This window comes from Gopherus flavomarginatus, chromosome 16 (assembly GCF_025201925.1).
Source record: "Gopherus flavomarginatus isolate rGopFla2 chromosome 16, rGopFla2.mat.asm, whole genome shotgun sequence".
NCBI lineage: Eukaryota > Metazoa > Chordata > Testudines > Testudinidae > Gopherus > Gopherus flavomarginatus.
In genome coordinates this window covers 19,856,670-19,928,012 of record NC_066632.1, presented here as the reverse complement: position 1 = coordinate 19,928,012, position 71,343 = coordinate 19,856,670, and the positions used below count along the sequence as shown (strand labels likewise).

Here is a 71,343-nt window from a genome sequence, read left to right as displayed (position 1 = left end):
ACAGATGCTCAGATACAGGCTGTGGAGAAGGGATGGATGCACAGGCGCAGGCTGAGGGGAAGGGACGGGCACTCAGACGTGGGCTGAGGGGAAGGGATGGATGCACAGGTGCAGGCTGTGGGGAAGGGACAGGTGCACAGGTGCAGGCTGTGGGGAAGGGACAGGCGCACAGGCGCAGGCTGAGGGGAAGGGACAGGTGCTGAGATGCAGGCTGTGGGGAAGGGACAGGCGCACAGGTGCAGGCTGTGGGGAAGGGACAGGCGCACAGGTGCAGGCTGTGGGGAAGGGACAGGCGCACAGGTGCAGGCTGAGGGGAAGGGACAGGCGCACAGGCGCAGGCTGAGGGGAAGGGACAGGTGCTCAGATACAGGCTGTGGGGAAGGGACGGGCACTCAGACATGGGCTGAGGGGAAGGGACAGGTGCACAGGCTCAGGCTGTGGGGAAGGGACAGGCACACAGGCGCAGGCTTAGGGGAAGGGACAGGCGCTGAGACGCAGGCTGTGGGGAAGGGACAGGCACTCAGGCTGCGGCAGAGCTGGGTTCTGCAGTGCTGGCATTGGCGCTGTAAGAGGCACTGTTCTCACCTGCTCTGACTCCGGTCATTGTGCAGTTTCCTGTCGCTCTCCGGCACAGGAAGGCAGCACTCAGACAATGACTGTGGAGGCCCAGCGGTTGCTTTCGTGCCATTTCAACCTCTGTTGCCTGAGCAACGATGGTGCTTTTGTTCCAGCCTGGGGGAGGGTTCTAGAGCGAGGAGACCCCCCTTGTCAGTCCCCCTCTCTGGGCGCAGGAGTCGCAGTGAGTGACTGTACCCCTGGATTCACTCCTTGTACGCTATTGTCATCATCTTGGGCGGGCTCATCTGAAAACTTGGTTTGCTAGTCACTATTGTCTTGATAAAATGTGGGTGGCACCATTGCCGAAGTTGTAAGGTTGCACAGCATGGGGTTATTAACATGTTCCAAACCACAGCAGCTCTGTGTGACACTGTCCCTCAGAAGAGCTCCCGGTAACCCTCACAACCAGCCTAGTTGTGATATTTCATACCAAGCCTGCCATGTAAGGTATGATATGAAACGTCCCGATCTGCTGGAACCCGTTGTTCTGCCCAAATGTGTATATCTTTAGTGTGCAGGAGATTTTGCCGTTTGTGCAGGGAGCTGGGAGCTCCAGGGCAGCCCTGTTTAACCCTGAGGCTCGATGCCTTGCCAAGAGGCCCTGCAATGAGCATTGGGCTGAAACCCAGCCAGCTTGTTTAACATCAGGCCCAGAACAGTGTCAGATGGAGGGAACGGGCCAAAGTGAAAGCAGAGCCACGCCCCGAGCCCCTGGGAAAGACTGACCTGCCTAGGGGGCGGGAGTGCAATTCCTTAGTTCTCCCCACCCCACCTGCTGTTAATGGGAGGGAAACAGAGACTGCAATAAACCCGTCTGGTATGAACGAGCCTGCACCACCGGGGAACGGAGCCACCCGGAGTGGATTAAAAGACCTAGTTCCTGGAGCCAGAGCAGGCGCTCACCTTTGGACAGCAGTTGGGCAGGCCATACGGGGCTGCTTTAGAGCCCAGGGTTCTCATCCCGGCACTTCAGCTGCTAGTTACCTAGGCCTCCTTTTCTGTGGCGCCGAGTCCCACAGCTGCACTGACGTCAATGGGGCAGATCCACTGCTTGTGTACGTGGCCACGGCTCCATGAACGGGGCTGGAGAATGTGCTGTGCCCCTGAACAGGGCAGGGCAAACTGCCCCAGCTGAGGTCTGCCCCGATGGGAGCTGAGGGAAGCCCGGTGTCCCGGAAGCAGCTGTTGCCGCCCTGGGGTTTGTGATGGAGAATGTGCGGTGACAGGGGTGGCAATTCAGCCTAAACAGCTCCCAACCACCCCAGTCCGCCTGGCGACTCCCCTCCCCAGTCGATCAAAGCCCAAGACGGGGATCTGAGGCTAGACATGGAGTTAATCCTCCGCAAGCTGATGTAACCCACACACCTCCTGGGTGTGGTGTTGTGTCCCATCTGCTGGCAGGGAGACACATAGAGATACAGTGAGTCTGCTCTACAGCCTTAGCTGACAGCCGGTTGGATTTTAGCTCATGTCACAGAGTCACCGGGTGATGCTCTGGAACTACGCCATACGAAGCCAGGCAGGACTCTGAGGGAGCCTCCTCTCTGAGCAGACTGTCTCCAGGCAAGAAGTTTACGCAGCTTCGACCTTCCTGGATCTGACCTGGAGCATTCAGCATCCCCTTCCACACTGTGCGCTACCCCCAGCGAGTCCACACAGGTAGGGTCCTGGGGAAGCCAGAGGGCCCTGCACCCCCCACTCTGCAGTCAGACGTGACAGAAGGTTTATTAGATGACAGGAACACAGTCCAAAACGAGCTTGTAGGTACAGAAACCGGACCCCTAAGTCAGGTCCATCTTGGGGCCTCTCTTTCCCCAGCCAGCTCCAAACTGAAACTCTCCAGCCCCTCCTCTGGCCCTTGTCTCTTTCCTGGGCCAGGAGCTCACCTGATCTCTTTGTTCTCCAACACCTTCAGTTGGCACCTTGCAGGGGAGGGGCCCAGGCCATCAGTTGCCAGGAGACAGGGCGTTGGCTATTCTCTGTGCAGACACCATCACACTGGCCCCCTTGGGCTCTGCAACAATCACACACCCTTATCCCACCACCTAGATACTTAAGAACTGCATAGGGGAAACTGAGGCACCCACACAGTATTCAGAGAAAACATTAAGAACATTCCCACTTTGTCACACTCATGCACTAAGCTCTAGAGGCCGCAGGTTTGATCCCGCCTGCCGACGACCAGGGTCTGTCACTGTTACACTGGCATGGCTGGCAAATGGCAGCAGGAAGAGTTTCCACTGAGGGTTAAGGGAAAGGAACTTGCTGGCCGTGGCACGGTGCAGGGCCCTGCCAGCTCACCATCTGGTCTGCACGCCGGGAAAGGAACATGGAGCAGAGCTCCAGCCCTGGCTGCGTCCCCAGCTCTTGTGTTGGCCTTGTAAAAAGCTAACAGATGTAGCGCGAGGTTTTAAAGCAAACACACCATGTTCTGGGCCTGGAGCAGAGGCCGGGAAGTGTTCCCAATAAAAATCAGTGCCGGGATCCCTGTAATCAGCACCAGAGTGCAGGGGGAGGGGAGGGAGCTAGAAGGCCTTTGAAAACACAGACAGCTTGATGCCAGCTTTCCCATGCTGCCTGAAGCTATTCCTCCAGAACCGTGCCACAAAGAGCCCAGTCCTGCAACGGGACAGCAGGAGGGTTGGTATCGCTATCCTCCTGTTCTACGGAGGGGGAAACTGAGGCACAGAGATGGGTAGCATCAGTGCACAGCTGGGGATGGAGCCCGTCGGATCCTCACTAGCTTCAGCAGCGTTAGGGCTTGTTTCTGCTCCAGGTATAAACACAGGCACCCATGGGCAGGTACAGCATTCCGTCCCCTAGGGGGCAGCAGTGCCCAGGTGGGGGCACACACGCACCCCCCCCCCCCCCCTTCGGCTGCAAAGCAGCCGCAGCCCCAGTCCAGGGTTACGTTCTCCTCCGCTGTCCTGTGTTCTGGCTCCCTCCAGGACCCTTCACGAGGCTGGCAGGGGAGTGCCGAGCTGGGAGCCTGGCCAGGCTGGAGCTGGCCCAAATGAAACACCTTCACATTCTTTCCAGGCACCACCGGTCCCCTGGCGCCTGCAGGAAGGTTTGGGATAATCACACACACGCTGGGCCTCCCAGTCACCAGCGCTTTGCCCGGAGCAGATCCAGTCCAGCCAGCTTTGACTTCCCTCTCTGTGGAGCTGGGAGAGCGCTTGGGCTGCCAGCCCAGTCCTGTCTACTCAGCGAACCGCTTGCTGCTGCTCTTTCCAGGGACGACTCCTCCCCTCCCCAGCCCTGGAGCCAGATGAACACCCACACACAGGCCTACTGTGCCCATGGTGGGAGCTTTCCTGTCCTCCCCGCTGTACAGCGGCTGCGGGGCTGCAGCGATCGTGTCCTGGACATATATAAGGGGAGCCTGATGGGATTATCCAGGCAAGGAGGGCATGGGACGGGGCACCGTCTCCAGGCTGCTGCATCAAAGCCAGCCATGGCTAGGAGCGATCAGTGATGGTGCACTGGCTCATAGGTGCCATGAGCTGGCTGGTTCTCATCATCCTTCTTCGGGTGGTGCTGCCCAGGTGAGCTCCTAGACCAAGGGGGAGGGAAACAGCTACAGGGAAGGGAAGTGACTGCACTCCCCCCCCTGCACCTCAACTCTCTGCTCCAGTCCTGAGCCCCATCCTGCATCCCAAACCCCTCATCCCCAGCCCCAACCCAGAGCCTGCACCCCCAGCCGGACCCCTCACCCTCTCCCACTCCCCAACCCCTGCCCCAGTCCTGAGTCCCATCTCACACTTTGAACCCTTTGGCCCCAGCCCAGAACCCTCTCCCACACTCCAAATCCCTCATCCTCAGCCCCAACCCAGAGCCTGAACCCTCAGCCAGAGCCCTCACCTCCTCCCACAACCCAACCCAGGAAGGCATGAAGGGTGAGGAGGGAGTGGGGCTGTGGCTGGGGCAAGGAGGCGTGTTGGTCAGTGGGGTGTGGCAGGTAGGAGGCATGTTGGTCAGTGGGGTGTGATAGGAAGGAGGAGATGTGTGGGTCAGTGGGGTGGGCGCAGGGAGACGGAGGCATCTTGGTCAGTAGGGTGTGGCAGGGAGGAGGAGGTGTGTAGGTCTGGGGGTGGGTGCAGGGAGGAGGCGTGTGGGTCAGTGGGGTGGGAGCAGGGAGAAGGAGGCATGTGGGTCAGTGGAGTGTGGCAGGGAGGAGGAGGTGTGTAGGTCTGGGGGTGGGTGCAGGGAGGAGGCGTGTGGGTCAGTGGGGTGGGAGCAGGGAGAAGGAGGCGTGTGGGTCAGTGGGGTGTGGCAGGGAGGAGGAGGCGTGTAGGTCTGGGGGTGGGTGCAGGGAGGAGGCATGTGGGTCAGTGGGGTGTGGCAGGGAGGAGGAGGCGTGTGGGTCAGTGGGTTGGGCGCAGGGAGGAGGCGCATGGGTCAGGGAGGAGGAGGCATGTGGGTCAGGGAGGAGGAGACGTGTTGGTCAGTGAGGTGTGGCAGGGAGGAGGAGGTTCGTGGGTCAGGGAGGAGGTGTGTTGGTCAATGGGGTGGGTGTAGGGAGGAGGAGGCATGTGGGACAGTGCAGTGGATCAGTGGGGTGGGTGCAGGGAGGACGCATGTGGGTCAGTGCAGTGGATCAGTGAGGTGGGTGCAGGGAGCAGGCATGTGGGTCAGTTGTTCCATGCCAGTCAGTGAATCATTCCTGTGCCCCCCCGTGTGCTGCATCCCTATTGAGGACCCCCTGCCCCGCAGGTGACCAGGCCATTGAACAAGCTGCAAGAGGAGCCAGTGGGTGCCCCAGCTGGCGGAGGGGTGCCGGGTGCCAGGGGGAGGGAGAAGCTCGAGGGGAGGGGTGCACTAGACTGCTCTGGCTGCATTTCTGTGCCCTCTGGCTCTGCGGGGAGTGGGGGGTGTCTGTGCTGTCAGCCCTGTGCTGTGGGGAACTGGGCTGAGACCAGCTCACCTCAGCGTCTTCCGGGTCACCCCTCAGATGCCCCCTCCCCCCAGAAACTGAGCAAGTCAGCTGGGGGAGGACGGAGCTGGTGAGAGAACCCAGGAGTCCTGATGCCCAGCCCCCCTGCTCTAACCCCCAGACCCTGCTCCCCCCCCAGAGCCGGGACAGAACTAGGGTTGCCAGGTGTCTGATTTGCAACCCGAATGCCTGGTTGAAAAAAGACCCTGGCGGCACCAGTCAGCTCTGCTGACCAGGCCACCAAAGGTCTGGTCGGCGGCTAAGGGGCTAAGGCAGCTGCCTGGCCACGCTTCCGTCTAGGAGATGCGGGAACATGCCGGCCATGTCCAGGAGCTGCCTGAGGTAAGCACTGCCTGCACACACACACACACCCGGCCCCAGCCCTGAGCCCCATCCAGCCCTCCGAACCCCTTGGCCCCAGCCCAGAGCCCCATCCTGCACCCTGAACCCCTCATCCCCAGTCCCACCCCAGAGCCTGCACACACAACCACACACCCCAACCCGCTGCCTGGTGAAAGTGAATAAGGGCGGGGGAGAGCAAGCGAAGGTGTGAATCAATGAAGGTGCTGGGGTATGACTGGTTAAAGAATTGTGTTACAATGTGCTAGGACGAGTTAGAAAATTGTTTAGTAATAATTTAGTGAAATGATGGTTAAGGTAGAGCTAAGCAAGACTCAAGTTTCACTATCTAAAGGTCGGTTCTTTGGAACCAACTCCAGGACACAGCCCCAAGATCAGAGCTGCCAGATCTCCAGAAGCTGGAGTTCCCCAGATGACTTGATCCTGATTGGCCATCAAGAAAAGTTCAGGTGCCTTATTGGGAGCAGTGAGCATAGTATGCCTCATGTGTGCATCCTGTTTTGGTGACTGTCAATAAAGAGAGGTGAAGGGTGTTACTGTGTAAAAGACCCCACAAACCTGCCGCGTGTAAGGTTACTCCCTGAGCCCATGGAAGGGTAAAGGTGGGTGCCCTAGAGCGTGAGGTTACGCCTGAGTCCTAGGAACTGGGTGCAGGTGGGTGCCCCTAGACTGTGTGAGTAACAGAGAATTTTGTGCGTAACAGTCCTCACACAGGACTGGAGTCAGGATTGTCACCCCCATTTAACAGGGGAAACTGAGGCACAGGCTGGTGAAAGTGCTTAGAGCCAGCCCAGGTGGCTGAGTGGCACCAGGCCTGAGATGTACCCCTCTACAAGGTTGGATCTGGTTGCAGGCCAAAGAGCACCATGCCCCTGCACCCTGCCTGTCAGGGCTGGCTGGTGCTGGGGGGGGACAGACCTGGTGGGAGGGCTGACCCCTTGTGCCAGCATGGGCAGCGTGGCCATGGGGTGTGTGGCAGCCTGGATGTGGGGGACGTGGCCTGGGGAAGTGGGGAGCTGATGGGCCTGAAGCTGGAGGCGGCAGTTCTGTTTTCTCAGAATCACTTCCACCCGCTGCAGACTCAGGGTGTGATTCACCCTGTGAAAGCCACCACGTGCTGGCTGGGATCGGGGGGCAGCAGGCACCATGCTGGGGCCCTGAGAGGCAGGCGCTGCAGACCAATGACGCTGTGTCACCCTCCAGGAGAGATCGGCCCCCCTGCACCAGCCAGCCCCATCTGCAGGCAGGGCAGAGGGCACAGAGTACAGCTATGGGGGGCTTGGTTTAGCCTGGGGAACCCTCAAGTTCATTTCCTTACTGAGGCATTGTTTGGGCCAAACATGGCTCCAGATCCTCAGGTTACGCCCCCCCACAGCTGCCCCTCCACTCCCAGGGGTGCAGAAACGCCCCCCCACCCCGGCCGCCCAGGCTGACTGCAGAGGGGATTGTTCCCCCGCACAGCACATGGACCCTGCGGGACCCAGGCACTGGAGGTATGGGGGCCACCTTACCCAGAGCTGGCAGGATGGGAGTGGTGCTGGGTTTGGGTGTGCCCCATTTAGGGCTTGAAGAGCCACCTCCACTTCCCTCCCCAGAGCTCACAAGCCGACTGTTGTCGCTGTGGGTTTTACCCACTTCAGTGCACCATCCTGGCATCACCGTGCAGCAAAACAACCCCCTCACTGCCTGGTGCACAGCTGAGCTAAGTGTGCTGCGGGGACCTGCCGTTTGCAGCCAGGTGGCTGCCAACTGCAACATAGGGCAGCTCTGCCTGTCTGTGCTGGGGCAGCAGTGCCAATGGGCTACTAAGGCCTGAAACTGCCAGCGCAGAAAGGCCTGTGTGCCCCTTTCCTCTGGCGGGCACCCCAGTACCCTGCGCTAGCAGGGAGCCCCCGGGTCACAGCGAGAAGGGCAGAGCCACAGACATGGGGAGAAGGAGCCACAGCCTTTGGCCGTGATAGCGGATTGTGGGAAACAGGGTCACTCTCCACTGGGGCAGAGTTGCCCCTCTGCCCTTCCCCCTGGGGCTAGGCCGAGCAGTTTGGGTCAGAGAGTCACAATCTGAATCTGGGCTGAAGGGCTATGGGCTGCACTGAACAGGCAAGCACAGCAGCTGGGCCTGGCGCTTTGTTCAGCTTTGAGCGACACCTCGGCCACAGGGGCACTGGGCTGCGGGGGGCAGTGCCAGGGCTGCTCAGCGCCTGCGCCGGTGGGGAGGCACCTCCTGCATTCTGATGTCCTGTCAATGGGGCTTCTAGGCAGGCAATGGAGGGGTCGGCCAGGGAGGGATGCTGCGGGGGCGTGACAGAGGGTTGGGCTGGGCTGGGCTGAGCTGGGAGGATCGTAGAACTATAGAATATCAGGGTTGGAAGGGACCTCAGGAGGTCATCTAGTCCAACCCCCTGCTCAAAGCAGGACCAACCCCAACTAAATCATCCCATCCAGGGCTTTGTCAAACCTGACCTTAAAAACCGCTAAGGAAGGAGATTCCACCACCTCCCTAGGTAACCCATTCCAGTGTTTCACCACTCTCTGAGTGAAAAAGTTTTTCCTAATATCCAACCTAAACCTCCCACACTGCAACGTGAGACCATTACTCCTTGTTCTGTCATCAGGTACCACTGAGAACAGTCTAGATCCATCCTCTTTGGAACCCCCTTTCAGGTAGTCGAAAGCAGCTATCAAATCCCCCCTCATTCTTCTCTTCTGCAGACTAAAGAATCCCAGTTCCCTCAGCCTCTCCTCATAAGTCATTTGCTCCAGCCCCCTAATCATTTTTGTTGCTCTCCACTGGACTCTTTCCAATTTTTCCACATCCTCCTTCTAGTGTGAACACAGGATGCTGTGGGGTGATGGAGGGTTGGGCTGGGCTGAGAGGATGCTGGGTGGGTGATGGAGGGTGGCAGGGTCTGGGCTGCACTGGGAGGATCCTGAGTGGGTGATGGAGGGTTGGGCTGGGTTGAGCTGGGAGGGATGCTTGGTGGGTACCAAAGCTGGGGGTTGTAGAGGAGGAGAGAGGTTGTCTTTGCGGTGTTGCTCAAGGATTGTCTTGTAGCAGGTTGGTGTGGTGGGCTTGTGTGGAAGAATCAAGGTTGTAGGCAGTAGAGGTGACTGGGTTTGCAGAAGCAAGCTACCTGCCTCCACGGTACTGCAACCAGCTTGGCCAGGGAAGCACAGGGCTGAACTTACAGCTGATGTCCCCGATCCAGGCCAGGTAGGTGCATGGTGCAGTGGAACCCGATGGGTGGGAGGAGATTACTTCTCCCCCCATGGCGCCCTCACAGACAGCCATTCGGCAAGGAGCAGCGGCCTGTGCCCAGGGGGCTTGGTGTTTGCAGTGTAGTTGTAGCCGAGTGGGTCCCAGGATATAGACCGGAGGTGGCGGGAGGGGCGAGGAATCTCTTTCATTGGACCAACTTCTGCTGGAGCCACACCAAGCCCTTCTTCAGGTCGGAAGTTCTCCCAGCATCATGGCAATGGGCGAGTGCACAGATGGTTCAGCGTAAGGAGTTAGCACGTGTTGTAAGTGACCATGTGAGGTGAGGTGGCGCGTTAACATCGCTGCAGGTGCAGGAGAACAAGGGGGCTGGTGGGTTACAGGTGGTGGTAAAAAGCCAGAGAGCCAGTGTTTGTTTAGCCCATGATTTTCAGTGTCTAGCACAGGGGTGGGCAAACTTTCTGGCTCGAGGGCCACATCTGGGTGGGGAAATTGTATGCAGGGCCATGAATGTAGGGCTGGGGCAGGGGGTTGGGGTGCAGGAGGAAGGGAGTGTGGAGCATGGGAGGGGGTGTGGTGTGCAGGAAGGGGCTCAGGGCAAGGGATTGGAGTTTATGAGGGGGCTCAGGGCCGGGGGTTGGGGTGCAGGAGGGTGCAGCAGGGGGTTGAGGTGCAGGAGCGGTGCAGATGGGACTCAGGGTCGGGGGTTGGAGTGCAGGAGGGGTGTGGCAGGGAGTTAGGGTGCAGGAGGGGTGCGGCAGGGGGTTGAGATATAGGGTGCAGGAGAGATTCGGGATGTGGATTCTGGCCCGGCACTGCTTACGTGGAGCGGCTCCGGGGTGGCAGCGATGCACAATGGGCTCAGGCTGGCTGTGTGCCTGCCCTGGCCCTGAAGCAGAGGGCATCACATCCCTGCAGGCCAGGGGGGAGGGCAGAGGGCTCCACGTGCTGCTGTCGCCTGCTGGTACTTCCCCCAAAGCTCCCATTGGCTGTGGTTCCCCGTTCCCAGCCAATGGGAGCTGTAGGGGTGTAGTGCCTGCAGATGAGGGCAACATGCTGAGCCCTCTGACCCCCCCGGGGCTGCAGGGACTTTGTGCCAGCTGCTTCTGGGAGCAGCGTGGGGCCTGCAGCGCCATGGCAGTGGCAATCCCACGGGCCGGATCCAAAGCCCTGACAGGCCGAATCGAGCTCACGGGCTGTAGTTTGCCCACCTCTGGTCTAGCAGTTAGAAATTGAGCCTGTAACCCACTAGCCCCCGTTTGTCCTATGTTAACAGGCCACTCTACCTCGCCTGCCCCCTTCCAGCATGTGCTAACTGCTCACGCTGAGCGATCCCTGCACCTTACGCGTTGCTGTGACGTGCGGCCTGCTATGCCCAACCCTGAAGCAGGGCTCGTGTGGCTCCCACCTCGTCTCTAGGGGTATCGGTAACAGCTGTAGTGACAGGCAGGTCCAGGGCATGGGGCAGGGACAGCCCCCTTCCCACTCCCTCCAGGAGAAGGCAGCATCCCAGCAACCCCTGGGGCAAGTGTTTATGTGACTTCTCTACCCTGGAGAAAGCCCCCAGCCCTGCCCTCCCACATGCTTCACCAAAGCCCAGCCACTGGAAGCAGGTCCCCTGGGCTGCTCACCTCACAATGGCCCAGACCTGCAGGGCTGGGAGAGACCCTGAGCGATGCCAAGGGAACCCCCCTCTCCCTCCCCAGCAGGATGCCCAGCCCCGGGGCCTGCAGCCTGGAGAGAACTCTGCAGAGCCGCCCCCATCGGGAGCCAGCCCAGGACAAGGGCTGGTCCTGGAGTCACCACTGCACTGCAGCCCCTCCACAGCGCGGCGCACGCTGCTACTGCTACCCCTAACCCACTGCTGCCCCCTTGCCCTGACAGCTCCATCCCCTGTGCTGCCCTGCTAAGACAGGATGTGTGTGTGTGTGTGTGTGTGTGGCAGGGGGAGAACCAGGCAGGGGCTGGGTCGGTGCAGGTCCCATTTCATCCATCTCCTCTCTCAGTCAGCCAGTTTTTCCAGCCTCCCGCAGCTGGCCTGGGCACCGTCTCTTGCTGGCAATGTCCAAGGCTCCTGACCCAGGGAGAGTTAGGATTCCAGGCAAGGAAATGCAGGTTCTGAGTGGGGGGCACTGGGGAATGGAGCCCCCCTGAGCCTGGCAGACAATCCCTTGGGCCCCCATCCCAGGGTGGTGGTGGGGTGCTCAGTGCACTCTGGAGAGCCATGTTATTGTTGTGGGAAGCTGTGTTCACCTCCCCAGACCACAAAGCCAGGAAATAGAACCCAGGAGTCCTGACTCTCAGCCCCTCCCCCTTCCTGCTCTAATCACTTAGACCCTACTCGCACCCCAGGGCTGAGAATAGAACCCAGGAGTCCTGGCTCTCAGCCTATCCTCCTGCCTATTCTAATTGCTAGGCCCCACTCCCACCTCAGAGTTGGTAACACAGTCCTGGAGCCCTGATTCGCTGTCCCTCTGCTCTAACCACTAGACCATCCACCCTCCCAGCACTGCAGAAGGCAAGGGAGACTTGACAAAAAGGGATTCCCTCTACCAGCTCTCCAGCGCCATCTGCTGCCTCAGCAGCCTGGTTCGTTTGTATCCTCAAGCTGAAAGTGTTTGATTAAACACAAGAACAAAATCAAAACAAGAGTTTATATTGAAACAGATTCAGCAAAACAACCGGAATTAAAACGTATCGCAGCCTTTTTTGGAGGCAAAATGTTTAGTCTCTTATTTTGATGACCATCCTTTGACAAAAAGGGAAGGGGGCATTTCACCTTTAGCTGTGCTGCGTGTCGGGTATTCGTTGTTCCCGGTTTTAAGCCAGGCAGACCCACGGTGCGGAAGAGAGAGGACAGAAATGTGGGGGAAATACAGCGTTTGTTGCTGTTCTTGGAGCACAGGACAGCAGGCTGCTTTAGACTGGCAGGTCGGCCACAACACCTGGTCTGGTCTCAGGCTCACATCCTGTCAGGGACACCATCTGGCTGGGTCTGTTCTCCTCAGACAGGTCTGGGTGGTCTCATCTCGCTGTGACGATGCCGCAGTGCAATTGATTTCAGGAGTCGCAGAAAAGCCGAGGAAGCGAGAGAGAGGACCGGCAGGAAGAAATAGGGGGGGCAGACAGTAACCCAAAAGGGATGCAAGGTTCTTACATGCCCCTGCCGTGCTGCCCATCGGCTGTCCCCACCGCTGGGCTGAGGATTGGGTGCCAGAAAGGTTTTCAGGAGTCTCACAAATGAAAAACAAAGTTCCTTGAACAAGAGCAAGGCCTGCTGTTAGGGAAGAAAGTCCTCTGGTCAGGTCAGCTCCCTCCACCTTGGGGGCGGGCAGGATGAGACGACGCGAGCTGGACAAGCTGAGCTGGGATGCTGGGATCCAGGTGTGGGTCCAGGTGAGAGCTGGGCTGGTTTTTTTTTTTGCCTTCTCTTTTTATGAACCCCACAAGGGAGGCCAGGGGGGCACAGTTCCTCTGCTCAGCATTTTGTCCACCACTTAACCCTAATACTCACCACACCAATTTTGGCCCATTACTTTCCGGCCCCATCGCTTGTTTGTTAAGTTCGACTTCAGCCCAGTTCTTGAGTCGCCCCAGCCGGCCGTGCTTTGCTTGCACTGACTCAGCCTCCCGGGTCTGTTTGCCCTGGTTCATCACATTGATTGACCCCATTTGCCTTCTGTTTCCATGGTTCAACTCCAAACAGGCAACGAACAACAGGTTCTTGTGCTATCACAGCAGCAGCCCTCGGAGACAGGACAGAGCCTTGAACCCTTCCCCTCCTCCCAGCCAGCCAGGACCCCTCCCCTGGAGCAATATGGAAAGGGCAGGGAGGTCATGATCCCTCAGCTAAGAGCCATGCACTAGCTGGAGCAGAGCAGCAGGCAGACCCCAACCCTTCTGGGCTCCCCTTCGCTGCTTTCACTGCAGGATCTCTGCCCGCAGGGCCCTGGGAGGGTGTTGGAATCATGAGCCCCCACATCACTCAGAAGGAAATTGATAAACTTTGGAATTAATTGATAAACTCAACATTAACAAGTCACCGAGACCAGATGGCATTCACCCAAGAGTTCTGAAAGAATTCAAATATGAAGTTGTGGAACTATTAACTAAGGTTTGTAACCTGTCCTTTAAATCGGTTTCGGTACCCAATGACTGGAAGTTAGCTAATGTAACGCCAATATTTAAAAAGGGCTCTAGCGGTGATCCTGGCAATTACAGACCGGTAAGTCTAACATCAGTACCGGGAAAATTAGTCAAAACAATAGTTCAGAATAAAATCGTCAGACACATAGAAAAACAAACTGTTGAGCAATAGTCAACATGCTTTCTGTAAAGGGAAATCGTGTCTTACTAATCTATTAGAGTTCTTTGAAGGGGTCAACAAACATGTGGACAAGGGGGATCCAGTGGACATAGTGTACTTCGATTTCCAGAAAGCCTTTGACAAGGTCCCTCACCAAAGGCTCTTACGTAAATTAAGCTGTCATGGGATAAAAGGGAAGGTCCTTTCATGGATTGAGAACTGGCTAAAAGATAGGGAACAAAGGGTAGGAATGGTAAATTCTCAGAATGGAGAGGGGTAACTAGTGGTGTTACCCAAGGGTCAGTCCTAGGACCAATCCTATTCAATTTATTCATAAATGATCTGGAGAAAGGGGTAAACAGTGAGGTGGCAAAGTCTGCAGATGATACTAAACTACTCAAGATAGTTAAGACCAAAGCAGATTGTGAAGAACTTCAAAAAGATCTCACAAAACTAAGTGATTGGGCAACAAAATGGCAAATGAAATTTAATGTGGATAAATGTAAAGTGATGCAGATTGGAAAAAATAACCCCAACTACACATACAATATGATGGGGGCGAATTTAGCTACAACGAGTCAGGAAAAAGATCTTTTGGAGTCATCGTGGATAGTTCTCTGAAGATGTCCACGCAGTGTGCAGAGGTGGTCAAAAAACAAAACAAGATGTAAGGAATCATTAAAAAGGGGACAGAGAATAAGACTGAGAATATATTATTTCTCTTATATAAATCCATGGTACGCCCACATCTTGAATACTGTGTACAGATGTGGTCTCCTCACCTCAAAAAAGATAATCTAGCACTAGAAAAGGTTCAGAAAAGGGCAACCAAAATGATGAGGGGTTTGGAGAGGGTCTCATATGAGGAAAGATTAAAGAGGCTAGGCCTCTTCAGCTTGGAAAAGAGGAGACTAAGGGGGGATATGATAGAGGTATATAAAATCATGAGTGATGTTGAGAAAGTGGATAAGGAAAAGTTATTTACTTATTCCCATAATACAAGAACTAGGGGTCCAAATGAACTAAATGAAATTAATAGGTAGCAGGTTTAAAACAAATAAAAGGAAGTTCTTCTTCACACAGCGCACAGTCAACTTGTGGAACTCCTTACCTGAGGAGGTTGTGAAGGCTGGGACTATAACAATGTTTAAAAGGGAACTGGATAAATTCATGGTGGCTAAGTCCATAAATGGCTATTAGCCTGGAAGGGTAAAGAATGGTGTCCCTAGCCTCTGTTCATCAGAGGATGGAGATGGATGGCAGGAGAGAGATCACTTGATCATTGCCTGTTAGCTTCACTCCCTCTGGGGCACCTGGCATTGGCCACTGTCAGTAGACAGATACTGGGCTAGATGGACCTTTGGTCTGACCCGGTACGGCCATTCTTATGTGGCGCACGTCCTTGGAGCTGGTCAGCTGAGGGTCTAGTGTCTGCACAGGGGCCGAGGAGTCCAACAGGCCCAGAGTCCAGAGCTGGCCCTGCAGGAAACCACCCTGTGTCCCATGGCGGAGGGGCCAGTTGGTCTGGTCTGGCCTGTCCTGTCCTGTCCTGTCTGTCTCCTCCTTTGTGTTCTGGTGCCATCCTGAGCTCCCTGGGAAGCAGGAATTACTCCCCCTGCTCCCCATAAGGCGTGTGCGAGGCTGCATAGAAATTCATATTGCCCTCTGGTCCAGTTCTTCCCTGCCCTGTTCCCCCTCTCTGGTCCTGCCCATCCTTCACTGCCCCTGTTTCCCCCTCTGGTCCCATCCCATCCTACCCTGCCCCTGTTCCCCACTCCCCCCCTCTGGTCCCATCCCAGCCTTCACTGCTCCCATTCCTGCTTTCTCACTCTGTGTCCCGTCCTGCCTTGCCACCTTCCCCACCTGCCCCTCTGTGCCCCATCCCATCCTTCCCCACCCCCATAACCCCCCTCTGCACCCCATCCCATCCTTTCCTGTCCCCTCCCCTCCCCTCCCCATGCCCTGTCCTGTCCTCCCCTGCCACCCTCCCGGCCTCTGACCCCATGCCATCCCATCCCATCCTTTCCCATCCCCTTTCCCCCCTCGCTCTTCTGGCCCTGTCCCGTCCTGTCCTCTCCTTCACTGCCCGTTCCCGCCTCTGGTCCCGTCCCGTCCTACCCTGCTCTGTTTCCCCATCTGGTCCCATCCCATCCTACCTTGCCCTGTTTCCCCCTCTGGTCCCATCCCATCCTACCCTGCCCCTGTTCCCCACTCCCCCCCTCTGGTCCCATCCCAGCCTTCACTGCTCCCATTCCTGCCTTCTCGCTCTGTGTCCCGTCCTGCCTTGCCACCTTCCCCACCTGCCCCTCTGGCCCCATCCCATCCTTCCCTGCCCTGCCTGGCCCCGCTCCCCACCTTGCTCCCTAGCCCTGTGCCATCCTTCCCTTCCCCATCCCCACCTCCCTCTTCTGTGCCCCAGCCCATCTTTCCCTGCCCCTGTTCCTGCCTTCTTCCTCTTTGTTCCGTCCCTCCCTACCCCTGTCCCCGTCTCACCTCTGCTCCCATCCTTCCCTGCCCCCGTCCCCCCTCTGCATCCCATCCTATCCTTCCCTGCCCCCGTCCCAGGCTCCACCTCTCCTCTCTGGACTGTCTTGTCCTTCCCTGCTCCCACCTGTCCCCTCTGCACCCCATCCTGTCTGCCCCCGCCTCCTCCCCCATTTTCCTGACATCTCCATTGGCCCAGGCACCAGGAGCAGAACGGACAGCTCTTCTGCCCCCCTCCCCCCCCACTGCCCCCAGTTATGGGTTACAGGCACAGGGCCTGCCAGCTGCTGCTCCTGGCTCAGGGGAAGAAGCAGCCGCAACACGAACTACGCCGCCATCCTCCTGATTTCCAGAAAGGCTCAGCCGGCGCGGAGCCCTGCTGCTTGGCAGAAGAGGGAGAGGGCTTGTCTACACTGGCACTTTATAGCGCTGCAACTTTCTCACTCGGGGGTGACAAAACACCCCCCTGAGCACTGCAAGTTTCAGTGCTGCACAGTGCCTGAGGCAGAGGAACCAGGCCATTTCCTCAGGAGCCAGGCATGCTTTACCCTGAGGGAGGCTGCTGCGCAGGGGCACGCAGATCTCTGCTCCCCCTCGTGCCCACAGGGTGGGCTGTGCTCTGCCATGGCTGGGGAGGGGTCGCTGGTGTTAGAGGTGGGCTCAAACCCTCCCTGCAGAGATCACTCCCGACCCCTCTCCCACAATGCACAGGGCCATGCCTACCAGGGCAGCATCTTGAGAGGTAACTGCCAGCTTGCCGCCCTCCCAAGCCAAAGCCAATGGGGAGTCCCCCAGAGACCCAGAAACAAACCAGGCACTTTAAAGCTCATCCTTCCATGCCCCAAACTAGTGACCCCAGCCAGCCGCCCCGCCTTAGAATCTGATCTCGGCTCAGCTCACGGGGCAACATCCACCCCAGAGCTCAACTCTGTCCCCCCACTCCCACCCTGCTGTCTCCTTGTATCTGCAGTAACAGGATAAGGCCTCTGGCTTGCCCTCGACAGGGCCGGCTCCAGGCACCAGCTTATCAAGCAGGTGCTTGGGGCGGCAACTCCGGAGCGGGGCGGCACCTTCAGGTATTCGATCCAAGTGGGAGTAAGGGACCCACCGCCGAAGGACCTCCCGCTCAATTGCCACAGATCGCGATTGCGGCTTTTTTTTTTTTTTTTTTTGGCAGCTTGGGGCAGCAAAACCCCTGGAGCTGGCCCTGCCCCTCGGGCCATCAGCTGCAGCTTAACTCAGGAAGAGGCCTGCCCTAGCGCTTGCTGATTATGGATAAATGCCAAATTAACAGTTGGGTTGATACTTTATTTTTGCAATTAAGAAGTATACCTGCCAGCCTCCCTGCACCTGCAGGGCTTTGTGGGGATTTTTCACTCCACCGTGGAATGGGTAGTGGCTAAATGCTTTTATCCTCTCAGGCTGAAACACAAACACAGAGGTTGAGAAAAGCAAGTCTGCAAAGAATCCAATTTAAACAAGTCTGGAAGCAAAGCCCAGAAGGAGATTGCACAGCTAAAGCCTCAATTGCAGCCTTCCAGCCACAAAGCTCCTCGGAAAGCGTGGAAAGAAAGAAAAGCAACTCTCTGCCCCACAGGGTGCCTGCCGCGGGTGAGAGGAGCGAATGTGAGAGCTGCGAACGCTGCCTGCCCTTCAAAGCTCCCAGCGTTGACATTCTGAAATAAGGTTTCCATCAGGTGGTCTGTATTTCATAGCCAACATGAAATAGACAACGCATAATTTGCTGAAGGTATTGACAGAAATATGCCGCTACTTAAGGTGCCATAAAGGGGTCAATAGCATTTGAGATGCTTCCCCAACCTGGTGGGAAGGATGCTCAGCTTCCAGGCTGCTCTAAATGCTCCGCACATAAATAAAGTGGATTTCACACTCCTGTCTGACAAGCACAGCTGCAGGCCTTGGAACCGTTTGTGCTTTAAAAGATTTAGTCACAGGCAGCAAAGATAAACAAGGAGTCACATGCATTGTGAGAACCCCAGGACTGCAGGGACCTCGGAGGGGGTATTTAAAAGTTTATTTTCCACCCTCCCCAAATCAGACATTTTTACCTGGATTAATTCTGGCAGGTGCTTGACGTGTTTGTTTCCCTTTGCAGTACCCAAAACACAATTTTGAGACTATTTTAGACTGACAGCTAAAAAAATGCAATCAAAGCAAAGGCAGCAGAGCTAATGCACTGCACCACCAGGGAACTGAATGCTTCCTTAAAGAACTTTGCCAAACCAGAATCATCCCAGGGCCCATTCAAACTGTGAGCTCTCGCTTCAGCTCAAGTTCAAAGGGCACAGCACTAAACACCAACAGAATGAACCCATCGCAAAGTAAAAGTTCTCTGCTTCTGAAAGCCAAACTCATGTGACATGCACGGCTGACTCACAACCCTGGGTCCTGCAAACGTGTATTTAACGCTATGTGCAGAGTCCCATTCAATAGGACCACACGTGCCTACAGAAAAGCACGTTTAGATAAGCCTTCGCACAACCAGGTTTAAATCACCTTCATCGTTATCTCTGGGCCAGAGCTGGCTGCCGATACAGATTGCCATTGCTCCTGTGTAGAGCTCTGACAGTTTCCCCTAGCTGATGTTGTCCTTCTGTTTTAAATTTTGCATCACAGGCTTCAAAATTATGTGGATTTTTTCTTTCATTCATGAAAGATTTTAGAAACAGCTTCCAAATGAAAAGTGTGAAGAATTACAGACCAGTGTTCAAGGATCAGTACTTTGGATCACCACAATCTGTTTACACTAAACTGTTAATAGGTCCATATTTTCAATAACTGACTTAGGATGGTGAATGCCTTTGATTTTCACTGAGGTTAGGCTCAAGTTTCTCATTCACTTTTGAAAATGGGATTTAGGTCTTGACTATCAGGGGAATACCATGACACTGACTGATGCCATGTTTTACAGACTGCCAAGGCTGAAGATAGGTTAGTCACTGTGACTGGTATTTTGTTTACACGTAAGGTCAGTGTCCAAGTTATACACACTGATGAAGATACTGTAGCTCTTGCACTTCAGACTCAAAATTAGGTTCATCAGAATTGGTAATTTGGCTCAAGCTAAGGCTGGCGGTACGGGGTGGTTTTGTGATTCTGAATTAGCAGTCTTGCTGTTTTCCGAGACAATGGAATTCACATTTAAATCTTAATTTTGTATTTCCTAATACTGTATGCTTTGGAAACTGAGAAATGAGTGATGGGCATGACTGGAACTCAGGTCAATGTAGCTGTTTAGGACTAGTGATGCCAGTGGTGTAACCCCCTCCAGGAGCACTCTTATTCCAGTAGAAGAGTGGCTTAGTGGGGATAGTTTAGCTTAAATCCCTTCTCAATTGATATAAACCAAACCAACAAAGGCCTTTTGGATACTGAACTCAATGGCCACAAACCTCAGACCCATGCAGCTCCAATGGTTAAAATTCAGATCTTCACTTAAACCAAAAAATCTTTTCCCACACTGACAAGGCCAAAGGCTCTTAAGTAATTTAAGCATTGGAAATGTTACCTATAGTCTGAAACCCATTTGTGCTGTTCTAGGTTGCCACCACTGGGGGCTCATTTTCCTGTTGCTAGACTGGATCAATTACTTCCTTATATCAGATTTTATTCTCCAATGCACAGCCTCGTTAAAGGCATACACAGCTCAGTCACACCAATCTCACTACAATCTAGAATTCACCACTCGCTGCTGGAGGTAATGTAATCTACCATTCTGAGATGATGGAATTCTTCAGCGCAGACAGGGCTGGTTATAGGATCGGCAAGCGAGATGCTATAAAAAGGCTCGCTCTCTCTTCATTTTTGTGTGGGAAGACAAAGGAAAAGGAAATAAAATGGCCTGCTAAAGTGGTGTAAGGCAGTCTGAGCAACCCAAAACACAGGTTTTACTGAAATACAAACAAAACTACAGCCAGGGACAGCTTTTAGGAACAGCATTTCCAAAACATGGGAAATAAAATTTGCTGGGTAATCTTGAAAATCTGGTATCAGAGGGGTAGCCGTGTTAGTCTGGATCTGTAAAAGCAGCAAAGAATCCTGTAGCACCTTATAGACTAACAGATGTTTTGGAGCACGAGCTTTCGTGGGTGAATACCCACTTCATCAGATGCGTGTAGTGGAAATTTCCAGGGGCAGGTATATATACGCAGGCAAGCTAGAGATAATGAGGTTAGTTCAATCAGGGAGGATGAGGCCCTGTTCTAGCAGTTGAGGTGTGAAAACCAAGGGAGGAGAAACTGGTTTTGTAGTTGGCAAGCCATTCACAGTCTTTGTTTAATCCTGAGCTGATGGTGTCAAATTTGCAGATGAACTGAAGCTCAGCAGTTTCTCTTTGAAGTCCGGTCCTGAAGTTTTTTTGCTGCAGGATGGCCACCCTAAGGTCTGCTATAGTGTGGCCAGGTAGGTTGAAGTGTTCTCCTACAGGAAAATCTGGTACCAAGCTGTGGGACCCCCGTTTTCAGAACTGCACCTAACTAGTGCAGGAATGGTGGCCCAATGGCTATTAACTAGTTACACTGTTGCTAATGGCCCTGTGTATGCATAATCAGACTAGCAAATTGTAGGTTTTCAGCCCATCCTGAACACTTCCAAAAATAAAACTTTAGCTCAAATGCACTTTTTTTTTAAAAAAAGGAAACCAGAGAGTAACTTTTGCCAACAGGCTTCTCAAACTTCCCCTTGTTTCTAACCCTGGAGGAACATCAAGTTGCTGGGTGGTCAGGTGAAGCTGTCTTGTAAGGAAGACGACCTCTGATTTATCCTGCATACAGACATTCTGCCCCAGCTCACCGCTGTCCTGTGCCTTGAGACAGTCACTCCCACCACCGCAAAGCTGCTGTGACAAGCCACAAGTGCAAGGGCACCAATGAACTGGGTCTTGTGTCTCTCTGCAGGAGTCACTGTCCAAACACTAGATCTGGCTCTGATTAGGAAAAGGGCTATATTGCTGCACAAGGCAGAGGATGCTGGTTGCTCTCTGACAGTATAGTCCTGGTTTCCAGCTCAGGAACAGGTGCCTTTGGTGGGTCCATTTCAGCAAGAACACAGCATTTTAGAGTTAGATATTCTGGACCAGATCTTCAGCCGTTGTATACAGGCATGGCTCTGCTGAAGCCGATTCACCTAGAAGAGGATCTGGCCGACAGTATACAGTTCCTATGTGTACCACTAGTTACAGCTGCATCTGGGTGCCAACAGGAACCACTATTTTCAGGGGATTAAGATTCAGTCACAGTTTTGGTCCAGACTGATACTTGGTCACAGACAAGCACCTTCCAGCTGGCCAGTTTGAGGGTGACAAACAGAAAAGCTTCAAATACTTTCCCACACTTTTTGAAGTGGTTCTCCTGTTCATTCCCCAGGCCATTCCTCTACAACCTCAGCCAATGCCCATGGGGCTTTTGAAGACATGCAACAGAACAGCTTTTCTAAGCAAAGCAGCTGCAATTTTTCTCTGAGTTCACGTGAGATTGAGACCTCTTAGGCGAGTGACGTATCTTTGGGCTGCCTACACTACCAGCACTGCTAGAGGCCCTGCTAGAAAGGATTACAGCCCGGTTTCATTTTGGAGCACACTTTCCTAAGTGCCTTGAAAGCCTTGAACAGGGCCAGGCTTCAGCACAGCTCAGGGATACGCTGCTGTCCTGTGTTTTAGCAGAGATGGATTCCTCCAGCACTTGGTGGGGGTGACAGACCAAATGAACTGACTGCTCACAAACTAAGGATAACGAACGTGGAGAGTGGGTTGAAAAGAATCAAAGGGATTGATTCCTCATAATCCAAACCCACAAATAAAAAAAAATGCAACAAAAAAAAACTTGTGGGTGTTAGAGCAGCAGAGAGTTTGTAATCTCAAGAGCAGCTGAGTGCAAAGTTCAGCAGCGCTTTGCCTAGCTCTGGCAGAGCAGAGGGGACATCAGAGTAGGTGCCCTCTTCTCCAAGATGTCCCCTTTCAAGTTAAGGTCTTATCTTTCAGAAGGTTAAGAACAAAAACACCCTTGCAGTTGCAGTAACTTATCTGCAACTTAGGAGATAAAGGTTATAAACAGCTTGCTTCTATTTCAGTTATGCGCCCCCACGCTGCCAGACCCCTTTTGGGTATGCTTTGAAAGGGGCGTGAGTATGTTGGTTATTTATTGCATGGATCTTTTAGATCAAAACTCAACCCAGCTTCTGATAACAAGTTAGCTGTAAGGTCACAAGTCCATGTTGCTAACACCCTATTAAGATGAAAGGGCAGAAGGTGGGGCAGGCAGGGTAAGGTCAGAGCTTGCCAGTATGAGTGCTGCAGGTGACAGGCTGGGACAAGACACAGCACTGACTGAGAACAGGGGATTATTTCCTTGATCACACAGTGGGGGGGACGGGGTACTCTGCCCTAAACCCAACTGAGAATTTCTTTGCCCTTTAATACTAGATAGCGGGAATATGAGACTCTTGCAGCTTTGGCCTAACTGCTCCACTGAAGCCAGTGCCTCCCACTAGCATCACCTGGAGCAGTCAGGGTCTCTGCGCATGGAAGTTTCCCCAGAATAGCTACATCTGTTTAAGACCCTGTGTAGACATTCTGTTCTAGAATACAGAGTGCCTTTTTCTCATTTAGCTTAATCCACTTTGGATGTGGATTAATACGAGTACCTTTTTCTCATTTAGCTTAATCCATTTTGGATGTGGATTAATACGAGTGCCTTTTTCTCATTTAGCTTAATCCACTTTGGATGTGGATTAATCTTTAAACTAAATTAGAAAAGGGTACTTTTATTCAGCAGTAACTGTCCACACAGGGAGTTAATCCGGAACAGCTATTTCAATAACTTCCCCACTGTAGACAAGCCTGAAGGCCAACACCAAGCCCTCTGGGTAATCCCAGAGGTAGCTCCAGGGAATGCTGTTTCAATTCCTGCCCTGGAGCTGATGGGCACGCTCAGTGTCTGAGGTCTGTGCACCTTCCTGCCTCCATAAGTCTTTGAGGCAATGCATCAGAATAGTTAGCCTAAAAGCAGTCCCATGACACCTGTCCTCTGGAGGAGAGCATGCTGCCCTAACAGGACACTGCAGAATGCATTCTTTAGAGGCGTTATAGACTGTGCCAATCTGGAGTGTGGAGGTTAGAGACATGCTGCCACTACATACAACTGTTAGGGAGAGTTATTCTGCATGCACTGGGATTTTCACAGACTAGTTTTAATATCCAAATTAACGATGTATAGTTTGCTTTGCTGCTAAGAGGCTGACTATTTAACTCTGCCCTCAAGAGAAATACTTTCAAGTTGCAAAGACTTAAAAAACCCCTACCCAATAAGTTTTATAACAGAGCTGATGCTAATAAAGGGGAAGGTGCTACTGACCCATTATCACAAGTTTTCAGACATTTCTCTCATCGGGTTTGCAAGTGGGACCTACTAAACCACAATGCCAGGTGTGGAACACAGAAATCCCTCCCAAGAGAGTATCTCGTGGATGCAGCAATGGGTGCACGGAGAGCTCACGAACTAGAGCACATTTTAATTTCTTGTCAGAATGGCAGGGTGGCAAAAGGGGATTTTGCTACACTTGCCTTCTGACCGAACACACTTCACTCCCTCAAAGGGCCAGCCCTATATGTGTTTCCATGGTGACAAATGGATGTCAAGCGCAGGATTATTCTTCCTGTGCAGGATCAAGTAGTGATGCTAGGCTAAGAGTGAGGAGAGGCCTTTGCTCTTTACTCAGAATATCAAATCTCTTTTGTGCAGTGGAGGGGAACAGGACAAGGCAGATCTGATTAGAATGTGATGGGCCAGATCCTATGTCTGGCTGACACACCGATGCTGGAGCCAGCTGGGGACGGAAATCTCTTTTAGCGTAATTAATGCAGCCTAAGGACTACTTGAAACTATGCTGACTACAGCAGTTCTCCTGAGACTGCTCTTTGGGCCAAGAGTGGCTGGAGTGTACCATGCTTTAAGGAGGCCCACTCCTGCACTTCTTTACCCCAGGAGAAGGAGGCAGGTAGCATGAAACCTGTTATGCCAGCTTGATGTCAGGGAAATGCCTGGGACAGAGCTATGGACCAGGATCTGGCTGGTTATTCTCATGCTTTAATGTTATCTAGCTCACCTGACACCAGGTGCTGGACTGGGGAGACATTCCAGCATGCATAATACTCCTGACATCCCAGCCCAGTCCTTATCAAAATTAACATTCCCTCACCTTCCCAAGAAGCCCAAGGACACCTACACACACCCCTGCTCAGAACTAGATGCCACCGAGTATAAAAGCCCCCACTGCACAAGAGAGTCTGAGTGAGACTAGAGAGGGGCACCAGGCCAGAGTTGCTCAAGGAGCAGCATGCACTGGGCATCATGTATGTGAGGTGTGATGTTAGGGTGCCATGGTGGGAGGGCACAGTGCAACTGTTTTATTGATAAGGCAGCCATTTCAGGAGACTCAGACTAAACTCCCTCTGTGTTGGCTAAGCATTCGCCACCCTAACCTCACTGAATCCCCCATCCCAGCTCCCTTACAGATGAACTTTTAGGTCTAAACAAAACAGCAATGAGAATATTTTGTTTTAAAAGGCTTTTTGCTTTGACTCCCCCATACACCATCTACAGTTTGAATGGCAGCTCTTTTTCACATCTAGGTGGACGGGCATAACAGGCAGGCCTTAGAGCTGTGGCTGGGACACCCGAGGACTAGTACACATTCAAGGTCTCTAAGAGGGACCCAAACATTCAGATGCCTACCTCCTCACCAGGGAGAGATGTACCACTTTGAGAGCTCACTCCCAGTGTGAGGGGGCCCACATGGACCAATGATCTGAGCTAGCACTGCAATCCTTATGAGAGAAACACACCATCAGTACCATGCAGTGGTAAACAGCCACAACACATTTTAATCCAAAGACATGCAGGAGTCCAGCAATGATTTATGCAAACACCCTACAGGAAGTAACTTGTAAAGCATGCTGATCCAGACCGTTTAAACTCTGCTACCTCCTTGGCATCAGCGTGTATGGAGTTAATTTTTGAGAGTCTCTGGTATCAAGGGCACTCAATAGCAGCCTCTTCTCTTCTCTGGTCTTCAGTTACCAGCTCCTGCAATTAGATTAAAAAGCAAGACATTTTAGATAATCAATAGCAGCAGCTCTAACACCATCCCCCAGTTGTAAGCATCAGATAAACTGCTTCAGACTCAATGAAGCTACCACCCCGCCCCACCAAGTCAATCACTGTGTTGAAACTTTGAGACACTTGGACTGGTCTTCCACACTTGTGCTCAGAACCAGGCACTTTGCGGTCTCACCGGGGCAATGAAGCAGCACTCCTCATGCTGCCATCACAAGAGCACAAGCAACACCTGTACTAGCACAGGGAACCTAATGTTTTGCTCCTTGGTCAGCATACCAGGGAGCAGGGGAATGGGGCTGGAGGCCTGGATAAGGGCTTAGGGGCTCTTTTATATACACACAGAAGGAGGGAATTGATTCTTCACTTTAGACAAACTGTTCTGTTTACAAACAACATGCAGGAAAAGCTTCCTTAACTAGGGGAAGCAGACGTCTCACTGCTCTATACAAAGTCCCAATGTATGGTGGTGCTGCCCAACCCGAGCGAGCTCAGCATTAGTTCCTTCCCCAGAATAGACCCAGCCTGTCTGGCTGGAGCTCCAATACCTTCAGTGGAATCAAAACCGTCCTTACTGCTATGACTTTACCCAGCAGAACAAGGCTGATCCTGTGCATCAGCCCGTAGTGCAATGATTTATTAGGAAAGATCAAATATAAAGCACAGGTACATTCTGTAGGTCTCTAGGAAGCCCTGCTAGACTGGATCCTCACCACCCCTTGGCTAGAAAGCTGGCCAAAGCTTTCAATGACCAGCTGCTCTATTTGGGCATGTTAAGGATCGTTACCACATACTTGGAATAAGTCCTTCTGCTTTAACTCACTCTCAACCAATCCAAATGTACATAGACACCTCTGAACTCATCTCCAGTGTGTGTTTATCAATGCTGTGACCTTCAAGCATTGAGCTAAGCCATTCCCCCTTCCTCTCAAGTATCCTTCTCAGAAAACCTCATCTCACAAGATCAATGTACTAGAAAATCTAATCAGATACAGGTGCACACACTCCCATGGTGGCCTGCCCATACAGTGACAAGACCAACGGCAGGTTTTGTCTGTGAAATGTTCCAGTACCTGTCCAATGATTCCAGGTGGACAGTCCACATGTAGCAGGATACCTACTTTCCAGCATCTGGAAAGGGTCTATTATTCCATAAAATAGCCAGCCAGCCCATAGTGATGACTGTAGCAAAAGCTGATGAGCCGTTGTTTTGCCAAGTACCAAATTTCCCATCCATGCACCTCTGCATTAAAAAAAAAAAAAGGCAAAAAAAGCAGGGGACTGCCAACAATGCATCCTCTACTCCTTAGGCACATGCACCCAACAGGTTTTATTGTGAAATTGGTACAATATCCTGGGCTGGCTGGCTGGCTTTTTAAATGTGGGAGGTGATTAAGCATCTGGTTATACCTAACAGGTTTGGTTAAAAAGGAGTCCAAAAGTCGAGTGTTTTGAAGGCAAAATGCAAACTTCACTGCTGATCTAAGTACATCCACTTAATGGGACGTTTTAAAAAGTATAGTACTGGCTTGAAAATCGAGGATATTAAACAGTTCCCTTTACTCTGACCTGCTACTTAGGTGCATTTGTTTGTTATCTTTCTGCTTACTTTACTGACCAAACTACTTCTGTTAGCACTGCAAAGCCAGCATAGCCGAGAGTGAGAGCTGGCTTGTGTATAGCCACGTTAATCAAACTGAGTTCTAGGTGCAGAATTTCTAATTCTTGGCAATGCACAAGCCAGCGTGACTTTCAGATTCTTACTTGGATTCAAAGCTCTTTGGGGAAGGGACTGTCTTTTTGTTCTGTTTGTACAGCCCTTAGCACCATGAGATCCTGGTTGTAACAACAACATAAATAATATCACCATGAATTTGCAGGCCTAACAGCTGTGGAAACCACATTTCTTGGGAATTAATCACAGCTCTCTCAGCTCCCCTCCCCCATAACATAGTGTATTATGATTTTCAGTTTTTTCTTAAATGAGAGTATTACAGCCAGACTGTTAGACATTATGCTTTTGAAACGTATTCACCACTCAACACTTCAGAATTATAGTTACATGAATCCTGACCTGCTAGCTCAAAACACAGTGATAAAAATAAAGGGTGCAAAAACTACAGAAATAAGCTTCACAACCAAGCCCCCGTTTATGTGGAGTGTATTTTGCACTGCAAATAACTGCGCCCACGATGCTGCATCCTCAGTTCATTCATGCTTTTGCCTGGCAATTTACAGCTGGTATCAAGTAATGGGTGTATTTCAATGGGGACCTCCTGCAAAGTGCAGACCTGCTTTTTTTAAAACTGGCAAATTCCTACCCAAAGCGTAAATCCTAATAATGCTATTTTGTGCTTCGCCATCACCTTTCAGCTGAGGATGCTTCGTAAGTTGCATGTTTATCTTCTCAGATAGCTAGTAATACTTAGCTTGCAGGGTAAGTATTACTATCCCTCCATTCTATAGAAGGGGAAACTGAAACACAGGGAGCTTAAGTAACTTGGCCAAGATCAAGGAGACAGCTTCTGTAGCTGGTGGGGCTTACACTGGGAACAGATGCCCAGATCACAGAAACTCTGTCATATACTCAGAAGTAAAAGACCATAATCCCCCCTAATGTTTAAACTAATGGCCACTTGAAAGAAAGCAAGATATTGCAAGAGAATTCCTTTGAAGCCTTAGGCATCCCCAGAACAGGACAGCTGTATGGCCAGGACGTCACAGCCACAGTTTGACAAGGGGACCAAGACAAACGCTCAATGGGTCACCTCCTTTCAGTTAGTGCTTGTTGCTGCCTATGGGGTAAAAGATTTTCAAGAAAATACAGTTCAAGTACATGAAACTCCATCCCTAAGATCCGAATGGCATGGAATACAATGAGGCTGTTTAATAATAGTTACCCTGAACTCCATGCTTTGGGGATTGGGCTATTAGGACACTGGGCAACTGAATCAGTTTTTAAAAGAACAAAACCTTGTCAAGAGTCATATGTGGCAGAGTTCATAAGAACATAAGAGCTGCCATATTAGGTCAAATCATGTTCCATCTTGCCCAGTATCCTGTCTCCATTGGTGGCACCTACCAGAGCTTCAAGAGGAATAAACAGAAGAGAGCAATTATGGAGTGATCCACCCCTCTCCTCCAGGCCCAGCTTCAAGCAGTCACAGGTTTAGTCACCTAAAGCATGGGGGTAACATCTGGGCTAATAGCTACTGATAGATCTACCCTCCAGTTCTTGTTTAAACCCAGTTACACTTTCGGTCACCACAACACCCCAAGTTAATGAGTTCCACAGGTTAGTTGTGCACTGTGTGAAAAAGTACCTCCTTTTGTTTTGTATTAAACCTGCTGCCTATAAGGTTTATCAGGTGGTTTTTGTATTGTGTGAAACAGTAAATAATGCTTCTCTATTCACTTTTTCTACAACAGTCATGATTTTATAGGCCTCTGTCGTAACCCCCTTAGTCATCTTTTTAGTCTCTCCTTGTATGGAAGCCATTCCAGACTCTTGATTATTTTTGCTTCTCTTTTCTGAACCTTTTCCAGTCCCCACAACCTGACATTAGTTTCAGAGAAACCCCATCCCCTCCACTGGCATGACGTGTAGCTGACAGGAAAGCAGGACAGCCATGCAGCAAAGGGCTGGGATAGAGCATTCACAGTAAGGCATGGAGCTGAAGCCCAGGATCAGATTCTGGGAGGGGTACAGCCATTTCAGCACATCAGGGATGGACTCAGATGACTGGGAAAAATGCCAAGTCTTGAGCCCACACTCGCCAACAATGACAATAGACTCATCCATAGACACTGCTGTGCACAGACCCTGGCTTGCATATAGGGGAAATTTTCCAACATTTCCTCCAGGAGGAATTTTGAGCCACAACACAATGCAGAAATTCATTTCCTCCCCTTCACCCGCCCTGCCCCCTGCAGACACAGCAGAATTAGCCAGCAGCTCTGCAGCACCATAATTAGCAGATGCAGGACCTTCCAGACCCTGGCTCTCCAACTTGCAAATACATGACACTGCCAGGGCGGCAGAAGCTGGACTAGTCCATGCAGGTGCAGTTCCCAGCATGTCCTGAAGGAAGGAAATGGCATGCAGGAAACGCTGTACAAGCCTGGGACCCAGCATCAGGCTGTTTCTCTCTCTCAGTGGCATAGCCAGGTTCTAACATCAGGGGAGCGAACACATTAAAAAAAGGTGCCACCTGACATATCAAATTACTAATTACACACTTTAAAATTCGCTATACATATTTATTTTGTACTTAAAATAAAAACACCAGAATGATCCAGGCCACGGAAGGGTTTGCACAGCCAGCATTTCACAGGAGAACTTCAGATTATACTTAAGATTCTAGAAAGTAAATGACAGAATAAAATAGTGTATAATTGTCATAGGTTTAAAAAAAATACTGGCCATTTTTCCGGTTACTAATTTCATTTTAAAAATCAATGAAATGCCCTTTATTTATAATAGATCATAATACTAAAGTCACCAAAAAGGCATGACAAATACAAGAATGAGAATTGGTAAGCAAAGATCTCATAGCTCTTTGGGGTTGGACAAAGCAGTAATTTCCCTTAAAGTAGCTTTATTCATGGGTTTTTTTTTAAACAAATGACATCTCTACAGCACAAGTTGGCAGTCTAACATTTCTGAAACACAGAGTATTGAAAGTTAGGGTTTGTAACCAATTTAAGCTGTGTACACACACACACAAACAACAAAAAACAAACTTCTTCCTGCTTTCCTATCACCAGTTCTGTTACTATAGGAATGAAATCTAGACAGCCCATAAAATAGCTAGTTCTACGTTGTTCTTCAAACCTCAGATCAGTGAAATGCAGCTTTGCATTTGAGATACTATATGATTGCAGTACATTTTGCACTGCCTGCATCTACAATGACATCAGGAGAGGAGAAGAGGACAAGACTGTCCCCAGCATATATAATTTAAAAAAAAAAAAAAAAGAGCGAGACAAACCCACCCACTAACAATGCAACAAGAAGGGAGAACGGTCGCTGGGGTCAAGAGATAAGATGCAATGAAACCCTCCTGTACCCACAACTGATATCAGGAACGCATCAGTCGCTCTGCAGATCAAAGAAAGAAAGAACAGCCAGTATTCAGCCAGATAGGATCCTTATGACCTATATAGGAGAAGTGTACTTTCAAGTAAACTGTAGCAGTTTCCCAAGAGAGCTTTCTTATGGACTTATTTATTAAGCAAAAATTAAGATTAGGAGTCTGATTTAAATTATGTAAATTTTCAGTTTGAGTTAACTGTGGAACTATTACAGCAACTGTTATTTTACTCCTGCCTTCATAAAAAGCTACCGAGTTATAACAGATAATTACAAAGACTACAGTACATGCTTTAATATAATTAGGACCAGACCACCCAAAATGAAAACTACACCAGGTATTTGAGGCTAATCCCCTTATCAATGGAATCCTCAACCAAAATGTGAGGCAGGAGAGGCGTACACCCTCTAACTTTTGACAATAATTCAAGGTCAGCCAGCCACCAAGAACAGCACCATGCATATTCTGGTTTTGGACAAAACACTTGATCTTGTCTACATCATAGAAACCTTCCTCCCTCCAAGCCTACACCCCACTACACCCTTTAGCAATAAAGTAACCATCAAACAAGTTCTGAATCAATCGTCTTTCTTCCCAATTTAGTTTTAACAAAAAAAGCTGCAACATTAAGTAGCTATGGGAGATAACAGTGCAACCACTAGGTATCAGTGGGGGAAGTGTGCTAGTTATGTCCTGGATACACTGGTCTGTTAAGTGTTATTGCTTTTAATATGCTAATGCAAACACTGTAATAGAGTATTAGTGTCCCAATGTACTGTAGCTTGTTTTAACTTACCAAAATACGAGAAGTGGTGCATGTAAAGCTCTCTAAAAGTTGACACTACAGCAGTGATATTCCCGAGCCAGCACGCATAGGGCTGGGGGTGAGGAAGGGGAGTGCATCTAGGTATGAGACACATTACTTACACCAAACAGGAACTTATCCATAGTTCATTGCAACTTGGAAGTGTGATTATTATACCTTGTCTTACAAACACCAAACACCATTACATATGCACAAGGTCAATAATTCCTCCCTCTCCCCCCATATAAAGAGTTGTGCTTCAGCATATAGTATCTATCTGAGATTAATATTGAGCTCCCAGCTCTTCAGGAAGCAGCAAAGAGTCAGCAGCCAAGCCACTGGCTGAATCCTATTGCCAACAGTATGGGTGATGCATGAGGCATTCTGAAGCAAGAGGAGATTACAGGAAAACTTTAAATAAGACATAGAAAGAATAAAGTTTTCCTAAGTTTTGTTTCTGTTGGATTTATTGTATTATGTATAGTAAGTGTTTAATATAAAAACCAGGTAATAGGGTTTACAATGTATAACAAGAGATTATGCTATTACCATTATCCAGTCAACTTGCCCAGTACTATTTTGAATTAGTGATAATTCACAGAGAGAGAAGGAAGAAAGCTGAATTTAGAGAATAATTATTAACCGGATTCCTGGTTATTCACCAGCCACCAGGGCCGACAAGAGGGTAGGGGGAAGCCAGAACAAATTACTGGGGCCTGGCGGTCCGGAAGGGGGCCCAGCTCCCCTGGCTTCATTAGCCCTGTTTAGCTCAGATTTTTCTGGATGTGATAGCTATGGATTTCTTCACCAAGTAGTTGAAGAACCAACAAGAGGGGATGCCATTTCAGATTTGGTTTTGGCGAGTAGTGAGGACCTCATAGAAGAAACGGTTGTAGGGGACAAACTTGGTTCGAGTGCGCATGAGCTAATTCAGTTCAAACTAGATGGAAGGATAAACAAAAATAGATCTGGGACTAGGGTGTTTGATTTCAAAAGGGCTAACTTTAAAGAATTAAGGAAATTAGTTAGGGAAGTGGATTGGACTGAAGAACTTGTGGATCTAAAGGCAGAGGAGGCCTTGAATTACTTCAAGTCAAAGCTGCAGAAACTATCAGATGCCTGCATCCCAAGAAAGGGGGAAAAATGATAGGCAGGAGTTGTAAACCAAGCTGGACGAGCAAGCATCTCAGAGAAGTGATTAAGAAAAAGCAGAAAGCCTACAAAGAGTGGAAGATGGGCGGGATTAGCAAGGAAAGCTACCTTATTGAGGCCAGAACATGCAGGGATTAAGTGAGAAAGGCCAAAAGCCATGTAGAGTTGGACCTTGCAAAGGGAATTAAAACCAATAGTAAAAGGTTCTATAGCCATATAAATAAGAGGAAAACGAAGAAAGAAGAAGTGGGAGTGCTAAACACTGAGGATGGAAAGGAGGTTAAGGATAACCTAGGCATGGCCCAATATCTAAATAAATACTTTGCCTCAGTCTTTAATAAGGCTAATGAGGAGCTTAGGGATAATGGAAGGATGACAAATGGGAATGAGGATATGGAGGTAGATATTACCACATCCAAGGCAGAAGCAAAACTCGAACAGCTTAATGAGACAAAATCGGAGGGCCCAGATAATCTTCATCCAAGCATATTAAAGGAACTGGCACATGAAATTGCAAGCCCGTTAGCAAGAATGTTTAATGAATCAGTAAACTCAAGGGTTGTACCGTACGACTGGAGAATTGCTAACACAGTTCCTGTTTTTAAGAAAGGGAAAAAAGATGATCCGAGTAACTATAGGCCTGTTAGTATGTGAGGTCTTAGAAAAAATTTTTAAGGAGAAAGTAATTAAGGACATTGAGGTCAATGGTAATTGGGACAAATTACAACATGTTTTTTTACAAAACGTAGATGGTGCCAAACCAACCTGATCTCCTTCTTTGAGAAGGTGACAGATTATTTAGACAAAGGAAATGCAGTGGATCTAATTTACCTCGATTTCAGTAAGGCATTTGACACAGTTCCACATGGGGAATTATTAAATTGGAAAAGATGGGGATCAATATGAAAATTGAAAGGTGGATAAGGAACTGGTTAAAGGGGAGACTACAATGTGTCGTACTGAAAGGTGAACTGTCAGGCTGGAAGGAGGTTACTAGCGGAGTTCCTCAGGGATCAGTTTTGGGACCAATGTTATTTAACCTTTTTATTACTGACCTTGGCACAAAAGGCAGGAATGTGCTAATAAAGTTTGCCGATGACACAAAGCTGGGAAAAAGAACAGGAGTACTTGTGGCACCTTAGAGACTAACAAATTTCTTTCAGCATGAGCTTTCGTGAGCTACAGCTCACTTCTTTGGATGCATAGAATGGAACACACAGACAGGAGATGTTAGTTTCTAAGGTGCCACAAGTACTCCTGTTCTTTTTGCAGATATAGACTAACACGGCTGCTACTCTGAAACAAAGCTGGGAGGTTTTTGCTAACACAGAAAAGGACCGGGATATCATACAGGAAGATCTGCATGACCTTGTAAACTGGAGTAATAGTAATAGGATTAAATTTAATAGTGAAAAGTGCAAGGTCATGCATTTAGGGATTAATAATAAGAATTTTAGTTATAAATTGGGGACACATCAGTTGGAAGTAACAGAGGAGGAGAAGGACCTCGGAGTATGAGCTGATCACAGCATGACTATGAGCTGCCAATGTGATATGGCCTTAAAAGAGCTAATGCGGTTTTAGGATGCATCAGGCGAGGTATTTCCAGCAAAGATAAGTAGGTGTTAGTACCTTTATATAAGGCACTGGTGAGACCTCATCTGGAATACTGTGTGCAGTTCTAGTCTCCCATGTTTAAGAAGGATGAATTCAAACTGGAACAGGTTCAGAGACGGGCTACTAGGATGATCTGAAGAATGGAAAATCTGTCTTATGAAAGGAGACTCAAAGAGCTTGGCTTGTTTAGCCTAACCAAAAGAAAGTTGAGAGGGAATATGATTGCTCTTTATAAATATATCAGAGGGATTAATATTAGGGAGGGAGAGGAATTATTTAAGCTTAGTACCAATGTGGACACAAGAACAAATGGGTATAAACTGGTCACTAGGAAGTTTAGGCTTGAAATTAGACAAAGGTTTCTAACCATTAGGGCAGTGAAGTTCTGGAACAGCCTTCCAAGGGAAGTAGTGGGGGCAAAAGACATATCTGGCTTTAAGACTAAGCTTGATAAGTTTATTGAAGGGATAGTATGATGGGATAGCCTAATTCTGGCAATTAATTTTGGCAATTGATCTTTAATTATCACCAGGTAAGTATGCCTAGTGGTCTGTGATGGGATGTTAGATGGGGTGAGATCTGAGTTACTACAGAGAATTCTTTCCTGGGTGCTGGCTGGTGAATCTTGCCCACATGCTCAGGGTTTAACTGATCGCCATATTTGGGGTTGGGAAGGAATTTTCCTCCAGAGCAGATTGGCAGAGGCTCTGGAGGTTTTTCGCCTTCCTCTGCAGCGTGGGACATGGGTCACTTGCTGGAGGATTCTCTGCAGCTTGAGGTCTTCAAACCACAATTTGAAGACTTCAATAACTCAGACATAGGTTAGGGGTTTGTTATAGAAGTGGATGAGTGAGATTCTGTGGCCTGCATTATGCAGGAGGTCAGATTAGATGATCATAATGGTCCCTTCTGACCTTAAAGTCTATGAGTCTACGGTCTGCCCTTGCTGGGGTCCCCCCCATTTTTTTCCCTATCGGAGCCCAAACCCGCTCTCAGTGGCCCTGCCAGCCACTTTGCTTCAGTCCATAGTACAAAGCACCATAAACGCAGTAGAATCTGGCCAAGAGAATATTCACCTCAAGTTGGCATCTGCTACACAAAACACCCCCCTTTCCCAGTCACCACTATTCAAAATATAGTAAGTGAAAAGGTGGCATGGCTGAAGCATTTAGCAGGCAATTGAAAGCTAGTCTAGAGTACAGTAGCCCTGAGAACACTGCTTAATTCTGAGCACTGGATCTGTAGTGAGACTGAGGAGACATAACTGGCACCTTAAAGCACATTTACCCCTCTTTCCTTCACAAGCTGCACTAAGCACTGTTTCACAGCCCTGGGAGCAGCACAGGAGGGGGGCAATAACCCAAAGTCACTCCTCTGACTCCTGGTCCTGCTGCTCCCTCAGCCCCCTTGGGGGAAAACCCGGTGGCGTCCTCACCTCCCTGCTCCCCGGCTCACCTGGGTGTTGACGTCCACCTGGCCCGTGGCCAGCAGCAGAGAGACCATGGCCAGGTTCCCGCACTTGGCCGTGTGATGGAGGCAGGTTGAACCATCCTCCTCCTGGGGGTGGCGAGATTATGTTGTGACTGGCAGGCAGGAATCCCACCGCCCGCCCTGCACCCCCCCTCCCACCCCCTGCGATCTGGAAGGTCCTGCATCAGAGCATGATTACAGCAGTGGTTGGTGGTCCCGCACACCACCTGGAGCAGAGCAGCGGCTCGGCTGCAGCAGAGTCATTCCCCGGGCTGCTGCTGGTCATGGAGAAAAGACGCGGTTGAAGAAAGACCACAAGAAAGACCACGAGAAACACCCTCCCCCCCACACTTCCTTCCTTCTCCACCTCCTCCCGCGGCACCAGCTGGGCTTCAGAGCCACCTTCCCTGTCACGTGGCCGCCTCACTCTGCATGGGGCTGCTGGAGGTCAACGGGGCTGCTGCCTCTCAGCCCCCTCTGCCTGCTGCCGCCCCTTCCCCTCCCAGAAGAGCCCACCTCTACCTGGGCAGCATGCACCAAGCAGGGCTCAGCTTAGCAAGCCAGGCAGCTGTGGGTGGGCAGGTGCGAGCCTCCTCCTCCTCATCCCTGGGGAGCCAGACAACTAGCCGCTCCTGCCAGCAGCCCTGGAGCAAGCCGGACTGGGGATGCGGAGCCATGTGCCAGCTGGCCGCCACATGCAAAACCCGGCTCCAGAGTCCAGTGCTGGCTGCACGGAAAAGCGCCACTTTTGGAAAATGTGCTCAGTGGGGAGCAGCCGCTCCCCCTAGCTATGCTCTGGGTGGTAAGGGGTGCAGGTGTCTGGGCTAGGGGGCTGCCCCACAGCTGGACTCTGGGGGCGTGGGTGTCTAAGACTGGAGCAGCAGAGATTTCTCCCAAGATGTGTCCAGTTGACACGTGTGACACACTGACAGGTGCCCAACAAAAGTGTAACAGAGAAACAGTAACTGGGCTGTTGTAGGAGTTTCTTTGACTCTCTGCTCCTGGGGGAATCTTTTTTGCTGGCTGACAGGTATTTTGAATTAAGTAACCAAAAAAGTGGAAACTGGTGTGATTATATTGTGTTATATTGATGAATAAAATATGCAGAATTTTAAAACAGTGTGCGCAGAATGTTTATTTTTTTAGCGCAGAATTTCCTCAGGAGTACACTTTACTACACCACTAAGCGCGTGGCTTCCTATGTGAACACTTATTCCAAATAACAAAGGCCTTTTCAGTTTAGGTTACATTCCCTTGGAAGTAATAGTGGTAAGTTTCCTTGGATAGACACACCCTAGCTATGAGATTTCAATCAGGTTTTGCAAAACCAAACCAAACGCTACAGCTGCTACACACGTGTACAGCTTCCACTGACTCCAGTAGCAGCTATACCTGAAGAACTACAACTGTGTTGAGCTCCACTGTGCCAAACTCAGACCTGTTTGTAATCCTCAACTTTTGTTCAACCAACAGCGGTGAATAATCTGACATTTAGATGTCAGATGCCAGAGTAATGGGGGCAATACATGGAACTAGACAACCTTTGCCACAATAATGCCTACAGTGAAATAAAACCTGGACACAGAGGATACTCCACCCACCACGGAAATGCAGCTGCGTCTAGGGAGGACTGTGTTACAGAGCTCTCCCTCTCCACTTGCTGATTGTGGGAATAAAAGCATTTCAGTTTATGTAGGACAATGCTGACACACGGAATACAAATACAGAGAAAAGTTATCCCGTTCCACTTTGAGCTAACATGTAGGCCCCAGCTTACAGAATGGGCAGACCACCTGCCTTTGTACTTACTGCTTTTCCAGGATAGGTCGTATGGCAAGGACTTGGGTGCTCTCATACCTGGCATTAGGTTATTCTTTGGTTCCATCACTACGCTGGACCCAGGGCTGAAAGAGATCAAATAAGAATTATCCTACACATGTGTACTTCTTCTAGCCAAGTATCTTTTACTATAAATATTTGAGTATTTTTCTAACATTGAAGAAGACAGAGTATGTTACTATAAACGAATCTTCATGCAATCAGAACAGTTACTTCTCTTCGCAAAGGCTAGACAAAAGTGTAGAATACATTGATGCCATCTACTTTTTGACTAAAATCCCCAGTTAATCAGTTATCCAAACAAGAAATAAATAAGCCAAAGACAGCAAGAAAAATAAGAGTTAAAGCTTGATTATAAATATTGCACTGCCCTCAACTGTAAATGGCATCTCAGCACTCATGCCCTAGTCATCTCTATACACGCAGATGTCTAACAGTGAATGCCAGTGAAAATGAAGTAGGATCAGAGGCTAAAATAGGGAAAGAAAAGGTTAAAAATTACGTAGACAAGTTGAATGTCTTCAAGTTGGCAAGGCCTGATGAAATACATCCTAAAATACACAAGGTGCTGACTGAGGATATATCTGAGCCATAAGTGATTATCTTTGAAAAGTCATGGAAGACAGGAGAGATTCCAGAGCACTGGAAAAGGGGCAAATATAGTGCCAATCTAGAAAAATGGGAATAAGGACAACCTGGGGAATTACAGACCAGTCAGCTTAACATCAGTACCTGGGAAGATAATGGAGGGAAATAATTAAGCAATCAAATTGCAGAATCCTAGAAAATAATAAGGCAATAAGTACCAGTCAGCATGGATTTACCAAGAACAAATCGTGTCAAAGCAACCTAATAGCTTTCTTTGACAGGGTAACATGCCTTGTGGATGGGGGAGGAGAGTGGTAGATGTGGTGCATGTTAAGTTTAATAAGGCTTTTGATTCTGACTCGCATGATCTCCTCATAAACAAACTAGGGAAATACAACCTAGATTGAGCTACTATAAGATGGGTGAATAACTGGTTGGAAAATTGTTCACAGAGAGTAGGTGGTTCACAATCAAGCTGGAAGGGCATATTGAGTGGGGTCCCAGAGGGATCAGTTCTGGGTTCGGTTTTGTTCAATATCTTCATCAGTGATTTAGATAATGGCATAGAGCACATTTATAAAGTTTGCAGACGATACCAAGCTGTGAGGGGTTGCAAGAGGATAGGATTAAAATTCAAAGTTATCTGGACAAACTGGAGAAATGGTCTGAAGTAAACAGGATGTGCGACACTACACTCCATATTCATCATAGTAATATTATTAGGATATGATCATGGCATAATTATGAAGCATTTTGTACAAGATGGGTCACATAAGGAGTCATTGAGAAAATTATGATTTGCTGAATACGATTATCCTATTTGTATGCATATATCCTTTTTGTATCTAAAGTTATGAATATTGACTAGGTATCTATATTTCAAATGGGCTTACTCTAGAAAACACCCACAGCCAACCTTTCAGATACAACAATGAAGAAGCCAAAGAGGGCTAATGGCTCCTCAACAAAGACAATGGGCTGTGGAATAGCTTAGCCTTCCTGGAAGGCCAGCCCGTAAGTTATGGCTGCTATGACTCTGCAAGGGCGTGTGACCAGATCACACGTCTCTGGACTCCATTTTGGGTACCTGAATTTTTCCACAAACTGGTCTGGAAACCAAGTTTGAAACAGAGTTCCCGCCACATGAAAAAGCTATATAAGGCAGAGAGTGACATCATCAGTTGTTCTTCACTCCCCTACAACTCGACAACAGACAGAAGCTCGGAAAGAAAGTCTTGGAACGGGGTACGAGATCCCAAGATGCAAAACAAAGGCAGCTTGTCCCTTAAGAATCTGAAAGCCTGCTTATATTGTCAGCCAGGGTGAGAATTTGCTAATTCATATCCAATCTTTCTAGAATTTTAGGCTTAGTTTGCGGTTCTGTTTATTTACTAGGTAATCCACTTTGGTCTGTGTTCTATCACTTATAGCAAAAAACGAGCTTATTAACTACAGAAGATGGATTTTATCTAAACCAGTGTGCCTGTGACCAAAGTGTCTTGGGAAAAATCTCAGCCTGGTTAACACACGTATGCATGGTCCTCTCCACATTGAGGGAGTGGCAAACTGGGTAATAAATTCATACTGGTCGATGTTTTGATCAGGGCAGGATTGTACAACTTTGGGGTCCCAGGCTGGGAGTTATTTTGACTGTAGCCTATTGTTGGTTCATGGAGTGGCTGTCCAAAGCCTGCATGCAACTGCAGCTGGGTGTGTCCCTGCCTGTATGAACGCTGGTGGAAGCGCAGGACCAGGACTGGTCTATAGCCTGTCACAGCAGCACAGTGCTAAGAGGGAGCCCAGCCTGGTGAGTCTTAGAGTTCAGTGAAACTTCAGTTCCAGGTGGCATCCCCGGGGGAACCCATCACAGGATGAAATTCAATAAGGACAAATCCTGATACTCCACTATCAGTTGCACACATACAAAATGGGAAATGACTGCCCAGGATGGAGTACTGAAGAACCAGATCTGGGGGTCATAGTGGATCACAAGCTAAATACGAGTCAACATCATTTTGAGATGCATTAGCAGGAGTGTTATAAGCAAGATCCGAGAAGTAATTCTTCAGTTGACATTTAATCAGCATGGAGTAGAGCAGGGGTACTGTGTCCAATTCTGGGTGCCACATTTCAGGAAAGATGTGGACAAATTGAAAAAAGTCCAGAGAAGAGCAACAAAAATGATTCAAGGCCTAGAAAACATGACCTATGAGGGAAGATTGAAAAAAAAAATGGGCTTGTTTAGTCTGGAGAAAAGAAGACTGAGAAGGGATGTGATAACAGTTTTTAAGTAGATAAAAGGTTGTTACGAGGAAAAAAGAAAAAAAATGTTCTCTTTAACCTCTGAGAATAGGACAAGAAACAATGGGCTTAAATTTCAGCATGGTTTAGGTTGGACATTAGGAAAAACTTCCTGTCAGGGTGGTTAAGCAGTGGAATAAATTGCCTAGGGACATTGTGGAATCTCCACCAGTGGAGATTTTTAAAAGCAGGTTAGACAGACAGCTGTGAGGGATGGCCTAGACCAGTAATTTTCAAACTTTTTTTCTGGTGACCGAGCTGACCCAAGAGAGTTGGGGATGAGGGGTCTGGGGTGTGGGAGAGGCTCAGGGCTGGGGCAGAGAGTTAGGGTAGGGGGTATGGGCTGCGGGTTGGGGCCAGGAATGAGGGATTCAGGGTGTGGGAGGGGGCTCTGAGTTGGGGCAATGGGGGGAGGGTGTCAAGGCTCTGGGCTGGAGCCAGGGATAAGGGGTTTGGGGTGCAAGAGGGAGCTCTGTGTTTGAGGGGCTCAGGGCTGAGGCAGGGGCACAGGGTTACCTCGTGCGGCTCCCCGTCAGTGGCGCAGCAGGGGTGAAGAGGAAGGCTTCCTGCCTGTCCTGGCACCACGGACCATGCTGCACCCCAAAAGTGACCAGCTGCAGGTCCGGCTCCTAGGCAGAGGTGTGCAAGTGACTCTGTGTGGCCGTTACCCACAGGCACTGGCCCCCACCAGCTCCCAGTGCAGAGCTGGTGCTCGGGGTAGGGGCAGCACATGGAGCCCTGTGGCTTCCCCCCCACACCTTGGAGATGGACCTGCTGCTGGCCACTTTAAGGGCACAGCACAGTGTTGGAACAGATAGGGACTAGCCTGCTTTAGCTGGGCAGCACCCCTGACAGGACTTTTAACAGCCCGGTCAGCAGTGCTGACCAGAGTCACTGCAACCCTGTGCCTTCTGGTCCGTGACCCACTTCTGGGCCACAACCTATGGTTTGAAAAGCACTTGTCTAGATAATACTTCGTCCTGCCATGGGTGCAGGGGCCTGGACTAGATGACCTCTCAAGGTTCCTTTCAGTCCTTCAATTCTATGTCACTGTGTTACAGGCTGCAGAAGGCCGTACGTTGATGGCCTTTGATTAGACAGGTAAGGCATAGTGCAATGATTTGGTTGTTCAGGGGTGAGCCAGAGATAATGACCAGACACATTATGCTTTATTTTCCAAGCCTGCATTGTGATTACAGTTCAAAAATAAAATTATTTCTGACTCAGGGCTCTAACTGCCTGCAAAATCTCCTGGCTGTTAAAAGTTACTTGCAGCAGGTCATGACAGATTAGATTAGTGTCAGAAGTTTAAGCCTAAATTGCCTAAGAGCTGACTTCAGTCTGCATTTCTATCATGCCCAGCATAACAGTTTAGTGTTCAATAACCCCACAATAAATATATAACCAGTCGGGATTGAATCCAGGACCATCAGCACTAAAAGTACTACAGTAGAACTAGAGGAGTAACCATTATCTGGTAGAAATAATATGTTCTTATACTCTCATATGGATCTGCAACTAAAAGGAGACAGAAAACACTGACCAAGAGGCATAGGAATGTTGATTCATGCCAGTGGCAACTCCCCCATCACCCAAAAATAGGATTCATAAAGTGAACTGCACCTGCCCATCAACACAGCAGCATGAGTTAAAAGTAGTTTGAAAGCATATCTTCTGTGAAAAGCATTGTCACAAGAAATACACTTTTTGTTACCTGTTGTTTATGCCACTATTGAACGTGCCCCAAACGAACACAGAATTTGATTGCTCCTGTATCTCTGCTGAAGGAAACAGACATCATTGTGGCTCAGTACTGAGTAACTTCTGCAAGCGTCATAGCAACACAAAATGAGAAATATGGCAGAGATGCTGCTAGGTTTACAAAATGGAATGAGAATTGAGCTAAGTCTTGGCATAAGTGACAGCAAAGCAGGCATTTAATTGAGAAACGTAAAGCGTAAAGATCATCATCAATTTCCATTTTCATCAAAGCACAGATGGTGCAACAGACTACATGGAAAACAACAGATGTTTTGTAGAGAATAGCAGGCATGTGGTAGAGCCTGTGAAGCAGGAGAACTTAATTTGTTCAGGGACAGTATAATTGGGTGTCCCAACATATGATCTGTGCAGAAGGATCTATGGGACCTCTCTCTCAGTCCATGTCACTTCTTTGTGGGCAAGAAGAAGGGAATAGCAGGGGCTGAAAGCAACCTTGTGTCATCAACCTCCTCACCTTTATCCCAGTCTTCGTCACATGGGGGCGGCTGCCACATGCTGACAGTGTTCATCATCTCTCTGTGGCAGTTATTCGACTGACTCACTTAAAGCAAAGAAAATGCTTAGTGAGAAAATCTTTTCGGATAAAATACAATCCTATTTTAGGGACATTAATCATTTTTTGACCTAGCTGCAGAACAGCTCTAGGCTTTGGAGAGGAGCAGCATACGCTAGAAGCTGATCAGTACACCCCTAGTCTTAGGAGCAAAAAACTCTTTAGGCCAGGGATGGGCACCTTGAAGGTAGCAAAGGGACACAAAATCCATGAGACACCTTTGGTGGGCCATACCTTAAGAGGCTATATATTGCCCAACTCTGAAAATTTGCTACAACAGAGAATGCTTGGCAGACCAAATCAAATGCTCTGGCAGGGTGGTTGCAGCCCTCCATTTGCCAATCCCTGTTTTAAGCCTTTTCTAAAGCTAAACAATTCTGCACACATTTTTCAGCAATGGTGCAGCTGCTCCAACATACGCATTGGGAGAGGGTTCAGGTGTGTTTCTATTGTCATGTCACAAAAATCTGCTCAGGGTTTTTTCACTACTGTCAGGCTCTAAGCCCTGTCTACATTAACATGCACATTATTGTTAGCTTCAGTACAACTCTACTTTTGCCAGAGAACAGGTAGGTTTGCCAGTGTAGTGATAGCCACATAGACATTAGTGGGGGGAGACATTGGAACACGACCCACATAACCAAGTGATTTAGGTGCTGGGGTGACAGACCTGGACAGTGAACTCCTTCATCAGAGCCGACAGCATGGGCAGTGGTAGGAAAGCTTCCCCATAGTCCCCTCCCCAACTTGCCCCACTCTGAACTGGAGGAACCCACCTTCAATTGGGAAAGTTATTCAGCCTCCCTGGCCCAGTCATGGCTCTTCTGCTAAGACAGTCAAGTGGGATGTAACAGAAGTGAGGATTGTTATGATCTAGACACTTGTCCATTAAGAACTGGACTGAGACCAATTTATTTCACACATACCAATAGACAGGCTTTGAAGATTTTTGGTCACTATCAGGTCAAATCTGCATTGGAGATCCACCTCTCTCATGGCCACTATCTTTCCGCTCTAAACAGTCCAGATTACCAACTAGATCTCATTTCAGCACACACAGTTTATGGCACAATGTACAGTTCCCATTTTAATGCTAAAAATCTCTGGCAAGTAACACATGTAATGCAAGCCAGTTGCCTCTCAGATGCTTAGGAGAATTTGCATGGACACAGAATGAATGAAACTCAAGCCTCCAAGGGCCCTTGCCGCTTCTGTATCACATAGCACTACAGGTAAAGGATTGCTTATGGAATAATAGAGCATTAAAACAATCTTTAAACAGCAAAAATTAAGTTAGAACATTGTTAGCCCAACAGTTCCAGAAGTGACTTTACAGAGCTAAAGGAGTCTAATATTTTCTCACCAATGTCTGGCTCAATGCAGCGTTTGTCATCACAGCTTGATATATGATGTCTCAGCTCCTCTCTGGGAACCTGATGGCGGGCATTAAAGGGGCATGTGGCTAGCTGCTCTGCAATATCAGGGTGGTTCTAGAGAAACAGAAAAAGTACATGCTATCTCACTTAATTCATCCTAACCCTTGTATTTTCTAGTCACTAGTGAAGGGTTTGTGCAATCTGCATCCTGAAATAGGTTGAAAACATTTAAAAAAGGAAAGGAACATTTAGCTTAGGTCCTGAGCACAAATGCAGTGTAGAAACAGCGAAGCATACGTATCCTTTATGATACATGCTATGTTTGTTCATTTTTACATTTAAACACCACCCCGAATTTATCTGATTGAAGATCAGCCCCAGAACAAACACAGTGAAACCGTTACAGTGTCATCACTGGCATGGTTCGATGCACAGATGAAACTGCCCCAAAAAGCCTACATGGGGAGTAAGTGCCTTGAAACCCTAAATAATTCAGCCACTTTATTTTTAAATTAAGTAAGCAACAGATTAGAGAACAAGTTCCTGCCTGCACTAGAGCTTAAGTCTTTGCAGTAAATTTAACTCTTCTGAAACAGGAGGGAAGTTACCCAATGTTCCAGCTGAGGCCACATCTATATTCCTAGCACTTTCCCAGTATAGGTAAACTGGTGTGGACACAGAAGAGCACTACTATCCCCCACTGAATGAAGAGCCTCTACCCTTAGTAAAGAGCAAGATGACAGAGAGGAAGAACACACACTGCTCAGGCCTGCTCTGCACAGCTTTTATATTACTATAGCTATGTTGGCTAGGGGTGTGATTCCTAACCAATACAGTTATACAGTACATTATCTTAACATGTGGATGCAGTTATACCTGTATAAGTGTGCTTATATCAGTACAACTAATATACACTAGCACTGGAGAGGTTACAATAAGATACTGACTGAGAGGACAAAAGACAGGAGCAGCTTCTCCTGTTAAATATACAGCATTCTAGACCAGAATAGAAGACTGAGAAGAGACAAAAAGTTTCAGACAGATGTACATTCAATAGAGTTATTAGCAATATAAAAAAAAAGATGGTTTAGCCGCTGCACTGCTCTGATTGCAAAGTAAAGAATTCGCTGCAACATCAGATCATTTTTGCTTTGGCCAGCCAGAAGGCATCCATATAACACTGGCTGCATTTACTCCATGGTCTCAAGTGGGAGGCAAATACCAGGGTCCCATGAGTGAACTGCTAGAAGAGAATAGGATCCCGTCACTAATCTAGATATTCTGAAGAACTCGTATCACCTTTCTTAAGGGTAAATGCACTGATCTGAAGTGCATTACTAAATATGAACTGGATGCTTTTACTAAGTGGTAAATGGATGACAGATATAAATATGAAATAAAGACGGCTTCTTCCAGCCTAATAGTAAGTGAATGCATCCTTCCAGCAAAAGGCAACAAAGCATGCTGAGCTCACCATGCATTAGCATTTACAAAAATATGATTTCCCAGCTGCACTAGAGACTTTAACACCCTGTCCTACCTTCCTGCATTTTATAAGATGATAGGGAAACCGACAGGCTCGGATTTGATGATAGCGATCATATGGACATTGTAATAACTTCTCTGGATCCAAAGCATCAGCTGGAGGAGAAGGAATAAAAAGACAAGAAAACATTCTGTAAAACAAGATCTAAGAACATCCTCAACACAATTAACAAGTGTGGAAACATACTAGGTACTGGAGCTTTCCTCTAATGAGGTTAAGCCATCAATTTTTAACAGCCTAGACAAAAAATTAAAATTCACTTTGGATTTCTGGAGAGTGGAATATTAAATTAAAAATGAGGAAAGCGTAGTCAATAGTGCAGAGTGGCCAGTACATATCAATGAGGACACTTATGCAGAACAGTGAGCTGGAAATACACACATTACTATAAAAACCCTTGAAGCTACTAAATCAGCTAGTCGTATAGTAGTGACATGCTAAGGGTCAGCAGAAGCGTGGCATTCTGAAGTAAATCCTTTTGCATTGACCTTCAATGCTCAAAGGCCATTTCTGCTGGAGTAAGAAAAAAATCAAACTAAAACAAACATGGCTGGAGTTAAGGCTACAATTTGCACTACAGTGCACTTGGCCCTATAAAGTGCAGAGGTTGGCAGGTGCTTAAGAGCTCAACACCCACCAAATATAGTGAGGGCCTAAATCACAGGCACTTTTTGAAAATGTTTCCTCCTAGTCCACACTAGGACTCAGAGAGGCATGAGTCACCTTAAATCACTTAAAAGTTACATAGAAGGGACAAGGTAGGTGAGGACCAACTTCCGAGGGTGAGAGACACAAGCTTTCAAGCATACACAGACTTCTTCAGGATTCAGTTTGTGTTCGTGCAGCAGCTTTCTTACCATCACAAATGTGTCTCCCCTCACACCTTCCATGCTATTTACCCACATCTGTATCAGTGTACAGAGGGCATGCACACAAAGGAACAAGGGACAACAGACTGTGGGATGTTATCTAGAGAGCTGGAAGTAAGGGGACGAGCCAGACTGATTACATAAATCAGTGTTTTCCAATCTTTTTGATACTGGGGACCAGCTTGCAGCCTTTCTAAACAGTGTCAGAGAGATCAGAGGGACAGGCCATTGAGAAAGACTGACACAGGCAATTAGGACAAATGGCTACTTGTGACAAAGAGGGAATTGTCAATGTTTGTACGAATACTGTGTGTGCCTCAGTTTTCCCTATGTGTTGCACAAGTATCTAGGCGGTGGGATAAGGATGTGTGAGTGTTGCAGATACCCCAAGAGGGACGGTACAAGTGCCATCTAGCTACCTGGGCCCAGACAACGGTTGGACATTCTGTACCCTGGCAACTGATGGTTGGGGCCCATCCTCTGCAAGAGCCAGTCGGACGAATTAAAGAACAAAGAGGTGGAGGCCAAGTGACCGGTTTGCCTGGGCAACAGCATACAGAATGGAGGAGAGACAACTTGGTGTGACTGAGTGAGCTGCTGAAAGCTGGTCAGTCTCCTGGTTTGGGACTTGGGAGAACCCAGGGCTCTGGGTCTCCTCAGGATGGACTTTGCTTTAACTGCCTGCTTTCTGTGCTAACAAGATTTGCTCTATGATTTGTTTCAGACTAATAAACCCTTCTGTTTTACACTGTTGGGGGTGCATGGCCCCTTTGGGGAGCATGTAAAGTTTCCCCAGATGTTCTATTCAGGTGTGTGATGGAGGAGGGGCTGTCTGTGTGGGGGATGGGAGAGCCGGGGATGTCTTTAGGTGAGGACAGGATCTTTAAGCCTGTAACCTGAGCCAGGTAGGAGGGAGGGGGTTAGCACCTTGGCCTGGGAAGCTGGACAAAGGAATCGGCCGGCTGGACGAGGGGCAGTTCAGTTTTGGTTTTGGGCTGGATGAGGGGAATTCAGGGGATCCTATGCTGGACCCAAGCACTCTGAAACTCCAGAAGGACTCGATTGAGGGGTCCTGACTGTGCCTGCAAGCTCTGCTGTAACCTGCATTCCTGTTGTTCAATAAACTCTCTGTTTTACTGGCTGGCTGAGAGTCACTGTGGGTCCCAGGAAGAGGGGTGCCGGACCGGACTCCCCCACACTCCATGACAACTGGTGGCAGCGGCAGGAGATACTGCACCCCGAAGACGGCGCTTCCTGCAGTAAGTGACTGGGGAGCAGTAAAACGAAGGGACGATTTTAGGGGTGATTAATCCCTGGGAGTGTGTGCCCAGTGAGAAGGACTTTGCAGTAACAGTATGCCCCGGGGGATTGCAGTGAGCGGTCCCAAGGGCGGAGGAGTCTGCAGCTCGACCCTGGCAGAGAGGTGGTGACCTCAAGAAAGGCTGGTGCACTGGGGGACTCCCTGGAAACGTGGGGAGCAGCGAGCACCCCGGCCTGTGAGTGGCCAGCAAGAAGATGTATGCCAAGCGGCTCAAGTGCGACCTGGTGGAGCTGTGCAAGCAGAGGGGGCTGCACAGTGGGAGACTCACGAAAGACCAGCTGATTGCCCGGCTGGAGGAGGGAGACCACTTGAATGAACGGAGCCCTGTCTCTGAGGGAAGCAGCCAGGCAGATGCAGCGCAGGCACCAGTGTCTGTCCCAGCTGGGAGTGGTCAACCGGCAGCTGAGGGCTTCCTGAGACCCCCTCTTCCTATGCCTAGGGGAAGGGCGGGGAGAAGCCCAGCGAACACCGAGGGCACCGTGACCCCCCCGGCCAGAAAGGGATCCTCCCAGCGAAGCTCACCCCCCAGCAAGGGATCGTCCCGGTGGCGCTCAGCATCCGTGGAGCGGATGCGGCTGGAATATGACAGGGAGCTGAGATGGGAAGAGCTCGAGTTATGGAGGCAAGAACTGAAGGAACAGGAGATCCAGCGTAAACATGAGGCGAACCAGCCCCAGCATGAGGAGAACCAGCGCCAGCGTGAGCTGGAGGAGGAGGAGAAACAGCGCAAACATGAGCTGGAACTGGCCCGGCTGAGGAGCAGTGGGGCCCCAGCTGCGGTGAGTGAGGGGGGACCTAAGCCTACAAAGAGCTTTTATAAAGGCTTGCTGGCCCGGCGTAAGGAGGGGGAGGACATAGATAGCTTCCTGACAGCCTTTGAGAATGCCTGCGAGCTGCACAGGGTTGACCCTGCAGACAGGATCTCATTTCTTACCCCCTTACTGGACTTCACAGCCATGGAGGTGTACAGCCGAATGAAAGGGGCAGAAGCAGCGGACTACGAACTGTTCAAACAGGCCCTGCTCCGTGAGTTTGGGCTGACTCCTGAGATGTACCGGAAAAGGTTCCGGAGTCAGCGTAAAACCCGTGAGGTCACATACCTACAACTGGTCAACCGGGCGCAGGGGTATGCCCACAAGTGGACAGCTGGGGCCCAAACTAAAGAGGACCTGCTTGACCTATTCATACTAGAGCACCTGTACGAGCAGTGCCCATCCGACCTGAGGCTGTGGTTGATGGACCAGAAGCCGGAGAACCTGCAGCACGCAGGCCAGCTGGCCGACCAATTTGTGGACAATCGAGCAGGGGACAACAGGAAGGAGTCTCAAAGGAGCAGGCCTGCCTCAACGCAGAGAGAGAGTCACCATGGGACCTCCCAGCGGGGGTCTATGGAGAACCCCCACCAAGGGGGAACATCCAGCATCAGGTCCATCCGACCCACTCAAGGGGACCCACGAGACATGGGCTGCTATCACTGTGGCCAACGAGGCCACATAAGGGCCCAGTGCCCCAAGCTCAGGGACAGACCGAGCAGACCCAACCCGCAGAGGGTTGACTGGGTAAAGACCCAGTCGGAGGAGGGGCAACGTTCCCAGGAAAGTGGGGCTGGCAGCGTACAACCTGTGAAGGAGGGAGGAGGTCCCCAGGTCAGCTCCTCTGGGGGGCTGGATGCTCCAGGCTCTGGGTTTTTGGTTTACAGGGTGGGTGCAGGGCTGCCCCTCCGGAAAGAGTGCCTTGTTTCCCTGGAGGTAGATGGGAGGAAGATCACTGGGTACTAGGACACGGGCGCAGAGGTGACGCTCACCCGTCCCGAGGTGGTGGCCTCACATCGGATGGTGCCTCACACCTACCTGACCCTGATGGGCGAGGGCGGGACCCCATTCCAGGTGCCCGTGGCGAGGGTACACCTGAAGTGGGGGTACACTCACATTTGCCCACGGATGTGTTAATGGGAGGGGACCTCAAGGACTGGCCAAGTAACACCCAGAGTGCCCTGGTCGTGACTCGCAGTCAGAGTCAGCGAAGGGCTCTGCGCCCCGACAACGGGGAAGGGACTCTGCCCGAGGTGCAGGACCCTAACCTGATGGGGGGACACCCAGAGAAACGGCTTAGAGAGGCTGCAGCCTCAGACCCAGCTAGCGAGAGAGAGCAGGTCCCCATCCCTGTCCCAGCTGCTGAGTTCCAGGCTGAGTTGCAGAAAGATCCCTCCTTGCGGAATTCCAGGGACCAGGCTAACCTCAGTGCGGTACAGACCATGAGGAGAGGTTGCAAGGAGAGGTTCCTGTACCTAGAATGGGCTCCCCCCAGGGAAGTAGAGTCATGGGGGATCAGGAGGCAGCTGGTGGTTCCCCAGAAGTTTCGCCACAAGCTACTGTACCTGGCCCATGACATCCCTCTCGCAGGGCACCAGGGAATCCGGCGCACCAGGCAGAGGCTGCTACAGAACTTTTACTGGCCTGGGGTCTTTACCCATGTCCGACAGTACTGCCAATCCTGTGACCCCTGCCAGAGGATGGGGAAGGCCTGGGACAAGGGGAAAGCGGCTTTGAGGCCTTTACCCATCATAGAAGAACCTTTCCAGAAGGTGGCCATGGACATAGTGGGACCTCTCAGCAAGACGACCTGGTCGGGGAAGAAATACATCCTGGTGGTGGTGGATTTCGCCACTCGCTACCCCAAGGCGGTGGCCTTGTCCTCTATCGAACCAGACACTGTGGGACATGTGCTGCTGACAATTTTCAGCCGGGTGGGGTTCCCCAGGGAAGTCTTAACGGACCAGGCGTCCAACTTCATGTCGGCCCTGCTCCGATGCTGGTGGGAAAAATGTGGGGTCCGGCATAACTGGGCCTCAGCGTAACCAACAGGCTGGGTGAGGGGAATTCAGGGGATCCTGTGCTGGACCCAAACACCCTGAAACTCCAGAAGGAGTTGTCACGGAGTGTGGGGGAGTCTGGTCCGGCACCGCTCTTCCTGGGACCCACAGTGACTCTCAGCCAGCCAGTAAAACAGAAGGTTTATTGGACAACAGGAATGCAGGTTACAGCAGAGCTTGCAGGCACAGTCAGAACCCCTCAGTCGAGTCCTTCTGGAGTTTCAGGGTGCTTGGGTCCAGCACAGGATCCCCTGAATTCCCTTCACCCAGCCCCAAACCGAAACTGAACTGCCCCTCCTCCAACCGGACGATTCCTTTGTCCAGCTTCCCAGGCCAAGGTGCTAACCCCCTCCCTCCTACCTGGCTCAGGTTACAGGCTTAAAGATCCTGTCCCTCACCTAAAGACATCCCCGGCTCTCTCATCCCCCCCACAGACAGTCCCTACTCCATCACAAGGTGGACTCGCTGCAGGGAGCTTACGGCATGAAACAGGGATGCTGAATGCTCAGAGGAAAGACCCAGGAGGAGCTGAGGCCCAGGAGGCTTGTCCTAGTGAGTGTGTGCCCCAAAGGGTAGTCACGCTACAAGAGGGTCCTGCCTGAGGACTAGTCTACACTGCTGCGTTGCTCTACTGAGTCTGGTGAAAATGCACTATGCTGACCGGAGAGCGCTCTCCCATCAGCATAATTACTCCACCGCAGCATGAGACGGAAGCTATGACAGCAGGAGAGCATCTCCCATGGACTTAGGGCTGGTGTGGACAGCTCAGGTGGTGCGTTGCTCAGAGGGGTGGCTTTTTCACATCTATGACTGACATAAATTATATCAACTTAAGGGGTAGTGTAGACAAGCCCTGAACTTTATCCAACGGGTCCAGAGCACCAAGCCTATGTACCCATGAATTACTGGGAGGGGACGGGGGGGCGGAGTCCCCAATGCATCAAACCAACGCCATATGCCAGGCTAGGCCTTTCAAGAGGGCAGCTCCCTTACCTGACCATGGTACTAACTAGGGCTATATATTAATCACAATTAACTCATGCGATTAACTAAAATCACAATTAAAAAATGAATCACGATTAATCGCAGTTTTAATCATCGCACTGTTATACAATAGTATACCAACTGAAGTATTAAATATTTTTGGATGTTTTCTACATTTTCAAATATATTGATTTCAATTACAGCACAGAATACAAAAGCTACAATGCTTACTCATTGTTTTTATTACAAATATTTGCACTGTAAAAATGATATAGTATTTTTCAATTTACCTCATACAAGTAGTGTAGCACAATCTCTTTATTGTGAAAGCGCAATTTGCAAATGTAGATGTGTGTTAAATAACTGCACTCAAAAACAAAACAATGTAAAACTTTAGAGCCCACTAGTCCACTGAGTCCTACTTCTTGTTCAGCCAATCACTAAGAGAAACAGGTTTGTTTACATTTATGGGAGATACTGCTGCCCACTTTTCATTTACAATGTCACCTGAAAGTCAGAACAGGAGTTTTTATGGCACATTTGTAGCCAGCATTGCAAGGTATTTACATGCCAGATATGCTAAACATTCATATGTCCCTTCACGCTTCAGCCACATTCCAGAGGTTAGGCTTCCATGCTGATGACACTTGTTAAAAAAATAATGCGTTAAATAATTTGAGACTGAGTTCCTTAGGGAAGAATTGAAGGTCTCCTTCTCTGTTTTATCCACATTTTGCCATATATTTCATGTTACAGCAGTTTCAGATGATGACCCAGCACATATTGTTCATTTTAAGGACACTTTTTAATTGCAGATTTGACAAAACGCAAAGAAGGTACAAATGAGATTTCTAAAGATAGCTACAGCACTCGACCCAAGATTTAAGAATCTGAAGTGCCTTTGAAAATCTGTGAGGGATGAGGTGTGGAGCATGCTTTCGAAAGTCTTAAAAGAACAATACTCCAATGTGTAAACTACAGAACCCAAACTACCAAAAAAGAAATTCAACCTTCTGCTGGTGGCATCTGACTTATATTATGAAAGTAAACATGCATTGGGCCACACTGCTCTGGATCATTATTGAGCAGAACTTGTCATCAGCATGGACACATGTCCTCTGGAATGGTGGTTGAAGGGACATATGAATCTTCAGCGCAGGGGTCTGCAACCTTTCAGAAGTGGTGTGCCATGTCTTCATTTATTCACTCTGATTTAAGGTTTCGCGTGCCAATAATACATTTTAATGTTTTTAAAAGGTCTCTTTCTATAAGTCTATAATATATAACTAAACTATTGTTGTATGTAAAGTAAACAATGTTTTTAAAATGTTTAAGAAGCTTCATTCAAAATTAAAAAATGCAGAGACCCCCGGACCAGTGGCCAAGAACCAGGCAGTGTGAGTGCCACTGAAAATCAGCCATGTGCCACCTTCGGCACACGTACCTTAGGTTGCCTACCCCTGCTTTAGCGCATCTGGCACATAAGTACCTTGCAACACCGGCTACAACAGTGCCATGTGAACGCCTGTTCTCATTCCAGGTGACAATGTAAACAAGAAGTGGGCAGCATTATCTCCTGCAAATGTAAACAAACTTGTTTATCTTAGCAATTAGCTGAACAAGAAGTAAGACTGACTGTACTTGTAGGCTCTAAAGTTTTACATTGTTTTGTTTTAGGATGCAATTTTTTTGGTACATAATACTACATTTGTAAGTTCAATTTTCATGATAAAGAGATTGCTCTATATTACTTATATTACATGAATTGAAAAATACTATTTTTTTTTTACACAGTACAAACACTTGTAATAAAAAATAAATATAGGTGAGCACTGTACACTTTGTATTCTGTGTTGTAATTGAAATCAATGTATTTGAAAATGTAGAAAACATGTACTACTATTTAAATAAATGGTATCCTATTACTGTTTAATCGTTTGACAGCCCTAGCACTAACAGGATATTAACCATGTTGCATCTGTAGCCAAACACATTTTGGAACCAGCCACTGGTGCTAAAGTCAGTTATGAACTGTGGCATGGATAGGGCCTTAATCAGAACAGTCACTTTACTGGAATGATCCCCAGGAAACTGATTTAGGCCCTGTCTGCACCAAACATGACTGTAGTTTTGTAACCAGTTTGTACCCCACACAGCAAATCTGCTAGTTGGATCGTCCATTTCTCCAGACCCCAGACATGCTGCAGCTGGGGGACATAGTCCACTAGGCCAATGTGGGAACCCACAAACACAGTGGAGGACTGCAAAATGACAACTTCCTGGAGGCCTTCATGCCTTGAACATTGCTGATAAGAATGCTGTGGCTTAGCCACTTTGCATACGCTAAATAAAATGAACCACACACAGCTGAGTTACGCCCCCACTCCAGCCTTCCTGGCTCACAAAGGTTGGGGCATGGTGTTGCATGTCTGCACCCAATATGCTGCTTAGAAGAGTTTGTCTCAGTACACCCAGTCACCCACCCAGCATCTACATATTACCCAAGCAGTCTCACACCCACCTTGCAAAACCTAGGTATGGTTTCCTGCTGTGATGTTGCCTCTAAAGTTTGTGTGGCTTTGAACTGCAAGAAGACCACAAATTCTTTCATTCTGGGACCCAGAATCGGGTGCAGTAAACCGCTGTTCTAATACACAGATGCATATATCCACCAAACTTAATGCCTAGAGGGGAAAGTTACTTCCCTAGAAGCCACTCCCTCCTTTAACCAAGTTTAAGATATTTTAATACTTTCAAAGATCTAAGCTGTCTCTCACTGTATCTGCAGGAACCATTAATAGAATCAGAATTGTAGGACTGGAAGAGACCTCCAGAGGTCATCTAGTCCAGCCCCCTGCATGAATGTTACAAGCCAGCAAAGAAATACTTACCATAGTTGTCTTCTAAATCCATTTTACTGATGCTGAAAGAACGGTTACTTAAGTTTCCTGGAGGAACTTTGAGTCAGTCTCTGTCACTCTCCTCCTTAAAATATCTATCCTATAAACAAAAAATGAGGAGATTCACAGATTTCTAAGGTCAAAGAGACAATTATGATCATCTAGGAGTTTTCAACCTGTGATCCACTTACCCATGGGGGTCCACAGACTATATCTAGGATTTCCAAAGGGGTCCTGCACCTCCAATCGAAATTTAAGAGTCCGCAAATGAAAAAAAGTTGAAAACTACTGATTTAGGCTCACCTTCTGCATAACACAAGGCATAGGACTACCCTGAATTAATTCCTGTTTGACCTAATGCAGATCTTTTAGAAAGACATCCAATCTTGATTTCAAAAATTTGATGGAGAATCTACCACAACAGTTGGTAATTTTTCCAAAGATTAATTATCCTCACTGTTAAAAATAAACCTTATTTCCATTCTGAATTTTTCTAGCTTCAACTTCCAGGCACTGGAAATAACTTGAAAGTTATTTCAATTTATTCATCACAGCTACTAAGGGTCAAAGATCAACTGCATGACAGCAGCCAGTAGACTTTATAGCTATGCTATATATGCACAGGACACAAGCTTATTCTTGGTGGCCTACGTATAATGAACATCATATTCTCCTGCCCCACAGAGAAAGGTTTCCTCCAAGATGCTAAAATCCAAAGATTTTTGTCTGAAACATTCTCTTTGCCCAATACATTTAAAATGGTGAAAAGAACTAGTTCCCAAAAAAAATTAAGCGATGTATTTTGGCAGCTTAGTTATCTCTTCTTATACACACTTCACTGCTCCATCCCGAGCCACTCCACCTGCCTGACAGGTCAACACTTTTACACCTACCTTGTGGCTCATGATCTCTATGAAGAAATAAAAAAAGGCAAAGAGTTAGATTCTCTCCTGTCTTCACTGCAATTCATACAATTTGAAGGCATAACTCATCTAAAAAATCCTTCCTCACAAGATTATAAATCTAAATAAGACAGAATTTAAAGGACTACACACACTCTAGAGACAACCTGAATCTCAGATTTGGTTGCCCACCAGAAAATATGGTTGCTGCTTTTAAAAAAATCCAAAAAGGAGATGCCTAATAAAACTGGCACACATGGGCCGTGTGTCTCAGCTGGGTGTCTCTCTCTAAAGTGTGAGCTGCAGATCTGACCAGCACCAGTATTTCACAGGTGCCTTTGACAAACTGGTCGGCCTGGCCTAGGACACCCCAGCAAGGGCACTGTATGTCCTAACCCACCTGCCCCCAGGGCACATGCACCAGCCAAAGGACGCTGCGGGGGGGGGGGGAAGAGGCACTGCCCATAGCCTGGGGAGTGGCGCAGTGCGAGGCTGAGGCGCGGGCAGCCAAGGACCCGGGCGCTCCGGCATCCCCAGCGGCGCCGGCCGTTCCCACCACCCCGTGAGCCGGGGTGCTAGGCCACACGATCCCCCCGGCCCTGCGCAGGCTCGCAGCGCCCCGCACAGCCGGGGTCAGCCCGGGGGCCGGCAGCAGGGCCCGAGCCCAGGCCTGCCCACGCGGGGCGGCTCCCCCCAACCACCCGCACCCAGCGAGAGAGAGGCGAGAAGAGCCCCCCGCCCCTCCCCCAACGATCCGGCCCGCGTCTCCCCCCACCCGGCCGGGGGCACCTGAAGAACGGAGGAGGAAGCTCCCCCGCCCGCGCGCGGCCCCTGCCCGAGCCGTTACCACCGGGCTCTGCGCCGAACCAGCGCGTGGCCTAGTGCGAAGGCGGCTCCGGAGCAGCCAGCGGGAAACTCCTCCCCCTCCCCCGCCGCGAGACCACAGCCAGGCTCTAACCCCCCCCCACCGCTTCGGGCACCAGAACGAGGCTGCTCAAGTCACCCCTCCCAGCTGGGGGCGGGGCTAGCCGGGCAGCGCAGGGAGGGGCGGGCTGTGAGGGAGGTGCCTGGTCCCTCTGCGCTGGGGTTAGTTAGCGGCAGCGCCCCCTGGGGTTGGGGTTGGGGTTGGAACGGAGCAGGGCGTGGTGGGACTGCGCCCTGAATGGGGACAGGGCGTGCTGGGAACAGGGCTCAAGGTGGAGCAGTGCATGCTGGGACAGCAGCTGAGGGGGAAGCAGTGCATGCTGGGAGTGCAGTTGGAGGGCCAGGGAGCTGTATGTGCTTAGGGCTGCCAATTTTCTAATCACACAAAACCAAACGCCCTAGCCATGCCCTTTCCCTGAGACCCTGCCCCCCCCATCACTACATTCCCCCTCCCTTGGTGGCTCGCTCTTCCCCACCCTCACTCACTTTCACTGAGCTATGGCAGGGGGTTGGGGTGCGGGAGAGGGTGAGGGCTTTAACTGGGGGTGCAGGCTCCAGGGTGGGGCCAGAAATGATGGGTTGAGGGCTTCGGAGGGGGTTCCAGGCTGGGGCCAAAGGATTCAGTATGCAGGAGGGGGCTGCACCTTGAGGCAAAGGGTTGGGGTGCAGAGAGCATGAGGGCTCCAGCTGGCAGTGCAGGCTCTGGGGTGGGGCCAGGGATGAAGAGGTTGGGGTGCAGGAGGGGGCTCTGGGTTTGTGGGCAGTGCTCAGGGCTGGGGCACAGGCTTACCTTAGGTGGTTCACAGTCAGTGGCACAGCAGGGCTAAGGCAGGCTGCCTGCCTGCCCACCCTGGCTCTGCGCTGCACCCGGGAAGCTGCCAACAGCAGGTCCAGCTCTTAGGCTGGTAGCCAAGACTCTCTGTGCACTGCTCTCACGTGCAGGGACTTCCCCACCAGCTCCCATTGGCCATAGTTCCCAACCAACGGGAGTGTGGAGCTGATATGGGGGGCAGAACAGCTCACAGAGCCCCATGGTCCCCTTGACTTGGAGCCAGACCTGCCGGTCACTTCTGGGGCATAGCACAGTGCCAGGACATGTAGGGACTGCCTGGTTTAGACCTGCAGCACTGCCAACTGGACTTTTAACAGCCTGGTTGGTGGTGCTGACTGTAGCTGCCAGGGTCCTCTTTAACCAGGTGTTGGTAACCCTATCTGGGAGTGTGGTCAAGTAGGGAGGGGTGCATTCTCATGAGCTATGGGCTGCCCTGCTTAGACTAAGCTACCCAACCTATGCTGGTGCCTCTGAAAGATGTCACTTCAGTACTATGACGTGCTTTTGCTCTGAAACATTACTGTCTAAAAATGGCCTCTCCTTAGCTGGCCTGCTCTCTGTGTATACTGGAATCAAAGCTGTGACAAAAATGAGAAGGGGAGGATTTGTTGCATTTTGATCCTCTTAACTCTGCAAAGCCAGTCCAGGTACAGGAGGGAGAGCTTGGGTCTATTCTACATCATCATTGTTACTATTTATTTGTCTTAGCATAGTGTCCAGGAGCCCTAGTCATGGACAAGCATCTATTGTGCTAGGCACTGTATATGGACTAATCAAATGCAACATTAACAGAATTAATATCATATTGCCTCTGTATAAATCCATAGTACATCCATATCTTGATGACTGTGTGCAGATGGATTCATCCCATCTCAAAAAAGAAACTGGAAATGGAAAAGGTACAAAAAAGGCAACAAAAATGATTAGGGGTATGGAATGACTTCCATATAAGGAGAAATTAATAAGACTGGGACTTTTCAGCTTGGAAAAGAGATGACTCAGGGGGGATATGAGAGAGGTCTATAAAATCATGACTGATGTGAAGAAAGTAAATAAAGAAGTGTTATTTAATCCTCCTGTAAGCCTCTGGACTCACCACCACAGCACCTCCTGCTGGTGACTTCTGCAAATTAGCTCATTCCAGCTCCAGAGCATCTTCTGCAAGCCAGTGATCTGCCTTACCTGTGGCCCCATATCCCTCCCAGGACTCCAGTGCTCCCTTTACCTGGGGTGCTGCCCCCCTAGCAGTAACCCCTCACAGTCTCAGGGTCTACCTCTCCCAGGGGAACCCCCACCCACTATCCCCACTTCACCTCAGTGTTTGGCTACTACCAGTCCCTATCTAGCCCCTCGCTCACTGGGGCAGACTGCAGTGTAAGCCACTCAACACAGGGAAAGGGAGTTCAGACCTGCTGCCCCCTGCAACCCAATACCTGATCAGCCTTACCAGGCCTTCAGCCTGAGGCTTTCCTAAGCTGGAGCTCCCAGGGCCTTTCCCCAGCCCTGCTCCACTCTAGGTTCCCTTCTTGACACCTTACAGACAGACAGACCCTTCTCCCTGTACAGGCAGAGGAAGACTGCCTAGGCTGCTGGCTCACAGCCTTTTATAGGGGCCAACTGGGCCTGATTGGGGCATGGCCCCAGCTGAGCCTACTTTCCTCCAATCAGCCCAGGCTTCTTGCTCCAGCCACAGCTCTCTCTTGGGCTGTTTCAAGCCCCACAGGGCAAGAGTGGGTAATCACTCTACTATACCGTCTCATAACACAAGAACTAGGGGTCACCAAATGAAATCAATAGACAGCAGGTTTAAAACAACGAAAGGAATTATTTCTTCGCACAACACAGTCAACGTGGAATTCCTTGCCAGAGAAGGTTGTGAAGGCAAAGACTATAACAGGGTTTAAAAAAGAACTAGATACATTCATGAATGGCTATTAGTCAGGATGAGCAGGAATGCGAAACCATGCTCTGAAGTGTCCCTAGCCTCTGTTTGCCAGAAGCTGGGAATGGGCAACAAGGGATGGATCACTTGATGATTACTTGTTCTGTTCAGTCCCTCTGAAGCACCGGGTATTGGCCCCTGTCAGAAGACAGGACACTGGGCTAGATGGACCATTGGTCGGACCCAGTATGGCCATTTTTATGTTCTGATTGCTCATAATCTTAATCAGTTACTACTGGGCCAACTAAGTGCATGTGTCATTGAAATTGACCCACAGAACAGTAATTACAGGCAATGATGCATGAGGAGAAAAGCCCAGCTTAACTCTTTGATCCTGGCATTAGCTTGCAGGGTGAACAGAAGAAAACCTCTGCTTCCTTGCAAGGTGAGCGCATTTACTATGGCATCTCAGAGAGATGATGGACATGGGCCCCCTTGATGAAATTTAAACAGTCTCTCTTTTCAGAGTCAAAAGCACTTTGAAGACAATAGGTCCTGCAGTATGGTTCATTTGATGCAAATTAGTTGCTTTCTGCTGGCTCTGCTCCCGTCTCCTGTAGCTTTGTTTAAAGTTGCCATGGAAAATGTAAAGTTCCCAAACTACTGTCTGCTGGCTTATTACAACCCCTTCCATGCAGGCTGTGCATGGAGCATCTTTCCCATGTCTCCATCAGATGCATCTAAATACCGACCTTCCATTTTTAGTCTGTAAGCTGCGATAATCGCAGTGAAATTGTTCATACTGATCTTCGCTGACCCATAAATGTTATTTGTTTAGATCTCAAACAGATTGGAATTTCTATAGAAGGAGATATAGGGCCTCCTAAACAAACACACCAATGCCAGGCTTCATTACATTCAGTAATGGCTGTCTCAAAGCGGTGGTGCCTGGCAAATCTGCTCCTTTATGCACTCGGCAAACAAGCCCGATGAGTGTTCAACTGCTCAATAACGAGTGACATTATCTTTGACTTTCGGTAGAGGTTAAAATATTGGACCTGATTCTGATCACACTTGTACTGGCATGATCAAGTTTAGTGCCTTTGAGCTAGATGCAGTGTCTCATTTTCATTGAGTTCTCCACTTAATTTTTAACATAAGAATGGCCATACTGGGTCTGACCAAAGGTCCATCTAGCCCATTATCCTGTCTTTGGACAGTGGCCAATGCCAGGTGCCCCAAAGGGAATAAACAGAACAGGTAATCACCAAGTGATCCATCCCCTGTCACCCATTCCCAGCTTCTGGCAGACAGAGGCTAGGGACACCATCCCTGCCCATCCTAATAGCCATTGATGGACCTAATGGATCTAATTAATTTTAAATTTAATTATTTTCTAGTTACCTTTAATAAGATAAAGAAAAACCAAGGCCTGGCCACTATGAAGCATTGGCTCAGCCAGGATCATGTTTTGGGAATCTTCCACAGCTGTAATCACAGCACCCAAATTGCAAAGGGGCTGCTGAGCATCTGCATCAGCCCCAACTGAAGCCAGGGAGATCCAGCATTTTGAAGGTCATTGGCTGTTCATTAGAATTTGACCAAGGGATGGGTATTTGGACCAATCTGTTCCCATTTGGGTGCTTTCAAGTTTGGTACATACATCCCTGTTTAGGCACCTAAATAAGTGGGCTAATTTTTTGGAGTTGCTGAAATCAGCAGGACTCCAGTGTCTCCAAATCATCAAGCTGCTTCTCCCAGGTGCCTAGATCTGGCTTTAGATACTGGATGTTAGATGCTTTGAAAGCCTTGGCCATAGTTTTTCACCCCAATGCTGGGTTTTGGCTAGTGGGTCTGCCGCGTTCAGCCCCCTTTCTTATATGTCCACTGGGGTTTCGGGTTTAGAGCACCAAATCGCATGTTCAGCACAGGCAGCTGAATGGCTCCCAACACGAAGCGCAGGTAGTTGGGGCAGGATTCCCTCTTAGCATGGAACAAGCTGGAGATCACAATGGATGAAGTGGCCACAGACCCATTGGACTGGCAGCAAAGGACAAAAACCCTGGAAAAGTGGTTCAGTGTTGCTGCGTGGTGTGTGATTTGCCCTCTGTTAGCGCCCTTGCTGTGCTTAGCACTGCCTGCATGTATAGAAATGAGAGTCCCTGCCCCAAAGAGTTTACATTCTGTGGAAAAGACCAAGGGTGGAGTGAGAGGGATAAAATATAGAAGTCAAGTGTGTCTTGGCTCTTCCCCTTGGGGCCCCTACTTGGCCAGGACTAATACCTTGTCGGGGGGGCCTGGAGGAAGGATTTGAAGGAAAGTCGAGTGGCTTTATGGATGAGTTCTTGGAGGACATTCTATGCATAAGGACAGCATAAATCAATTGGAATATAACTATTGTACATTCATTTCAGTGTACAGTCTATAGAGCAGTATAAACAGATCATTGCCTGTATGAAATTTTAGTTTGTACTAACTTTGCTAGTGCTTTTTATGTAGCCTGTTGTAAAACTGGGCAAATATCTAGATGAGTTAATGTATCTCCTGGAAGACCTCTGTGTGCCCCTAGGGGTTCACGTCTCCCTGGTTGAGAATCAATGGGCTCCTGGCTGAGAGGAAGTGGTCACCATTGAAGGAAAGGTTAAAAGGTGACTTGAACTCAAGTACCTACACAGGGAGGAGATTTCCAATTGCAGAATGTTCTTCAATGGTGCTGACAAAGGCAGAATGAGCGCCAATGGTTGGAAGCTGAAATTAGAGAGATTCAGATTAGAAATAAGGTGCAATTTCTTAACAGTGAGAGTAATTAACTACTGGAACAACTCACCTAGGGTCATAGTAGATTCTTCATCCCCTGAAGCCTTTAAAAAGTATCTTTCTAAAAGATCTAAAAGTGATGGGTGTGATGCAGGAATCTCTGGGCGAGGTTCTCTCTGACCTGTGCTAGGAGGTCAGACCAAATGGTCACAATGGTCCCTTGGACCTTAAAATCTATGGCTGAGACTTCTCCTTGCTACCACAGTACAAATAATAAGCCTTCCTACTAGTATTTGCTTATACGAGACAGCTGCCAGTGAACCCTATCCATAAGGTGCCTCATATACACAGGGGCCAGGTGAATGAGTCCATGCAGTGGCCATTAACACCTGCCAAAATGCTTAGGACCTAGAACTGCCAACTTCCAAGACTGGAAGCTCTCTGGGGCAGGGGCCATCTTTTTGTTCTGTGTTTGTACAGTGCCTAGCGCTATGGGCTCCTGATCCAAGACTAGAGCTCCTAAGCACTACAGCAATACAATCAATCATATTAGTATGTAGGTGTATTGCAGTAGTGTCCAAGAGTGTTAGGCATGAAGCAGGTGTCACGGAGCCCCCGGGCGATGCTCTGGAACTGCTCCCCACAAAACCAGGCAGAACTTTGGGATGCCTCCTCTCCCTTGGAGCAGACTGTCTTCAGGGCAAGAAGCTCACATGGCTTCACCTTCCTAGGTCTGACCTTGAAGCTTCAGCATATGTCCTTCTGTGCACTTTCCACAGCGAGTCCGCCCAAGCAGCGTCCTGGGGAAGCCAGAGGGTCCTGCATCCCCACTTCGCAGTCAGACATGACTCTTAGCCAGCCAGTAAAGCAGAGGTTTATTAAATGAAAGGAACACGGTCTAAAACAGAGCTTGTAGGTACAGAGAACGGGACCCCTCAGCTTGGTCCATTCTGGGGCCCAGTGAGCCAGACAACCCTGTCTGCCCTCACTTCCCGTCCCCAGTCAACTCCAAAGTGAAACCCCCTCCAGCCCCTCCTTCTCTGCTGAGTTCTTTTCCCGGGCCAGGGAGGTCACCTGACCTCTTTGTTCTCCCATACCTTTAGCATTCTGCTGTAGAGGGTAAGGGCCCGAGCCATTTGTTGCCAGGAGTCAGAGTGTCAGCCATTTATGCATGCTGGAGACTTAAGAAATGCATTGGGGAAACTGAGGCACCCACACGGTATTCAGAGGAAACATTAAGAACAGTCTCACTTCGTCACAGCAGGACCCCACTGTGGTAGCCCCTGTACAAAGCCAGAACAGAAAGACAGTCCCTGCCCTAAAATGCTTCCAATCTAGGGACAAGAGAACCGATGGATGCTGACAGTGGAGGACAAGGAAACAATGAAACAAATATTGGTAGAGCTTTAAAAAAATTGCCAGTTTAACGCAGTTAATCATGCATTTGTTTTGCAATTGCCAGCCTAACACAAGTGAAATTGGTTATCCTGGCTGGTTTCTGACCTTGATATGACCTTCCAAAGGCATCACACCTCTAGAGCTAGACAAATACTATGAACAAAGAACTGGCCTTGACATAAAGAGATTTGCTCTCTGCTGTTCTGCATTTAGACCCTGATACATATTGCAATTCAATTAAACCTAAAGCTAGAGAAAAGCAACCTGACAGTTTAGTGTCAAAATAAAATTACAGGGGCCCGCTGCTCTATGCACGGTAATCTGCCTCTTTTTGCATCACTGGGTTTCAAAATATTCAGTCTCACTCCATGACACCTGCTGCTCCAGTAATTTAAAAATGCAAATGATAAGTAAGTGCTAAGACTTTCAAGAAGAATCATGTTTAAATATGGAACTAGGACTCTGCTCAAATTTAAATCATCATCAGGACATTTCTTTCCGCCACATGGTGGGAGTGTTTGTCCAGTGATTACAGCACAGTGCCAGGCAGCTCAGCATGACTACTGTCTCATGAGGTTTTTGTGTTAAAAACACACCTGGACTCTCTGTATGTCTCCCCTTCTGTCAAATGGGACACTAAGTCTCCTGTACCACTCGGGGAGAACGGTAGGCCATTCACTAGAGTCTGAAGAATTTTCAGATCCTTGGAGGAAAGGTATGAAACAAAGGCAAAGAGAACACTGAGGTGGCACATGATACGTCTTCAAATATGTAAAAGGTTGTTAAAGAGGATGGTGATCAATGGTTTTCCATGTCCAGCAAGGGCAAGACAAGATACAATGAGCTTAGTTTGCAATAGGGGAAACTGAGGTTGGAAAAACTCTGATCATAAGGCTAGTTAAGCCCTGAAACAGGTTACCTAGGGAAATGGTCATTGGAGGGTTTTAGAAACAGGTTAGACAATCACCTCTCACGGATGATTTAGGTATATTTAATCCTGCCTCTGCATGGGGGAAGGACTGGATGACCTCCTGAGGTTCCTTACAGCCCTATATTTCTATGATTAGATTTGTCAAGCTGTCTGGAGTGGCTCACAGGCGGGATAATAACTTTCTCTTACCAAGAGAAGTTGGTCCAATGAAAGATCTTACCTCACCCACCTTGTCTCTCTTCCTATCTTGGGCAGGCTGTGAAGAAGCAGGGCACAAACCCAAACTGGTTGTGTGTTCTAGACTGAGATTTCACCATGTTCACATGTGAACTCCTCAGCCGCTACAACAGCCTTAGCATGACAGTCCCCTGGGGGACTCAGCTCTATCTTGTCATCCAGACAAACTTGCCTTTGTGATAGATGGGTCCTCACACCAAAAAAATCACAATAATATTCAGGTTACTCCCAGTCCCAAAAGGCCAGTCACTTAGCCCAGGTCAACTGCATTTCCAGTTCTTTATCAAAGAATGCTTGTAGCCAATCCTATAATAAATGGACTAAAGATTTATTAGTTAAGAAAAAGAAAAGAAATGAGAGTTATTTTCAGGCTTAAAGCAGGTAAACACACACGAGTTACAGTCTTAGGTTCTAAAGGTCACAGAGCCTGCGTATTATAGAAGCTTCTGTATATCCTTTAGGGCTAACCGAAGCTAAACAGGTTGGGAGTTCTTGCTTATGTTTAGAAGTTTAGCTGCTGCTGCTACCCCGGTGGGGGAGGGAGGAGGAGGGGGCACTCACCATACCCTCTGTACCCACATCCCCTGCCCACAGCCAGCTCCTGCTGCACCCTCTGCCCACACCACCCCTGCATCTGCCCTGCCTGCACCAGCCACTGTCTGCAGCCAGCCCAGCACCCCATGCCCACAGCCAGCTTGTCTCCAGCCAGGACCACACCCCATGCCCTGCCCACACCAGTCCCTGACTGCAGCCAGCCCCGCACCCCCTGCCCTGCCCGCAGCCATCCCCTGTCTCCAGCCAGTCCCACACACCCTGCCTGCGGCCAGCCCATCTCCAGCCAGCCCCTGCCGCATCTCCTGCCCTTCCCGTACCAGCCCTGCACCCCCTGCCCTACTCGCACCAGTACCGCACCCCCTGCCCTGTCTCCAGCCAACCTCTGATGCACCCCTGTGCCTGAAGTCAGCCAGTCCCACACTCCTCTGTCTCCAGCCCTGCCAACCCATGCCACATCCCCCTGCAGCCCTGCCTGAAGCCAACCAGCCCATCCCACAGCCCCCCGTCTCCAGCCAGCCCAGCACCCCTTGCCCTGCCTGCACCCAGACCCCAGCGCCAGTCAGCCCATGCCCTGCCTCCAGACAGCCCCATGTCCACTGGTGCCCTGTAGTTCCCAGGGCAGTAACCCTGCACACCTGCTTCAATGAGGGGGGCAGGAGCAGCTGGGACCCACACATATGCACACCCTAGGGTGACCAGACAGCAAGTGTGAAAAATCCGGACAGGGGGTGGGGGGTAATAGGATCCTATATAATAAAAAAACCCAAAATCTTGACTGTCCCTATAAAATTGGGACACCTGGTCACCCTAGCATACCCCCAGGGAGTGGCGGGGACCCACATATGTGAAACGGAGCTTATTTCTAGTTCAGGTCCATCTTTTTTAAAAAAAAGCTTTAGGTAGGGTTAACATACATCTGAATTTTCGCGGACACGTCAGGCTTTTTGGTTCTTAAATCGCCATCTGGGAGGAAAATATGGACGTATGGTAACCCTATTGGTACAAAATATGTCTACTGTGGCACATCCCTTAAATCAGAACTTTTTATAGGGAACCAGTTGCTAAGAAATGAAGGGGTTTTTTTTACATGTTGTTTTTTTAGTCATCCCTGCCGGGGCCCCGCTGAAAATGTTCGAATTGGGCCCCGCACTTCCTGAAGCCAGCCCTGAGCCCCTGGGCACAAGAGTGGAGCCGCTGGGGGGGCAGTACAAGGGGTCACTACAGTCACTCCTCTGTGGATATTGGCTTCCAAATGGAATGTGTTCACAGTTCTCCCACAAGGAGCTTTTCAAAACCTCTCAGTGTGATTTGCAAGGCTGGAGGTTTTAACACAGGCTGCAGTTTTGCTAAGTGTCTGATCAAACGTGCACGTGCACTCAGGCTGAGTTCAGCGAGTCACTGATTTCTTTGATGGCAAACCGAAAAATCCGAAAAAATGTTTTGATTCATTTCAAACCAAAACAACTTTTTCTGTTTTTGTCATCAAAATGGAGAACTGAAAACATTGACAAATGAAATATTTCAACTTTTTCCATTATTTTTCCTCACCAAAACTACTTGCAGATTCAGAGTGAATTTGCAGAATAATTTTGGTGCTGTCCCCAAAAATGCATTTTCCAGCGAATTTACTCTTTGATATGAAATATTTGCCCAGCTCAGTGTGGCCTCTAGACAAGAGAACTGATAAAGCACAAGGCATCCTGCTCTTCTACTGGATCCGACCCCATGGCAGCTCCAAGCTATGGACCAGGGCGCCTTGTGGTGCTGAGGCAGCTGTTTCAATGGCCCATTTTCCCCAAACCTGTCAAAGTCGAGTTCCCCTGGGATCACAGACCCAAATGCATCAGCTCTGACTGCAGCACTAGCAAGGAGCCGCACCTCAGGGAAAACAGTGCAATCTGGTAATCAAAGCCTCCCACTCCCTTCTCCCCTGCTTTGAGCAGCACTGAAATAGTTAGCGGTGCTGCCATTCAAAGTCCCAGCACTGGCCTTTGGGTGAGCCCACAATGAGATGATGGGGCAGTTCACACCTTTTCCAGGCTTTGGAGAGTCAGGACAGCTCCCTCTCAGTCAGGCAAATTTAGGAGCCGGTGCTGTATTTCTTGGGTCATCTTTTGACGGTTTCCTCCGCAACCGTAACAGCCAGAGACTGGTCTTTTTAAATGTCAGATGAGATTCTAGGGAACAGGGACAGGCGCAACACAGAAAATAACAGAACGCTACTAGCCATCACCTTCAGGCCCCTACTAAAACCTCTCTAGTGCATCATCAAAGATCTACAACCTATCCTGAAAGATGATCCCTCACTCTCACAGATCTTGGGAGACAGGCCAGTCCTCGCTTAAAGACAGCCCTCAACCTGAAGCAAATACTCACCAGCAACCGCACACCATACAGCATAAACACTAACCCAGGAATCTATCCTTGCAACAAAGCCCGATGCCAGCTCCGTCCACTTATCTATTCAAGTGACACCATCATAGGACCTAATCACATCAGCCATGTCATCAGGGGCTCGTTCACCTGCACATCTACCAACATGATATATGCCATCATGTGCCAGCAATGCCCCTCTGCCATATACATTGGCCAAACTGGACAGTCTCTATGCAAAAGAATAAATGGACACAAATCTGACATCAAGAATCATAACATTCAAAAACCAGTGGGAAAACGCTTCATCCTCTCTAACCACCCAGTGACAGACTTAAAGGTGGGAATTTTACAACAAAAAAACTTCAAAAACAGACTCCAAAGAGAGACTGCTGAACTTGAATTAATATGCAAATTAGATACAAATTACTTAGATTTGAACAGAGACTGGGAATGGTTGGGCCATGATATTAATTGTATCTATTTCCCCATGTTAAGTATCCTCACACCTTCTGTGGGTCATCTCGATTATCACTTTAAAAGTATTTTTCCTCCTGTTGATGATAGGTCATCTCAACTGATTGGCCTCTTACAGTTGGTATGGTTACTTCCACCTTTTCATGTTCTCTGTATGTATAAATATCTTCTTGCTGTATGTTCCAGTCTATTCATCCGAAGAAGTGGGCTGTAGCCCATGAAAGCTTATGCTCAAATAAATTTGATAGTCTCTAAGGAGCCACAAATACTCCTGTTCTTGTTAAGGAACAATTGTGACACCTCCCGGTGCCCTCCAGCTCCTGCTTCCCTCCCCAGCAAGGGGCACTCCCACACTTTGGGAAACCCAGAACCCTTCCAAATGAAGGATGCTAGACAAGGGTCCATCCACCACACCACAGACACAATGAGCCAGGGAACCCGGGGACAGGATGTTTCCAGTCTAGGGGATGTTTCCAGCTCTGAGGCCTAGCTCACTGCCTCAAGAGCGCCCCTCTGCTAGGACACCTGAATGGGTCACGTAGGTGAGAGGTTTATTGCAGGAGTGGGTGGGTGAGATTCTGTGGCCTGTTTTGTGCAGATCAGACTAGATGATCATAATGGTCACTTCTGACATTAAAGTCTGTGAGTATATAAACTGCCTGTGGAGGTGGCCTCATCAGGTTAGAGCACCATGCTCTAGCCTTGGATCTTAACCTGCTCCTAACAGACAATTCCCTCTCATAGCGTGAGCAGCCCCACAGCCACAGAAAGTCATTACCCTGAGCTGTGTATGGGGGAGGGTGGGGCTCAGCCTAATTCCTAGCGGCCCTGTTCAGTGGTGTAGCCAGGTTCTAAGAGCAGGGGAGCAAACATTAAAAAGGTGCCCCCCTTGGCTCCTCCTCTGGCTGCCCTCACGGGCCCCCCCATGGCTCCTCCAGCCGTTCCGCCCCCGCGCCGCCCCAATGACTTTTCCATATGTGCTGCCCTCCCTTGCCTGCAGGAGCCCAGTGCTGGCCGAGCAGGCCAAGCTTCAGAGTGGAGAGTGGGTCCTGCCCGCTAGCACCATGGTAACCCCTAACTAAGGCACCACTTTTGGAAAATGTGCTGAGGGGAAGCAGCTGCTTCCCCTGCACCCCCCCAGCTATGCTACTGGCCCTGTTGCGGATCCACAGAGTCTATAGCCAGCCTGTAACCAATCCCTTAGGAGTGACCCTGGTAGTGTGCCGGGCCCCATGGACCCGCACAGTTCCACAGGGCCAGGCTCATGGCTTCCATGACTCCAGAACTCGACCCTTCTCTCTCACAGAGAAACCAGCCAAGCCAGACCCCTGCCAGAGGCTTATACTGATGTTGTCCGCTTCAGGGCCTGGCGCTCTCAGGGAGGATTTGAAGTGACACCAGCAGCCTTTCAAAACAGAGCAGGGTTTTTAGTGAACTGGAACCCAGCATGGGAAGTCCTTAGGTCAGCATAGAGAGAAATAAAATTAAAGACAAAGTCCATCTGGCCAAGCAAGAGCAATCCACCAGCGAAGTGCTCAGGACACCAGTTCTGATTCTGGCTCTCTATCTCGACCTAGGTGAGATCAAGCCAGGCTCTTCCAAAAGCCAGCTCTGATTCCCTTCCTCCATCTCTTACTGGAGATTAAAATCCTTTGTCTTCAGGCAGAGCCACCCTGAGTTTACATACTGCCTGCCTGAGTTTCTCACACTGTAGTGTCAATTGTTCAGTCCTTGGGGCTTCCACTGGCTTTTCAGATTCTGTGTTGTTATGGGTGAGTTCCCACCAGTTCCTTAAGGACTCATCCTACCACCCCGGACAGTGACTTAACTCTTTTTTACCCACTGGGTAGCAAAGCAAAGTACAGAAAGAAACCGCAGTACAGGCAGGAGTCATAAAAATATTACAGAACATTCCCACTTTGCCACGGGCCCTGGCTGGCAGTGCCAGGAAAGAGGTGAAGACTGAGCTGAGCTGTTTGCGGGGCAGTGTGAGAATCTTCCACTGCCATTTGCATGCTGGGGGATAAATGAACGAGCCTCCAATGCTGACTCTCTGGTGCCTTCCACTGTCAATATCACCACACACATTGGCTCACTGGCCAGTTGATCATGGTGTACATCACAAGAGCACCCAGGGACCCAGTCGAGATTAGGGCCCTGCTATGCCAGGTGCTGCACAGACATAGAGCAAGAGACCTCCCTGCCCCAGGGGCTTCACAGTCTGGACAGGAGAGACACCGGGTGGGTGGGGAAATGGAGGACATGCAACTTGCCTAAGTCACACAGCAGGCCAGGGAACAGAAGCCAGGTCTGAGAACTCCCGAGTCCCAGGCCAGTGCTCTTCCCACTGAGCCTCACTGTCTGCCTGACTTATTTGCTGAGCCCAAGAGGCACTAGGGAGCCAGACTGTCAATAGCCAGGATCCCAGGACTGACTTGCATTCCCTTGGAATCTATCACAATTGCCTGGCACCCACCAGGGCTCTCTAGGGAAACCACAGGGATCTCCCATCCAGGCCCTGACCCAGTACAGCCCTATTGAACGAGGGGAGCACCCAGGCCCCAGCCCATGCTGGCATTAAGGTGTCCCCGTGTTGTCTGCATACACCACACAACTCCCGTAGGATGATGTCACTGAGGATTCTGAAAGCTCCTTTGCCATTGGCCAGGCCCTCAGTGACATCAAGTTCCAGAACTTAAACCATGCAGCTGTTTGTCCTTGATTCCATGGGAATGGGAGAGCCCCATCCCTGCACAGGGACCCCTAGTCTGAGCCGAGTAAGGAGCCATTTAAGCCAGCCATAGCCACCTCCAAGGGGAACTTGTTTTCATACTTGGGAAGAGATTGAGGGGAGGATTTTATCTAAGAGATAAGGTAGGAATTTGCCCTCACCTGTGCTAAATAAGTGGCCTAGAAAAGGGGCTGACCTCTGCTTAAGGAGCAGAGCAGCTGTGGCTGGTTAGTCTGGCAGAGAGGATTGTCTGTGAGGTGGTGAGTATAGGTAAGACTTTGTGGGAAGAGTTATGGTGGGGTGAGATCAAGGTTTGGTGTTTAAAACTAGCCTGAGAAACACTTAAAGTGATTATGTCTCTGGGATTCTTTAGTTGGTGTCTGGTTTCTAGCTCTAATGCTGGCCTCTCTTTACTCAGAGGTTAGGGGCTGGAAGGGGGAGTAGCTGCTGTGGAAGCCTCCTCCTGAGAAAACTGGAGGTAAGTGGGTGTTGAAAAAACTAAAGGCAACCCAAGCTTCTGAAGTGAGTGGCATCACTACTGGAGTTGAGATCTTGGGAAGGAGGGGGTAGAGAGCTAGCAAAGGCTTTTACAATATATGCAGGGGGAGGCTTTCTAGCCCCCTTATCTGTTGAAGCTGTGATAACAGCAATACCTATGTTTTCTACTGAGCCAAAACACCTATGTAGCTCAAAGTGCTTGATACTTGGTAACAGAGCAGTGCAATGCTGTCCCCATTTCATGGCTGTAATGCTGCTGTCTGTGTGCTGGGCTATGAGTCAGGTCCTTAGGGTGACCAGATAGCAAATGTGAAAAAACTGGAATGAAGGTTGGTGGTAATAGGAACCTATATAATAAAGATCCAAAAATTGGGACATCTGGTCACCCGGTCACCCTGCAGGTCCTTGGGATGACCCACTAAGGCAGGAGTTCATTGAAGATTAGGGTTGGAAGCGATCTCAAGAGGTCCTCTAGTCTAACCCCCTGCTCAAAGCAGGACCAACACCAACTAAATCATATCAGCCAGGGCTTTGTCAAGCTGGGCCTTTTCCTTTAAGGATGGAAATTCCACTGTCTCCCTAGGTAACCCATTCTAGTGCTTCACCACCTTCCTAGTGAAATAGTGTTTCCTAATATCCAACCTAGACTTCCCTGACTGCCACTTGAGACCATTGCTTCTTGTTCTGTCATCTGCCACCACTGAGAACAGCCTAGCTCAGGGGTGG

General features: G+C 49.4%; 1 protein-coding gene across 5 annotated transcripts; it reads right to left on the bottom strand.

The window, feature by feature from the left end:
* Positions 1-24,800: 24,800 nt before the first annotated feature.
* Positions 24,801-55,980, bottom strand: LOC127035722 (gametocyte-specific factor 1-like). 5 transcript variants are annotated; one of them, XM_050926002.1, is made up of 10 exons: positions 55,873-55,980; positions 55,014-55,030; positions 54,112-54,220; positions 45,169-45,269; positions 43,616-43,742; positions 42,154-42,240; positions 41,632-41,695; positions 36,999-37,093; positions 35,175-35,276; positions 24,801-25,022 (listed from the first exon to the last, which is right to left on the bottom strand). In XM_050926002.1, the coding sequence occupies exons 3-10, from the start codon at positions 54,131-54,133 to the stop codon at positions 25,009-25,011; spliced, it is 612 nt and encodes a 203-aa protein (XP_050781959.1). In that variant the 5' UTR covers positions 54,134-54,220; positions 55,014-55,030; positions 55,873-55,980; the 3' UTR covers positions 24,801-25,008. The 5 variants fall into 5 exon arrangements, with proteins under 5 accessions (XP_050781959.1, XP_050781961.1, XP_050781958.1 ...); XM_050926004.1 differs by lacking the exon at positions 55,014-55,030 and having other exon boundaries at positions 55,812-55,980; XM_050926001.1 differs by lacking the exon at positions 55,014-55,030.
* Between the last annotated feature and the right edge of the window lie 15,363 nt (positions 55,981-71,343).

Coding starts and splice junctions, on each gene's coding strand:
- LOC127035722 (XM_050926004.1), bottom strand. CDS start 54,133: ATGGATTTAGAAGACAACTATG. Junction 45,270..54,111: donor GGATTTAGAAGACAACTATG/GTAAGTATTTCT, acceptor CTTCTCCTCCAG/CTGATGCTTTGGATCCAGAG. Junction 37,094..41,631: donor AATAGTGGCATAAACAACAG/GTAACAAAAAGT, acceptor GATCTCTTTCAG/CCCTGGGTCCAGCGTAGTGA.